At 43.1% G+C, this 69574-nt stretch overlaps 9 protein-coding genes across 10 annotated transcripts; 6 read left to right on the forward strand and 3 right to left on the reverse strand.

Moving 5' to 3' along the window:
- The first annotated feature begins 304 nt into the window (after positions 1–304).
- LOC131294916 (uncharacterized) lies at positions 305–2387 on the forward strand. Its single transcript, XM_058322970.1, has 6 exons — positions 305–443; positions 497–1152; positions 1225–1486; positions 1553–1859; positions 1929–2090; positions 2162–2387. Exons 1-6 carry the CDS (start codon positions 438–440, stop codon positions 2248–2250), a joined length of 1482 nt encoding a protein of 493 aa, XP_058178953.1. The 5' UTR covers positions 305–437; the 3' UTR covers positions 2251–2387.
- A 16669-nt stretch (positions 2388–19056) lies between these two features.
- LOC131291673 (E3 ubiquitin-protein ligase LRSAM1-like) lies at positions 19057–22008 on the forward strand. The gene is made up of 7 exons (XM_058320738.1): positions 19057–19185; positions 19313–19555; positions 19634–20261; positions 20328–20815; positions 20978–21058; positions 21117–21653; positions 21716–22008. Exons 1-7 carry the CDS (start codon positions 19057–19059, stop codon positions 21836–21838), a joined length of 2229 nt encoding a protein of 742 aa, XP_058176721.1. The 3' UTR covers positions 21839–22008.
- A 1787-nt stretch (positions 22009–23795) lies between these two features.
- LOC131293574 (deoxyribodipyrimidine photo-lyase) lies at positions 23796–25625 on the reverse strand. 2 transcript variants are annotated; one of them, XM_058321663.1, is made up of 2 exons: positions 25488–25625; positions 23796–25426 (listed from the first exon to the last, which is right to left on the reverse strand). In XM_058321663.1, exon 2 carries the CDS (start codon positions 25405–25407, stop codon positions 23851–23853), a length of 1557 nt encoding a protein of 518 aa, XP_058177646.1. In that variant the 5' UTR covers positions 25408–25426; positions 25488–25625; the 3' UTR covers positions 23796–23850. The 2 variants fall into 2 exon arrangements, with proteins under 2 accessions (XP_058177646.1, XP_058177638.1); XM_058321655.1 differs by having other exon boundaries at positions 25484–25614.
- Positions 25626–25867: 242 nt separating this feature from the next.
- LOC131290429 (DNA polymerase epsilon subunit 3) lies at positions 25868–26498 on the forward strand. The gene is made up of 2 exons (XM_058319586.1): positions 25868–26250; positions 26316–26498. The coding sequence occupies exons 1-2, from the start codon at positions 25980–25982 to the stop codon at positions 26426–26428; spliced, it is 384 nt and encodes a 127-aa protein (XP_058175569.1). The 5' UTR covers positions 25868–25979; the 3' UTR covers positions 26429–26498.
- A 63-nt stretch (positions 26499–26561) lies between these two features.
- On the reverse strand, positions 26562–27570 carry LOC131290418 (RNA exonuclease 4). Its single transcript, XM_058319575.1, has 4 exons — positions 27469–27570; positions 27348–27398; positions 26904–27282; positions 26562–26832 (listed from the first exon to the last, which is right to left on the reverse strand). Exons 1-4 carry the CDS (start codon positions 27521–27523, stop codon positions 26619–26621), a joined length of 699 nt encoding a protein of 232 aa, XP_058175558.1. The 5' UTR covers positions 27524–27570; the 3' UTR covers positions 26562–26618.
- Positions 27571–27774: 204 nt separating this feature from the next.
- LOC131282903 (WASH complex subunit 3) lies at positions 27775–28431 on the forward strand. Its single transcript, XM_058312448.1, has 2 exons — positions 27775–27880; positions 27946–28431. The coding sequence occupies exons 1-2, from the start codon at positions 27851–27853 to the stop codon at positions 28387–28389; spliced, it is 474 nt and encodes a 157-aa protein (XP_058168431.1). The 5' UTR covers positions 27775–27850; the 3' UTR covers positions 28390–28431.
- Positions 27932–30928, reverse strand: LOC131282902 (anaphase-promoting complex subunit 2). Its single transcript, XM_058312447.1, has 3 exons — positions 30866–30928; positions 28940–30785; positions 27932–28874 (listed from the first exon to the last, which is right to left on the reverse strand). Exons 1-3 carry the CDS (start codon positions 30926–30928, stop codon positions 28426–28428), a joined length of 2358 nt encoding a protein of 785 aa, XP_058168430.1. The 3' UTR covers positions 27932–28425.
- Positions 30929–31303: 375 nt separating this feature from the next.
- LOC131291350 (uncharacterized) lies at positions 31304–36552 on the forward strand. Its single transcript, XM_058320555.1, has 4 exons — positions 31304–31405; positions 31484–32733; positions 35392–35570; positions 35665–36552. Coding segments are annotated over exons 1-4 (2133 nt in total). The 5' UTR covers positions 31304–31403; the 3' UTR covers positions 36367–36552.
- A 7337-nt stretch (positions 36553–43889) lies between these two features.
- On the forward strand, positions 43890–45203 carry LOC131294529 (tubulin beta chain-like). Its single transcript, XM_058322576.1, has one exon. It carries the CDS (start codon positions 43890–43892, stop codon positions 45201–45203), a length of 1314 nt encoding a protein of 437 aa, XP_058178559.1.
- The last annotated feature ends 24371 nt before the right edge of the window (positions 45204–69574 follow it).

Here is a 69574-nt window from a genome sequence, read left to right on the forward strand (position 1 = left end):
AAACCATATATTTTAGCACTAACAACTTTATAAGAAGTTAAAATTTGAATATGCGTCAGATTAAATGTTTAAACCAATTGAATGTGTGGAAGGATTTAATAAAAGAAGGAATACATTTCTTGATCTCTAGTAATGCAGGATAAGCAACGGTTGTTAGCGAACTAAATCGACAGATATAAACAGCTTAGACGAACGTCAAATGTAGTAGACGAAAATAAAAACAATAATCAGTACGATCAACAACTAAAATATTATAGCCGGTCTTAGTTGTTTTAAACGACTTAGTTGCATAGAACAGCTAAGCTAGTAAATGTGCAGGAAGTTGGAATAATCCCCACGAATGCATAACAGCATCAAAGAAGTAGGTGGTCGGTAGAAAGTATTTTAGTACTTGCGAACGAATTGTTTTTGTGACCGATCACTGCAGCGCATATCAAATGAAGGTAAACGACTAAAATTAAAATTTTCCATTTAGCCTGATTGTTCTATGTTTTAGATACCAACAATCCCCCAGCATGGAACCGTATTTTATACGTCCGGTGGACATAAGGAATCGGGCACTTTTCTCACTGATGAGCTTGTTATCGTATCGGGGTTAATTTTCAGTGATAACGATACACTGGTGGAAGATATAACCAACTCACTACGCCGCTGCCCGGTTATAGAGCTTAACAAATGTGATAAGCTGAAAGAAGTTGCCGAGTTGGACTTTCGGGTGATTCGAAAATCCAAAGACAGTTTAGAGGAACATGCTGCTCGACCCTGTATGATGGTACACTCCGTGCGCGTGAAGAACTGTTTGGAAAATGTTTTAAATGACCTACACGTGTCCATTGATGGCGAATCTAAGCCCGTGAACAGGTACAGCAGCCTGTATGCCAGCATCGCTATCCTGTCCACCAATACAGGCACCGTTCCTTCTTGGGACCATATTAAAGCAATCATAAATCGTTGGAAATCACCAAAAGACGAGCCAACTAATATTTTAGATAAGGTTGTCGCCATCTCTACCCCATTTGGAAATGAATCCTTCTATAACACCGTTAACGTAGGACATGTTACTAACATGTTCGGTGAAAATGATTGTCTGCTGCTGCTCGATATACAGCTGAGCTTTGGATGCCAAGGAGGGGCCGTATATGATCGACAAATGTAAATTTTTGGGATTGTAAAAGTCACATGATCCAAATATTCCATCTAATTATAAATCATTATGAATTTTAGGAAAATCAAAGGAATTATTATCGGTACGACGTTCGTGCATCGCAATGAGAATGTAACTTTTCCGTTGGCAATCAACGTTGATGAAATAATAAGCATCACATCCAACAGTCGGAACCTGTGCCAAAGCCAAGTGAATCCTTTCCCAACGCAAGCAGTACGGTCCGTTTGTATGATCGATTCCCAAGGATGCTGGGGGACTGGTTGTGCGTTTGAATTGAATGGAAAATGCTACATCATTTCTTGTTCGCACGTTCTCGCTACGGTATGTACATGCTGGTCACCTATTCTTAATGGCAGTCTAATGAAAACTAGCGGCAAATATTTGCAGAACAATATCACCTGTACCTTCAGCAATCAAACTTTTACGAGTCCTAGGTTAATCTACAAAAATCCTACTTTCGATAGTGCGTACGATATTGCACTAATGGAAGCAACATTCGAAGAAGCTCAACGTTCCAATTGGTTTTGTCGGTTGGCCAACTATATTCCCAGTGTAGGGCAGCGTCTTTATGCTGTTGGGTTTCCTGTTTTCAAATCACTTGCTATGGGATCAAACTTTAAACCTAGCATCATACCTGGGAGAGCTACGAAGTACAGCAAAGGAATTCTTTTCACGGACTGTTCGGTGCAATACGGTAATTATTCTTTGCTCATTTGAATTCGCCACGATTTTGGTTTTTTGAAAATTTTATTTTGTTCAACAGGGCAAAGTGGAGGACCTATATTTGACGAGAACGGGTGTCTGATTGCAATTGCTGTTTCGAACTTCAAGAGCTCATTGGATAATCGAATATATCCTTTCCATAATATGTGTGTTCCGGTGAAAGATATTTACAACATACTGATGCAATTCTCTCAAACCAATGGTAAAGCTCCGAGCAGTTTAATCCGCAATTGTTCTGTATCTAATAAATTCGATTCCCGTTTTCATTCGCAGACCCGCTCGCGCTGGAACAGCTGCAAGCTAATTGGGAGATAAGAAGCAAATGGAAACTCAAGCCACCCATGATTTTGAATAAACTTTAATGTTTCGGAAAGGTGTTAGTGGGGAGGGGTACTGTAGTACAATATATTGTCATTCTAATTTTATTGATTTAATCAAGATTTGGTAAACGGAACATTTTGGGCCTGGTGAAAATAAAGAAAGAGATGGAATCATATGATTTGCCAGAGTTGTCAGTTTGTTTATGCCAAAAAGTCATCGCGAGGTGCAGACTAGTGATGGGGAAACTGAATCCCTACAGAGATTCGAATCTTTCGATTCAAATCCATTCCGAGATTCGGATCTTTGAATCCGAATCCCAATCCGTCATATCATGCGTGCTTACCTAATTTACCGATCTTTCATATTATTTGTTACTTTAACAATTGTACAATCAATGGTTGAATTGATCCAAAGGCTAAATCGAGCTTTTGAATGGTCCCCAGGACCATCTGGATCGCTATCGCTATCCGCTCCAAGGGGGAGCTGTTTCATTTCAGTTCCGAGGAAACTACCCACCACTATGCGCACAATTTGAGAGAGAAAAGAGAATTGAAAATGCTCTCGCAACATCGCAAAATCTCTCTTTCGAAGAGAGAGATTGCGCATCGGGACCTTTCGAACTGGGTTTTCCTGGGATTATATGAAAATGACATTTGGAGGTTTTCGAAGAGTTTCGGTCGACCGGGCCATGTTTACAATGTGTCGCAGTATTAATTTCTCCAAAACTGGAAACGATGGATAAGTCTTTACTTCGACAAAGTTGTTGGTCTGCAAAAGACCTTTCGTTTGAGGGGTCTGTCGTAAAAATCGGTCCACAGAATCAAAAGTTATTGGCAATTTGGCTGTTTCGGCCATTTTCCCATACAAAATCATTTTGCAAAAACTAAGAGGCCTTGAAAATCTTACTATCGTTAAAGTTGTGTGTCTTGAGCAGACCTTTCATTTAAGGGGTCACATGTACAAATCGGTTCAGCAGTTATAAAGTTATTAGCAATTTGGCAAGTTTTTGCCTAAATGGCTATTCGAAATATTGAGTACGTTGTTCCGGAGATTTCCGAAGCTTTTCGAAAAATAAAGTTTCTCAAAAACTAGATAATATAGAATGATCTATTGTTACACAAAGTTGTGTGTCTTGAGCAGACCTTTCATTTAAGGGGTCACATGTACAAATCGGTTCAGCAGTTATAAAGTTATTAGCAAATTGGTAATTTCAGCAGAAAATACCAACCAAAGTTTCTGCACCTACGTCTCAGAATTTCATAAACTAAGAATTACGGAAGAGTCTTTGTTGCACAGAGTTATCAGTCTTTAAAAGACCTTTCATTTGAGGGGTCTGGCGCTAAAATTGGTCAAGCCACTAAAAAGTTATTAACAAATCAGCTATTTCAGCCATTCATAAGGCAGTTTGATTGTTTCAATTTGAAATCTTTGATTTCTGAATGAATTTCACGACAATGACGATTCACCAGCCTGGCCATTCAACAAAGCTACCAACTTTAACACGTTGTGCCAACGCAAAACCATCAGTCACAGCGTAAAATTGTCGCCTGAAAGGCCATTCTTAGAATCGAACCATTGTGGTAGCCAGACGAACGTTAACGTTTCGTAACGTAAATCGTTTTCAAAGCAAAGTGAAGTTTAATTGGTGTAAATATGTCTCAAATGGTGAATGCTTTGCAATGCAATTGTAACAATAGTGAAAGCAGTGTGCCAGACGGGATATTGTGCCAAGATGCACCAACAGTCACATTCTCGGAACCTGTGGTAAGTGTGGAATGTTTAAGTTTTCGTTTTTTTTTTGTATTAAAAACGTTTGGAAAACGTATATAATTAATCTATATTGCTTACTGTAATATGTGGTCATATGTGTCTTCCGCGACGACTCAATGGGTTATGCGGTGAACACCCGATGGGTGGAACGATTAAATAAGGGTAACGGTACCAATAGTGGTGCACTTTGTAATGTAACTAACAATATGATGTAATTTATAAGTGTTAACATTAAAAATAGACTAAAAAATCGTATATTTCTTTCGAGTTGGTTGCTCCTATAATGGTGGTATGTAGTATTGGGTCGTGTGCTACTGTGCTACCCAACACACACACAGCACCACACACGACACAGAAAAAAATGTGTTACCACAGAAAAGTTTTACCAAATAATACAGTCATAACGTTATACCAATAATTTGTATGAACCGTTCTTTGGTTCCTTGGTGTACCCATTCCATAACTACCATACCAGAACACCTCCCCTCTAAAATTAATGAAAAACAATTATAGTTCAACAATTATTGAACGAGTTTTCACAAAAATTAGTACACATACTGCTCACATACTGACCAGGCCATGTCAGCACGACGTGCTCAACTGCGAGCGGGCCAGTGAAGAAGAAAAAGAAGACTGCTCACATAGGGACATACCATGGTTTGAAATTTCATCTTTCTAGGGGAAAGGGAAAGGGGGGCTCCCATACTACCCCATACCTTAAAAATGGTTAAAATGCAATATGGGTATCAATTTCGCAGAATTTATGGTTTCTAAATCGAATGACCTCACTATTAATGTTCAATCTTAGCCCAAACTCCCTCTACCCTCCTCCTCTTCTTCAGCAAATCAATAGCATAGCTCAAAACGAAAAGTGTTAATTCTCATCACAAGTATGCAACGCAAAATCTACTAAGTGTATCTGTGCCAAACTTGGCTGGAGTGTAACTCATTTTCTCGAACTAAATCGAACCCAGACATCCCAAACTTCTTCTATCTTCTCTTACGTAACAAATATTCTCAATCACACATAATCGGTCTAATCAATTTATACTAAACATAATCATAAGAAAGACAATTTTTCAAGTGTGAAATGTCCAACATTCTTATGCCTCCTTCCTGCCTATAACTTTCTATCGTCTGGACGATAGAAATTAAGTAAAACAATATAATGCCACATTACTACGGATGCGACGAGTTTACAAAACGCGTACATATCATGGGTTGACGGTTTTACTGGGGTATTTCTCATACTTGCTTCAATTGATTAATTTTAAATGGTTTAACCAAGGTGGAAGCACAATAAGATAGCGAATGCAAAATGTATATCAACATGGTTTCGTCGACTAAAGGTAATACTAAAAAATACCACTATCCCCAAAACGCTAAATTTAACATTGCAAAACTCAAGATACTGAATGAAAACAGTCTTTCGTTTGGAATTTCTTTCCACCCGGATGAAATCGGGTTAATCAGCTAGTATTTGTATAAAAAAAACTGCCCTCCTACGAAAAAAGGCTACAATTGAAGCGCGATAGGCACAAATATACTTTAAATAAAAACGACAGGAACCTAAAATTCCAAAAGGAGGATTTTCGAATAGATCAGCTTTTAACAACTTTAACTTGAAAAGACTTTTTATTTAAGGGGTCAATCGTGAAAATCGGTTGAAAGAATCAATAGTTATTAACAATTTGCCACGCGGTGCCGCCGGTGGGTTGTATTCTGTTCCAATCATCTTGCATGCGTGTTTAGAGATTGTCCGTTTACGAAGGAAATCATCTAAAATCTTCCATAGGTGTTTTACCAGGTTCATATCTGGACTCTGTGGGAAGCGAATGGAGTTGTTTACGGCTGTGTGTTTAGGCTCGTTATCTTGCTGGAATAGGAATCTTACTTGAAATCCTAACTTCTCGGCGCTTTTTATACAACTGTCTTTCAAAATTTGAACGTAGGTTTTGTGATCCTTTATGCCATCAATGAAGTGCAACTACCCCACTCCTGCTGCTCTAATGCAACTCCAAACCATGTCGGAACTTTCACCAATATGGTTCACCAATGTTTCACCGTTGAAATAAGATTCTTTGTTTGCATCTCAGTATTGCATTTTTTATGTGGTTAAAGCTCGTGGCTCCACCTTTTCGTTGCTTATTGTCGAATGTTTTTGTAACGAAGAATCGATCAATTGCCGATTGAGCTTTAAAACTAGGTCTGGCCACAAGTTTTGCTATCTCATTGGTAGACTCATGCAATCAAACGATTCGTTTTTCTCGTCAAAGGTTGTTTCTAACGCTTTTCGATCTATGTTGTGAACTAACTGGACATTCCGAATTAACACATTAAGCGCTCCGTTCATTTTCACTACTTTCCGTTAAGTCATTAATTCGTCATAGATCATCGACGGTAGGTAGTGAGCAGTGCTTGCATGTTCAAACATTCCTTGTTTGGGACCTGGTTTCCCTACAAAAACGGCTCTGTCGGTTCAACGAGACTAAGAGAACGCTTAACGCGCTTTTGCCAGACCGTGGTATACTAGATTTCATTTAAATTGAAGGTAAAATCCCAAATGAGGCCCCCTAGTCGCCGCATCGTCATCATTTTTTCGATGTTAGCGCCTGGAATTAATGTAGTAGGTGGCACATCAATTCAGTTTGAATATTTGAACTGTTGAATTTCCGTTAGAAGCTGTAATGATTTGAACTAATCGGTTGAACTGGGCAAGATGGACAGCATAAACCAATGATTTGGAGTGAAATAATGAGTATGAAACGGCGGCGCGCCCGCAGCGAGCGCAGCGAGCGGACTGCGCTAGGTCTACCGAAAAAGGGAGTTTGTTATAAATTTGTGAAATAAGGGGGGCCCGTGGGTCATATGGCATGTGTGCAGAGGCGGATTAAGTGTTCTAGAAGCCTCAAGCAGCTACAAGTTGAAGGCCCCAAAAGCATACATTGCATTCAACATTCAACATTATATTTCAACTACATTACAAACTAACATTTTCCTCAATATTATCCCATGTTTTAAATGCTAAAAGCCTTGTTTTCAAAATCATATTTCACGCCAAACCATATTTGCGAACTATCCAAGAGAATCATTTTTCACAAATAGTATTTTCTATTAACAAAATTGACGAATAATTTCATAACAGCTTAGTGCAATGCAAAGTATTATAACTATGTTTGGGGCAGGGCATTACTTTTGCTAGCCCATGTGCATTATCTTCAAACTATTCTGAGGATTATCCTCTTTTGCAAAATGATCTTTACACTGTTCGCTTTTATACATGTTGGTTCATCAGTATTTTTTATGTTTACTTTAAAAAACTCAAAAATGCGACGTTTGATCTCCTTTTCGTAATCAAAGCCCAATTCATTCGCAAATTCATCACACATTTGATAAGACATGCAACTTTTTTTAAAAAATAATAAAATTATTTCAACATTAAAATTAAAAAAAATATATAAGGTGGGTAAATGATGGGGCCCTCGATAACTTGGGGCCCTAAGCAGCTGCTTAGTTTGCTTACCCCATGATCCGCCTCTGCATGTGTGCCTCACGTAATTATATATTTAACGTGTTCTTCAAAGTTAAAATTCAATATTATTTCTCTCGATTTGAGGTGTCGCACATTTATCTAAATCGTGCAGTGCTGTACGAAATTGTAAGGCTGCCACATATACTTCTTCTTCTTCTTCTTCTGTTTTGCGATTTCGGGGTATATCCTCTTACGTTGATTCGAAAACTATGTTCACTTTCACGTATTCAGAGGCGTACTGACTCTGTCCGAACTCTTATATAGGGGTTCGTCCTTTGGGAGATATATAGTAGCAGTTAGTTTGTCTGTTTTGATGGTAGTAGAGTGATAGTAGCAGTTAGTTTGTCGGTTTTGGATTAGAAATAAGGTTGGTATGTGTTTCAATACATAATTTTTCTAGTGATAGGAAGGTGTTATACGTGAGGGGGCAACAGTATTATTTTCCAGGAGCTCGAATTGGCTAGTGAATGCTCCTTGTAGCTCGAGCGTATTGGAATTTTTTATTTTCCCCGGAGATTTTTACCCGGTAGAATGCTCAAGTGGTAACCTCGCGACACTCGTTTTTGCAGAAGCTGCATTTGAATGCTGGAGTTAATTGGTGAGATAATTTTCTTTGCATTTGGAGCATTTGGCAGATTTGGCTTGGTTTCGATTGTAGCTACACCTATTCTGCGACGAAGGGTATACAATGCAATCTAAAGGTATACAATGGGTGATATAAATACCGTTATGTGAATTGTTTGTATTAGGTGTTGTGTCAAACTTTTATCGATGAAAGAATAAATGAGACCCCTGCCTTCGTTTTCTTGTGCGATGATATACCTAAACTTATGCAATTGGTGATATATTAGTTCGGCAACGCAATCAACCTAGGGGTGCGGTATGAGGGGGGCCCACGGGCCCCCCTTATTTCACAAATTTAAAACAAACTCCGTTTTTCGGTAGACCTAGCGCAGTCCGCTCGCTGCGCTCGCTGCGGGCGCGCCGCCGTTTCAAACTCATTGGTTCATGCTGCCCATCCTGTGTAGTATAATTTACAAGGTACTTATATATATAACATTATATTACTTCTTCTTCTTCAATGGCCCGCTCGCAGTTGAGCACGTCGTGCTGACATGGCCTGGTCACCAATCGTTCTCCAGGTAGCTCGGTCCATGGCTGCAGCCCTCCAACCCCGGTCGCATCCGATGTGAACACGCCCTGTTCACACACACCGCCAAAGATAGACCGGAGCACGCGCCTCTCGAAGACTGCGAGGGCGTTGGCGTCCTCCGTGAGCAGAGTCCAGGATTCATGCCCGTAGAGAACGACCGGTCTAATCAGCGTGCGGTATATGACACATTTCGTGCGTGGGAGAAGCCATCTGGACCGCAGGAGTTTGTGGAGTCCATAGTAGGCACGATTCCCCTGAACAATGCGCCTCCGGATTTCACAGCTCACGTTGTTGTCCGGAGTTACGACAGTGCCGAGGTAGCAAAACTCCTCTACTACCTCAAGTTCGTCGCCGTCCACTGATACACTGCTCCCCAGCCTGGCTCTGTCACTGTCAGAGCCTCCGACGAGCAGGTACTTTGTTTTCGTCGCATTGATCATTAGTCCAATCCTTGCGGCCTCGCGTTTCAGTCGGGTGTACGCCTCGCACACCGTCCTAGTGTTCCGCCCGATGATGTCGATGTCATCCGCGAAGCCGAGGAATTGGAGAGAGCGGGTGAAAATCGTGCCACGGATGTCGAAGCCCGCGCTCCTCATGACACCTTCCAGAGCGATGTTGAATAGAAGGCAGGAGAGTCCATCACCTTGCCTCAGACCCCGATGAGATTCGAACGGATCCGACAGCATGTTCGAAATCCTCACCTTACACTGCACCCCCTCCATTGTGGCCTCTAGCGGGCTCGCAGTCAATGTGGGGTCACTCCGGTCAAACGGTGTGACGGCGTGAACGCCTGGAATACTGGCCTCCTCGTGGCGCCACTGGACCCCCTGAAGTGATGGCAGGGGTGACGAACAGAGATCTGGGTGGGAGGGGTACCCGACCTCCCGTGCACTATCAGAGTGAAACTCTCGAAGGATTTGTGCGAGATTCCTCCTCCTTTGCCGCTGGGACCCAGGATGATCAAACTGCCTGGATTGAGTTTGGTAGTGTGCCGCAGACGGAACGGGCCTTGTAAGGTACCTTTAATCCTGGTTTTAGGTATCTAGCCCTCTGGTCTGTTTAGCCTCTCCGGAGGTTAGGATGGACCCTATGTCAGTGGACAGGACCGCGAAGACGTAGGGAGTGTTTCGGAAGGGATTCACTCTCCTGGAAGATTCACGAAGGTCACGAGTAACCCTGGTTACGAAGGAACTATTGATTTGTTTCCGGGGGCGACCGGTTACAGATGTGTAGAATGTGCATAATTTGATAATCCCCTTTTGACTGGTAAGCAGGGCGCTGGGGTTGCTCGTGACAAAGGCGGAAGGGCAGGTCTGGCTATGGGGCGACCTGTTAATTGTCGGTTAGGGATGCACCGGTGAGCGTTGGCACCAAGGTGGTACCCGTCTGACTACGACCAGGTCAATCTAGAAACCAGATTTGCAAGAAGGGGCCCGGCAGAACAGCAGCCGGGCCAAAGAGAGCACCAATAGGTGCAGAAGGAGGAAGGCGGTGGGTCTTGTCTATGGGGCGACCTGTTAGTTGTTGGTAAGGGACACACCGGTGTACTGGCGCACCAAGGTGGCACCCATGCAAGTTGCCAACTACGACCAGGTCAAACCAGAAACTAGACCCGCCAAGGGTCTGGCCTGACCAGCCAGACCAAGGAAGCACCAGCGGGTGCAGTACGGGGACGGCACGTAGATCGGGCAGGAGCTCGATTTTGCGGGCCATAAGATCGCAGATCAGAGGTGTCAGTGGAGAACCTGAGTGCAAGTCCCATTTACGGGTTTTTAGGAGGTAGTGGTGTCATGTAAGTCAGCTGTCGGATCGATCTTCTGAGCCGCTTAAGTTGCATTGCGCCGAGTCCGTCGCCTTAGGCTTGGGAAATAGCCCCTGGTAGTCAGGGTAGTACCTGTTAGACCTTTGGAGACATGCGCTTTCACCCTTCAGGAGTTAGTTGCGTGCCACAGCGTCCGTAAACTGAGATTTTTAACCTAGGGGCAGATGCCTCTTCCGTCATTGCTTCTACCGTGTAGGTGCATAGCGTGACGGAAGGTGAAAGGCTCAGAGGAGGGAGTAATGTTGGTCGTGGTCCCACGGCGGGGCCAAGTCCAATGTGAACCCTCGTCCAAAAAAATTGTGGCCTCTAGCAGTCGAACCAGCTTCTCGGGGAAGCTGTACTGCCGCATGGTCTTCCATAGCTCCTTCCTATCTATGGTATCGTAGGCCGCCTTGAAGTCGATGAAGAGGTGGTGCGTCGGGATCTGGTGCTCCCGGCACTTCTGGAGGATCTGCCGTAGAGTGAAGATCTGGTCGGTGGTGGATTTGCCTCCAACAAACCCAGCTTGGTAGCTTCCGACGAAATCTGTAGCAAGGGGCGCGAGTCTGCAGAAGAGTATCTGGGATAGGATTTTGTAGGCGGCATTGAGGACTGTGATGGCTCGAAAGTTGGCACAGTCCATTCTGTCACCCTTCTTGTACACTGGGTGGATGACACCCAGCTTCCAGTCCTCCGGTATCCTTTCCTGCTCCCAGATTTTCACAATTAGCTGGTGCATACTGACGGCAAGCTCTACCGAACCCATCTTGAATAGTTCTGCCACCAGCCCATCGCTGCCAGCTGCTTTGTTCTGTTTCAGCTGCTTGATGGCACTAGTGACTTCGTCCAAGGATGGTGGGAGCACCTCGTCATCTACCTCCTGGCTAATGTGCTGCTCAATTCTGCCTGCGCCGCTGCTGGACTCCCCCAATTCCGCTCCGTTCAGGTGTCCGTTGAAGTAGCACTTCCACCTTTCGATCACCTCTCGCTCGTCCGTAAGAATGTTGCCCTCCTCGTCACGACACATTGCGACATTTGGCGTGAAGCCGCCTTGTGTCTTCCTCAACATCCTGTAGAACTGGCGAGTTTCCCCCGACTGAGTTAGTTGCTGCATCAGTTGTTCATCCGACTCCTCGAAGCGACGCTTCTTGCTCTCGAAGAGCCGGGTTTGTTGTGTCCTCAGTCGTTTGTAGTGTTCCACGTTCTGACGGATTTCGCGCTGCAGCATTCGCTAGCTGTTTTACGTCCCGTAGGATGCCAGGACAGGGTGTACAGCCGCCCCTAACATGGGGAACAGACGCTGGTTCGAGCCGCTCCTAACATGGAGAACAGACGCTCGGGGATGAACTACTAGCAAGTAGCAGTCCATTCCCCCTCTCAATTCAGCCTTGCCGCCCATCCGCCCAAGGGGGTGGGTTTCCCCGTGTACCCAAGCTTGGATATTTAGGCGACAAGTTACCGTTCTGTACGTCGCGGACGTATTGAGTAGGAGTTGGGGAGGAGAGCCTATAGTAGCCTTCAGGAGGCGTCGGATCCAACCCTTTACAGAACTTTATATTAACCAGCATTAAATATCTACTGTATGATTATATTATTGTTATATTTTGCAATTAAAGCATGCTGTGATTAATGAAAGTTTATAAATTTAAGTCAAAAGTTTTAAAATTTTCTTTCTATCATCAGGGGAAAGATTCTATATAATAATAGCCCTTTGTAATGTTAGAGATTTTACATTATCACAAATGACATAGAATGTATTAATTACAAATTCTTAATTGATAGAAAATTTGTGTTCGTCTCGCTTACGCACACGATTTTCTTCTGAACTGAACTATAAGATGACTCGTTAGCTGTTATTCCTACATTCGCAAAATCTGCGGGAAAACTCTTGATGAATGTTACTAACGATTGCAACAACACTGATCCTTGCAATAGTTCACATTCAACTGTTTGAGGCGTCTTGCTTGTAGCATTTATTTTCTGAAGCAGCGTGTTCCAAATTACGGCTATTAAAACAACCACATATTTACTCATTTGATGGAGAAGCGTGTTTGTTTCATCTATTGTTATTGCTTTTTTATCTTTACTCCGAACCTGGGTTTTAAAGCTAAGATCGCGTCGACTCTAGTTGACCACCGAGTCACTGAATGATTGTTTTCCTTTTTAATTTTTTTTTGTTACAATTTTCCAACGATGGGTTGAAGAGGTAAAAATGCGTTTTAGCTGAAAAAATTGCACTGCTGCCTTATAATTTGTAGCTGTAAAATTAAAAATTGAATTTTATGAGTGATTTGCACATGGTATATTTCACTGTTCCGGTTAATGCTTGCGCGAAGGCTCAAGTATTTAGCAGACATATTGCAACGTCAGATGACTGTGCTCTACAGTTTGCAATATCCATAATTATTGTTTTTTTACTTCTTTTTTTCAGTTTTTTATAAGATCTTAGTACTTCTCTCCAATAATTGTGTTTCTTTCCTCTTTCATTTATTAACTTTGTGTCTTTAGTTTGGGTTACCGTATTTTATCGAATATAGTGCGCATTTTTTCTCAGATAAAAGATCGATCAAATACTATCTGCGCACTATATTCGGAAGTTACCCATTAGCAAGTAACCAAGATGAACTTCTCAATACTTTTGTTTTAGTTTAGGTACGCACTATACTCGTCTGCGCACCATACTCGATTAAATACGGTAAAATAAACCTTTTGTACAAGTTACAAATAGATGTGATGTGTTCTTTTGATTCATGGGTAATAATTAACACTTTTGGTAGTTTCCGAAAATAACAACCAAGTGCTTTCTTCTGATGCTCCGTTGGTTTTTTAGTCAAAAATGTTCTGTATTGAACTTTCTGCAGTAAACGTCATCCTCATCTTTATAACGAGGTTTTAGAACTCTCGATATTGCCATAATCTGCAGGTTTTTTTCATTATGTGGTTAATGAAAACATCGGAAAAGAATAGTTTTCATGTTGCAGCAGTTTCAAAATCAAAATTTGAAGTTGAAACAATTATTTCAGTTTCTTGTTGGCTTTAAGACATGGTAGTTGTTTCTGGCTCCAGGATCTCCGGTGCTCCTACCCAAGTAACATTTTAAGTTTTATCATGGCTCTAACGTTGTTGTTCATGCTCATCATTAAGTCTCATCTGAAGAGTAAAATATCTTAAAGGTTGTGATAAAACCTTCATAAGCCCGTTTTAAGTGTAAAAGGGCCCACTCTACAGAACGTTGTCAAAACCACCTGTTGCTTGATCGTTGTTTTTGTTGTGCTATCAAAATTGACGTTTGATAGATAACGCACAGCAGAGATAACGATCAAGTAACGGCTCGATGATAAGCTGGGTCACGCAAAATCCCGGTAGAGGGCACGAGATTGGAGAAAGAGAAGGAACGATCGCTCGCACTCTACCGTCCGGCTGACCACAGGTCGTTGCTACCGGGTTGCACCGGCGTCAGCTGATTGGGTAAACGACCTGTGGTGAAGCCGAAAAGTTCGGTTGCAGTGGGGGCGATGGTTCTTTCGCTATCAGACCGCCAAGAAGTGCAGTGTGAATTTTTTAAACGACTAATAAAATTCGTCGCTTCAAGAAATTACTGTTTTATCTTTTGGCGGGAGAAAGAAAGCGCCTTGCCGCACCAGGTGCAGCAATACCACCCCTTAAAACCTTTTCTAGACCAAAAATCACTGATTAGTTTTAAGAGAAGGTTTTAAGAAGGACTTAACAGCGTATTTACAGATTCTTCAAGTCTACTAAGATTTTAGACTTAATGAGCGGTTTTATAGCTATCCTCAAAAGGTTTTAAGGATGTCAAAATTATTAAAACTATTTTGCCTGCTGAGAAACCTCTATAAAACCAATTGGACTTGGTACACCCATGTTAAAACATTGATAAAACTTGTAAAAGTCTATTACCGCGTGACTACATTAAGCGTACCATATCAAAAAATGGTGCGGCCCAGGTGGTAAAAACCGATTTTTCTCTCTTTCTATCGCACCATCGTCACTGGTAAGCTGTCACTAGACCGTACCAGGTTTTTGGTATGGTACGCTTAATGTAGTCACGCGGTTAGGTCTTGGAAATGTTACTTGGGTAGAGACGGTTGAGGAGTCTGCATTTTCATTGTCAACCAAGTTCGAACCATTTTAAATCTTATAAATTTACCCAAACCATTTTCTTGAAAATAAATAAATTCTTCTTCTTTTTTTAATTTTCAACGGTTTACTGCTCCACTTTCAAACCGCTTCATTTAAGTCGCTTGTTTTGCGTAATTTTATAGTTGTTAATTAACTTGTACGTCGCTAATAATTACCAAACTGAACATAGCAATATGGTAATTTCTAGTAAGAATTGCGAGAACTCTTCACTTCTATCGGTCGTTTGCACACACGATCTTGGTTAACTCTCAATTATGTAGTATTTTTAAAGGGGTTCTCTGACCGGCGAGGCCTCTAGCGGCCGCCAACTCCACCCATAGGATAATCTGCCACTGCGAATGATTTATTGTAGAAATTTGCGAACGATGCGCTCCCAGGTGGCACTTCCATCGACGTAGGAGCTAAGAGGCGAGTTGTCGCTTGTAGATTACTAACTTTATTTTTCGTTCGATACGCTTTTTTACAAATTACTAGCTTATTTGCCCGGTTACACGGGCACTATGACTTTTTTTTATGTGAAAGCTATCTTCTAGGAGGTGGAATATGAAATTTTAGTCAAATATAACATTCAACGTTTTATTTCAAGTCCAGTTATCACTTGTTCACTTGTCGTCCAAGTCACTTATCGAACCGGTTAAATCGGTATTGTACGACTTCATATTATCTCAGGAAGCTTTGAAATAATTATTGCTAAGAAATGTGGATCAATTAAATCCTTCAGTTGCCTCGTGTTTGTCCATCGGAGTGAGCTCTGGATTTCGTTCTGGTTGATTTGTACATCATGGCGATATTTTTGTTTTGTGTGACTGTATTTTATATTAATTTGGGTTTTGTATGTGTTTCGAAGCACTTGAAGAATCGTGTATTGGATAAAACAGTTCTAAGGAAATTCGTCATCACTTCTGTTGGTGGTGCTTTTTGTTTTTCTTCTTTTTTTTGTTAAATTATACGGAGACCATTGCTAGTTACCCGGCGTCGAGTATTTTTTTACTTGACTCTATTGAACGCATTTCATAAGGCCCGGGCCCGGTGCCGCGCGAAAATTTTACTCTTTCCCAAATCAAGCTGGTTGCTATAGCAATCAATGCAATGTAACTGTTGGTACTTTTTGTCAAAAGAAAATACGCTTCGATATTTTTGTTCATGCTTCATATTTGTGAACAAACTGAAAATACTAAACATTCGTTGCAAGTTAGTGACCTCAAACCGAGAACCAAGCGCTTCAGGACCGATCATGAAGACGCTAATTTAGTTATTCTGTTCCGGGATTGTTGGTTTGGATAGTTTTCCCTATTCCAGCAGCAGGTTACTGGTTGCATAACACACTTGGATGTCAAACATATTGAGATACTCAGTCCTGGCACGTTCAGTAGTATTCGTGGCTACAGTGGTGACTGTCTGTTAGATAACCTGTTGATGAATCCTTTGAGAATATGACTTCATTATGTCTACATAATTTAATGCCCAAAACAACACTATGAAATTTGTATAGGTAAGCCCATCTTCGAAACTCCCCACGGCTAGAGCACGGTTGGTACTCCTTCCTCCTGTAATCCTATACTATATTTTACAATTGTATTAACTCAGTATCCATTACAGCCCATCCAGAAGACACAACATAAGATGACATCGTAGGGACGTCTGAAGTACCAGCTAACCAACCAGCCAGTCAGCCAGCCAGGCAACGCCAGTGCGTCATTATTCCCTTAATTAGGGAAATGATAGGGCAGAGCTAGTCAGGGATGCGGCACTAGATGAAGTGTAGGAGATGCGTAATTATGGCTACTTAGGCAGGGATAGTGTACTATGTATTTCGTTAGGGTTAGGTTAGTTAGGAGACGTTCGAATCAAACAACTGATAGGGCAGAGCTAGTCAGGGATGCGGCACTAGATGAAGTGTAGGAGATGCGTAATTATGGCTACTTAGGCGGGGATAGCGTACTATGTATTTCGTTAGGGTTAGGTTAGTTAGGAGGTTCGAGCATTTTCGAGCTCTTTTAGTTACTTCAAAGAGTTTTACATAGTCAATTTTGGTATGCCACCTATTTTTTCCTTGATCAGGTACGGAGCATACGGAGATAGGAATAGTAAAAATGTACCACCACCACCTTTTCATGCTTAGCGACAGGCCACACCAAATTTTGATTAGGGTATATTTCGCCAGGGATGTCAGGATCTAGTAAGACCACTATCTTTGAACGGAATCAACAGTAGCTGTTGCGTGGCTAATATCTTAGTTAGGACAGGTAACATGCGAGGTTGGTGGTGTAAGAAACAGCTTTTTGCCGAGTTTTTTAGGGAGTAGTGAGGGATGCTCTTATGACACCTTCGAGTCTGTTCTTAGGAACCGCCCGCCTCTTTGGGTGCCCACGGAGTGCGTAATATGCATTTTTCTTGGCTTTAACAAAAAAAATCAAACTAGCTGTCGTAGAATACACGCAACAATCGCACCAACGTGTTTGCTAACTAGTCCGGGTACCGGGAGAAAACAAACTATCCTATCACCATGTTCATGATTGAATTCTACCCAAAATAGATGGATCCTCTTGCCCCTAAAAGTTTACCAGTTACTGCCGCATGCTACCCGCGAAGTCCTTCCTACTATGTAGGGTACTGTGTTTTTCAACGGCCATCGCTGCCATGCCGGTAAGTATGATACAGAAGTAATTAAGGATTAGCTCACTGTTCTAATTGCACTGTTCTTCAATACATTGTTTTTACTTACATGGTCGCCTAGGTGATCTTTCATATATCTATTTGATGAATCTATGGGCCCGAAAATGCTCGCCGGAGGCTGCCGCATGTCATCGTTCTTTAGATGTTAACTGCCATTGCTGCCAGGCCTGTAAGTATGGAAAAAATGTACATCAGCCTAATGTTCCGATTGTTCATCCTTTTCATTTATGGGGTTACATGTACAAATCGGTGGAAAGAATCAAAAATTATTTACAAATTTGTTATTTCAGCAGAAAATACCTTGAAGGTATCTGTATCTAAATCCCATTCAAATGTTTATTTCATTAAATAAGAATCGAGGTAGAATATTTGTTGAATCAAGTTGTTTGCTTTGAAAAGACCTTTCATTTGAGGTGTCTGTTGCTGAAATTGACCTAGGCACTAAAAAGTTATTAGCAATTTGGCTATTTCAGTTATTATTTCAAGCTGCGACCAAGTTTTTGAAGCTTGTTGGCGCGCTGCAGCTTTATGCTAGTGGTGGGTAAACCAAATCCCCAAATCCGAATCCCAATCCAAGAAACAGTCGGTCCAAGCACTCGGATAATGGACATTCTACTGTATTTCTTTGTAAAAAATAGGTTCTAGGAATTTTTCTAGAGCCTAACTCGCAAATCGCGCAAAAAACTCAATCTATGTCCATTGGACATTCTACCCAGCGTTCGATTTGAGTAAATTTAAATCAATTACATTGTCTCTAGATCGACTAGTTATGTGACTAATTCGACTCAAATCATTGTGAGTCGATTCAAACAGTTTAGGATCAAGTCAGAATCGAATCAAATCGAGTCCCAAACAAATCAAAACAGATTCGAGTCCTAAACAAATCAAATCAGATTAGAATCCCAAACAAATCAAAACAGATTCGAGTCCCAAACAAATCAAATCTTTAGAATCCGTCAAAAGGGATTCGAATCTTTAGAATCCGTCAAAAGGGATTCGAATCTTTAGAATCCGTCAAATGGGATTCGAATCTTTAGAATCCCTCTAGGGATCGAATCTTCGAATCTTCCGAGTCCCGATTCTGCCAACACTAGTGCAGACAGATTGAAAACATTTGCGTTCTCGTGACCACCGTTTGTTGTACGGACAACAAAAAGGCAGTAAAAAGCAAGAGTTAATGCTTTGAAAAAAACCAACCAACCAGTGTAAAAGAGAACGCGAAACAGTTCGTAAAGTGCGCGAAGAAAAGCCGCAGATTGCATTGACGTACAAGACGCAGATCTCGTAGTTTGGCCGCGCTTGATCTAGGTGAAAATCGAAGCAAAACGTCGTGTTCCCGCGTAGAGCATGTATTACCATTTTGGTTCACTGGGTTTCACGTTCAAAAGTTTATAACTCGTTCGGGCTGGTAGGAATAGGTTTGCACCGCATAGTAGAGCAAAGCGCAAAGGTAGCAGTAGTAGTCCAACGTAGTAGCCGTAGTGAAACTCCCCAGTAGCAGCAAAGCAAGCAATCAAGACAACAACAACGAACTACCCAGCAGTAAATTACGCGTGATTCATAGATAGCCGTGCTGGACAGCAGCTCATTTACGCCAATTCGTTTGTGTCACCGTGTGATACGAATTAGAATAAAAAATATTCTTGGCGTTAAGCTCGTGCGTGCGGGTGTATGTGTAGTTGTATTGCTAACTTTTGTGTAATATAGAGAGTAATACCGTAAGTAGAAACACGGTGCTAAGGATAATTGTTTTTATGGGTTGTCGTATTTCGTCTTCGAACAATGAAAACCTGTTCACACCAACAGACGACAGTGAAATGCCTACTACGAGTCAGCAGCCAACCGTGGATTTCAAAGCGCGTCTAGAGCGCAAGCAGTGCCTGGTAAAAATGTTGACAATTTATCGAACACCGAGAGAGTCCAGAAGGACGGACGCTTATCGATTTACAAAGTGTGACCTATTTTCTCATGCCTGGTTTCCTCTATTACCTCCCAATTCCCCCCTGATAGGCAAAGGAAACACCGGAACCAATCTACGACCTGGAAGATTGCAATCTGAAAGATGTCCCACCGGGCGTTTTTGTCATGTGCAAGGTGCTGCGGAAGGAGGTCCTCATCTTGGCCAACAACAAACTGTCCACCCTGGCCGGCGGTGGATCACTGCAAGACTTAGCTTTACTGCAATCCTTAAATCTGTCGTACAATCGTTTCAAGAAGCTGCCGGAAGATATACACCAACTAGTAAATCTCAGGGTATGTTACCGTGCGTTAGCCGCAAATGGGTAGTGGGTGTCACTGAGAAGAATTTTGTTTTATTTTTACCCTCTCTAGGAACTATTTTTATCCAACAATGCCTTGGAAAAGCTGCCGGCTACGATTGGGCGGCTGAAAAAGCTAGAACTGCTGATACTTTCAGCGAACAATCTGTCGACCGTAGAGCAGATAGCGTTCATGACCAATCTGAGGGTGCTGGATATTAGTGGCAATGTGCGTCTTTCTCAGCTGCCCAACCAGCTGGCAACGTGTGATAATCTTGTAGACATAGTGCTGGACTCGGGGCACATAGAAAACCCTCCGGCGGCCGTGATTGCCGGTGGGACGTACGCTATTCTGAAGTATCTTTCTACGGGTGAAATTCGCCCACCGGAACAGTCTAATGCGTTGGATGTTGCTGTGGCTACCACCTCGGCGTTCATCAGTGGCGAACGTAGCGAAAAGCGCCAACAGGAACTGGGTCGTGAGCGGTACGAAAAAGAGCGCAAGCTACTCGAACGTGAACGGTTGGCGTTCGAGAAGGACATACTGACGGAGAGCAAGTTGCACGAGCAGCAGCAGAAGCGGAAACAAATGCTGCTGTTGCAGTTGCTGGAGCAGCAGAACCAAAGTGAATCGCAGGTGCACAAATTGCAGCAAGAGAAACAAACCGAACGGGAGCGACTGATCGACAACATTCTCAAAGGTATGCACTAAGTTTTTGGCGAAAATACTGCGAGATAAATTCTAATGATATATCATCTTTTCGCAGATGAGCAAAAATCGAACGAATTAGTTAGCAACTTACTAGAGCTGAAGAACGGTCCCGATCCCGCCTTCCTCGAGCAGGAACGGGAAGAGCAGCAGCGTCTGCTCGATCACTTGCGGACCCAACAGAACGATCTTCGCAAGCAAGAAATTCTCGGTGCCATGACCAGTCTGCTTGAGAACGAAATCAACATTATTCAGAACTTTCATAATCAACGGGATCAATCATCGCGCAACATACTGGAGCGCGAGTACGAGACGAACAATCTGCTGAACAATGTGTTTCTGAACTACGACCGGAATCGGCAGGACGTCATCGACCAAATAACATGCAACGAGGATATACAGAAAAGCGCGGTTGCTGCCCTGATCGCCCGCAATGACTCACGCACCTGGGGTTTAGTGGAGCAGGTGCGAATAGTAGAATCGCAGTTAGCCGCCTTGACGCTGTACGAGATCGAACGAAAGAAGAACAATCAGGATGATCAAATTGTAAGTTTAAGTTCGGGTTGCTTTTAATCTCTTACAGAACTAAATTTCGATGAACATTTCTCATTGAATCTTAAACAAATAGAACAAATCAAGCAGATTCTAGTTAAATTTTCTCGCTCCTTTTTCTAATAATGATCCCTATTTTGCACTTTTCCCTTTTAGATAAATTTGACTGACCATCGTGTCAATTTAACTTACGTTCTTACGGATTTGCTCAAACAACAGGACCAAAGAAAGCAGCAGGTAAGAAGAAACACACCCGCCCGCCTTTACGATATTAATTTTTATTTGTTTCTTCAAGCTCTTGGATACACTCAAGATCATTGAAAAACAGAAGGAAAGCGAACAGACCGACTTCTGGCTGCTGCAGTACCAAAAACTCCTCGATCGGCAACCGACGGAGCTTTCCAACGATACCGCTTCAATCGATCCCGTGCTTGGGTATCAGTTCTTGGTCAATGGCGTAGTACACTGTTTGCCATTCTTGTCGAAAATTTGGCAAAACAAGGACAAAGAATTGTGCACCGTGTCCGATCAGGACCTGGTGGACGCTGGCGTACAGAGTTCCACCGACCGGCGGGGAATTCTGTTGTCCATTGCCAACTACTACGACTATCTGAATTGCAAAATTGACTATCCGGAATGTGAGGAGTCGGTTGTGGGGACACCGATGGCTACCGCTCCGTCGACCACCAACACGCCAGATGATCCGGTCAGTGCAAATACTCCACAGTCGCCGTCCATCGTCGGAGGACGATCAGCTGAGGAACCGATTAGTCCGATGGGTGGTGGTGGTGTGACACAGTTCGCGGAATGTGTCATCTGCATGGAGCAAACGGTACGTATAGCGAAAAGAACAGTTTGTAGTATTGTTTGCTAATCATTTTTTTTTTGTTTCAGGTACAAGTGATATTCCTGCCATGTGGACACATGTGCTGCTGTTCGGGATGTCACGTGGAAATCCACGACTGTCCAATGTGCCGTGCGTACATCGAAAGAAAGATTAAAGTCATACAGCCTTAAGACCGGCCGATGGCTGCCGTCGTCTTAGACTTAGTAAGCAATAGTCGCAGGAAAGGCGCTCCCCAGTGTTATTTGCTAACATTCGTTTAATTTTAGGATAAATGCATACTACACACCAATTACTAACCGGAAGATGCGCGAGTTTACTGTCCTTTTATAAATGGATACGGGTGGAGCATTTAACATAATACTCTATGTCCTTGAAAAATTCGTTTTAAACATTACATGTACCCTTGAAGTTGTTTAAAGGATAATTATTGAGTCGATTTTACAGAATTTCTACTAGTCATTAACCCTGGGGATGATGTTTATATCTTTTACCTATGCAATCCTCTCCATTGCATGTTGCATGCATATGGAAAAAAATCTCCTTTCGATCAAGTTTCTTATCTAATCCTTCATGTACGCCAAAGCATACACGATGTATCTACTTTTAACGGCCCAAATGGTGCAGCACCGATCGGTATCAACGAAAATAATACACAATCCAATGCTTTTACGATCATGCAAAACACAATTACTCGACGTACCGAGTTTCAAGATACTTTTGGCTTCGAGCAGCAAAAACCTACCGTAGATAATGCAAGTCCAACTAAAACAAATTAAAATATCATTACTAGTATTCTGTAAGGGGGAAAAAACACCAACCATTTACCAATTAAGCCATAATTACATACTTTATTCATGTCGTTGGAAGTTTGCGAACCATAATGGAAACGTTTATAATTTTATCTTCCTCGTTTTGTTCGCGACCCGCGGCTTTTGGTTAAGTTTGTTAAATAATATCGAAATGTTAATTACTGCAAGTAGAAAAGACACACCTTTATATAGATATATAGATATATACTACTCCAACATCTTGCGTATCGGGCACCGGGACGCTTGTTATCACTTGTTCACGGTTCTGCTGCATATAAAATATGAATAATAGACAACAGAAACGCATAAAAATCAGCTCTAGCACATTTAACGGATTGCCGACTCTGTGCAATCTATGGCGGATTTGATTTCTACACACAGATATCATTGTAACTTACGCTTACATCGGACGCCCCTTTCGTGCGGGTCTGGCGGATGAAACATATACACCAAGAAATGTACTCATTTCCTCTTAGAAGAGTGCCTTTCACACGTTAAAAGCAAAAAATTCTATTACTCTCGTCGAGCGGAGAAAAACGATATAATAAAACGTCTAGAATAGTATCGGTAGTCTCGTCGGTTACTTTAAACATTTGTAATAATCAAGCACGTTTTACCGTCTAACATTGTACATTAATTGCTCAATCAGTTCCGGCACGGCACGAAAGAATCGATTCAACTATAGCCGAGCAAATGGGAGAATTCAAAACGTTACAATATTCAGCTACATTGTGTTTCCGTACAGAGCAGAGAAATTATTAACAAACACACAATCACAAACGAAATGGAAGAGAACTGTAGACATGAGACTCTTGCGTTTTAAGTTCGCTCTAGAGATTGGTTCGAGTTTATGGTTATAGTTTACATAAGAAGCTCGTTTTAATAAAATTTTATCTTACAACAGCTGCCTCTAATTTTCTCAGTTTGAAAACCAATTCCAGTTGGGGTACAAATTTGTATAAGTTTGTTTGAATGTTTATTTAATTGATTAAACGCGCATCCCTCCACTTGCATCACTTGATGCATGTCTTCAGGGATCTTCGTTATTTAAGTATCTCGATTCTTACGGATTTATTCGATGGATATGTACTTCAGGTACTATCGGCATGCGTTTGTTGAATAATACAGGGCCTTTTAAGTGGTTTGTTCAACACATTTACTGCGTTTTTCGAGGTAGACAGCCAAGTAAAACGGGTAACACGTTCATGGCAGTGTTAGTGAAACTTATCAAACTTATCGAAACAAAAATAACGTATGCCTTCTAGCAGCAAACAAATACGTGCAATATTAAAATTAAGGACAAATAGTAAGAACCGTTAAACGTGACTCTTAGATTTTATCAAATATCAAACTGGATTTATAAGCGGCGTGGTTCACTTACGGCGATGAACCTTTCCACCATATCGAATGACAAACGCGTTCACATCAAACTTTCTTTTGCAACCTTCGTAGTTCATATATCTGATTTTACCGAAGATGTCCCGTTCTTTCCAACCCTGATCGTGAATTCCAGCGATCGACCACATGCAACCGACGTACCCGTTCGGATCGCGCCCATCTAGGCTGTAGCGATCGTTCAAGTAGATCGCCGTCTCGAGCGCTTCCTCGGGCGACATGGTCCACTCGAGTATCTTCTTCGCCCAGTACATTCGCAGGAACCCGTGCATCTTGCCTTCCTTCACCATCTGCAGCTGGGCTGAGTTCCATAGATCATCATGCGTTTTGGCCGTTTCGAGCTCCTCGCGCGAATAGCAGTACACACGCTTGTCTTTCCTGTGATCGTCCAGCGTTTTGCGTGCCCAATCGTACGCTCCCTGCAGGTTGTCGTAGTTTTTATTGTAGAAGCAAAAGTTGTCGGAAAGCTCACGACGTACAATCGCTTCCTCGCAGAATGAAGCCACACTTTCGTTGAACCGTTTGCCATAGCTTTTCACGGTCAGGATAGAGCGCTGGACGGATATTTGACCGAAGTGGAACCAGGGTGAAAGGTTAGAGAGCGCATTTTGCGTTGGGTCGTTACGTTTGCTGTTAAATTTAACAAGGCGTTTCTCGACGAAACGTTGAAGTGTCTTAACACCACCTTCGTAGCCGGGAGTGGCCCATGTCACTTCGTCCACGGACCGGTCGACTTCCAGCGTGTCCAATACTTTCGACCAGTCAATCGGTTTGGCTTGTGAGGACGCAGTGTGTGGATGCTTTATGACCGGAGGGAACGGCGTCAAATAGGTCGACAAATTATTGTTCACCTTGTTGCGGATCGTACGGGCAGCGTATTCCAGCTTGTCGGAAGTCACCCACACTGGAACGATATTGTGCGCATCTACCTGGCACAATGGAACCTCGAGAGGTAGTGCTTTCTTGACATCTTCCACCCACTTCGCCGGGACACGCAGTGGACTGAAGTCACACACGACGCCACCTATTTTGTGCTTGTTCACAAACTCCGGCACATTCTGGGCAGCGTTGCCCCGCAGCAGATGGAACTGAATGTTCAGCCGTTCGCATTCCTGCGCTACCTCTTCCAAGCCTTTGAGCATGAATTTAAAGTGCCGTATGGTGGCGTCGAGAAACTTCGGAACAAGGTTGAAGCACACGTGCAGCGGCAGCTCGTTTTTCAGTGCCAGCTTCTGGGCAAACAGGAATGCCCAGTTGTCCTGTACGCGCACATCCCGTGACATCCAATAGAGAACTCCCTTTTTACCTTCCTCTATTTCCTTGGCGTCCGATAGCACGCGCACACGTTTCTTTTTGAAGTCGAAATCCAGCACCGACTTGGCCGTTGCTTTCCGGTCTGTTTTGAAAAGAGCTACAAAGTTGTCGTTCGCTTTGGATGCCGATGCTGCCTCGACCGGTGGTTCCGGTTCATTGGGTTTCTGTTTTTTCGCCGCCGGTCCGATGGACGAAGAGGATGCACTGGCCGATTTCTTCATCGTGGCAGAACTGGATAACCTTTGAAAAGATGGATAGGGGTAAGACAAGCCTTTATTCCATGTGCTATCTACAAACCTACAAAATGGATGGATCAGTGTTGACTCGATTGGTGTTAAAATGATGCGCACAAAGAACATTAAATTGGGGTATTTTACTAAACTATGCTGCTATCCTGAAGCACACACGCAATTCCCACAATACGCGCGCTTTGGAAAATGTGTACAAACAACTAGGCTGTCATTTGCAACATGTGATGAAATTATTATTTTTCCCCCGGCTGGGTTAGTTATTATTTTAATGGAATAATCTGCAATTGTGAAACCACATTTAATGGATTTGTTAAAAAATGACTTGTATTTAAGAAAATACAATTGATATTAAAAATTATTGGATGAAATATTTCAAATAAAATCGCGGGGAATCGAGAAATGTCAAGTCCCAACAATTCTGTCAAAACTTAAATCCGCGCGTTTTGTGATGCATGTAAACAAAATATTCCAAGCAAGCCGACATTTGTCGCATCGGAAAGTAAATAAATAAAAGTGCATAGTCTCACAAAGTTCGCTTCACAATGGTTGAACGCATAGAAGATCTGAATTTACCTAACACCTCCGTGACAAGGTTGATGAAGGAAGCCATTCCGGCCGATGTGAAAATATCGACCGAATGTCGGACAGCATTAACCCGGGCAACCTCGGTGTTTGTGCTATATCTAACGTCGGCGGCCACAACTGCCGCGCAGCAAAGAAATCACAAATCACTCATGGCGGACCATGTTTTGAAGGGCCTGGAAGAGATTGAATTCGAAAGCTTTATCCAACCGCTGAAAACCGAGCTGGAAAGTAAGTAGAATCTATCAGCAACCGGTCTTCTAGTAAGAAACTTAACTAATGCAATTCCATAACAGGTTACAGGAAAATGATAAAAACGAAAAAGGAGAAGAAAGCGGCTAAAGCTGAACTGAACACAACGGTAGAAGGAGCGGTAATAGATCTTGAAAACATGGCTCAGGACAATTAAGATAAACAGCACCGTATTTATAACGATTTATACGAAATACATTACCTGTTGTTAGGTTTGTTTTTCCCCAGTTTTGTGTTTGAAATCCAACCTATTTTCTTACGAAATTTGTCACAAGAAGCAGGGATCTGCGTACAAGTGTAAATATAATTTATTAACCTACTATACATAGTGAAATTAAATCGTAAGATTAAAATTTACACGATTGTTTTACAGCGTCCTCCCATTGCTTCTCGAACAAAAGGTATATTTTCATTACAGTTTGAGCATCTTCGACGGAGTCGTGTGTGCCATTCTGAATAGTTATACCGAGAAGCGCCTTCGCCAAACTCTTCAAGCTAGGTGTGCCCATTGAGTGAACTTTTTTCGCTATCGCGCGATACCGGGATGTATCGCGTATGCTACTGCAAAAAGATAATAAAAAAATAGATTATGGAATCAGTTAAACCAAACAATTGGAGAATGTATTCCTTACTATTTGGGATGTCTTAGCTGGAGCACTAAAAGATCATTGTTAAGCGAATGGCCAACCAAAATTCGACCGTATATAATCTTTCTTACTAGCTCCCGGATGGCAGCAAACTCTACGCCGTGCTCAATCAGTTCGGGTCGAATACCGCTGATATTGGTGCGGTAATCCTTTACCGGGTGTTGTGGCTTCACATAACAATCCACGAGCACATTCCCAAACTCATTCACCAAAGAGACGCGTGCAACCATGTGTTCCTTTCCGTTCTTACCAATGCCAACCATTTCACAGTCGAGGGCTATCCGATTAGTAAGCTGGAGCTCCGCTATGGACGGAATTGAAGTACCTGTGCCTGTGGCCTGTAGGCGCTTATTGTGTTCGGGAGCTAAACAACGAGACACATCAATATTAGCCAATTTTCGTAAAAGTGTCGCACGTTAGTAGACTTACCGGCATTGATGGACAATGTGCCAAATTTGACTAAATTTTGATAAACATCAACTGTAAGCAAACCAGGAAATCGGTTTTTGTTGTTAAAAAAGGTCAAGGTGAACGTTTATGAATCTCGTACCTGTGCCTACAGGCTGGGACATGCTGCTCCTATGTAACATGGAATTGAACACCATTTGGGGCTATGACACAGTTGAACTGGTTTAACTTTTCTGGGGCTACCACAATCAAACAATGGTTTTGCCGAATTTAACACAACACGGAATTTCCAATCGTCGTGGGATTCCCTCGTCAAGTAAAACAAAAACAATTTGAGGATAAAGAACAGAAGCTGACGTTTGTTTAGACATTTATATCTTTTCTATAAAATACGATAGATGGCAGCATAGTACAACTACAAATGTCATTTCATTCTACACAGTTTGTTTACATCTGGAATTACAATGATTTGTTTTGGGTAGAGTAATTCGCGAACGTTTTGTCGAGAAAAATTACACTCAAAGATGGATTCGATAGCGGTACAGAAACATGAAGTAAATTTGTTTGCTATCTAAAACAAGGTACCGCTTAGTGAGCAACACAATTGATTTCCTTTCAGCTACCTCCAACTAATCAGAAACGCATGATAGCGTTCATCAATCACTTCATCGTGAGCACGGTAACTTTCTTGAATAAATTTGCGTCGGACTGTGAAACGAGATTCGTCGAGTACGAGCATAAAATGCAAAACCTAGAAGCTTCGTTGATGATAGTAGAGGCAAAACTAGCGTCTATCGATGTGCTAAAGAAACCACCAAGCAATCCCGCCGTACCGGATCAATCGCAAACCGAAAGTGTACCAAAGACTGGGGAAGGTGTCCACGATGCGGATGTTAGCGAAACACAAATGGAAGCACCCTCACCACCGACTGAAACCGTGCAACGAGATCCACAGTACGATTTGTACTTTAAAATGCTTCATCTCGGTGTTCCCCTGGAGGCAGTGAAGAACAAAATCACTATTGAAGGATTGGATCCGAATTATATCGATCAATTTTTATAATAATAAACTATACACCACTCCTTAACGAGCGAGGCTCTACGTTTTGGGCAACTGATAGACACCGCCGGCGTAAACAAGCTTATGTTCGCGAACCTTGCGCTGGAGGATATTTTTCAGCTCGTCCTGTGTAAAGTCGACCTGGGACGCGAACAGTTTCAGCATCTGATGTATACGGTCCAGTGGCAAAGAGTCTAGGTTTGTGAGCATCGCTTCGATGTATGACCAGAACACTTGCAGCTCTTCTTCCCGCTGATCGCTAGCCGATTCCATCGCACTTTCTGCTTCATCTTCATCGCAGACATCGTTCGATTGGGTGTGTGCCTGTTCCGTTTGCTTGCCAGAATCAGCACTGTTGTCAACCAGCTCGAAGAGGTTCTCTTTCGTTTCCCGTATCATACCCTGGGACTGCCAGAAGACCAGCCTCTTTCGCAAAATAATTGGCGGCATGTTCATCTTCAGACCCAAACTATCCAAGTCCCATTGTGCTGTAATGGAGAGCATTATGGAGGTAAATATCTAAAGCTGCCACCGCATTCACGCACGAACTTACGTTGCTCACTAAAATGGATGACAATTGTCGCTTGGGCCGGAGTAACCTGCATCTCCTGTACCTTACCGTTGTGCTCAACTTCGATCGTCACTTTTCCGTTCAGTGGAGTCCACTGCAGCGTACGGTTAACTTTGTACGATTCATAAGTCTTAGTAAACCTGTCGAAGACATCCTTGATAGCCGAGGGCAGTTCCATGGTTTCTTTCTTGAATGTTGGCCAAAACTGGGATGAAACGATGAGAGCAGACATCTGGAACGGTGGTTGCTCCGTGAGCCCGGACTCCGGGGATAAGATATGCGTATTGATGCGTTTCGAGTCAGTTATGTCTTTCAGCATAACGTCACAGCTGTGTAGTAGGGTTTCACCGAAACGCACCTTCAGTAGCTCTAGGTTCTTAATTTCCCGCTCGGCATTGAAGTCATTGTGCGAAAGTAACCGCTCCGCTAGCAGGTTGCGGTACTCATTGACGAATATTTCTTTACTTCCGTATATGTTGACCACCATCGTTATAATATCGGCCGTTTTATCGGTCCAATCAGATTGTAGTGCTGCCGGGGCCTCATCAATCGGGTTCGGATTCCAGCTTTCCCAATCCGATTCCTCCAACTTCTCGTTGGTGCTCTCTTTCGGTTTGACCGCTTCACTTTTAACTAGCTCCTCGGCCAAATCGGATGTACCATCGCCGGTAAGGCTGGTTACGATGCAACGAACCGTTTCCGGTCGCCCGCGAAGATACTCTTTGATCGGTTTTGTGATAGTATGTAGCAAAATTCCACTCGGGTCGAAATGGGAAAGTGTTTTCAGTGCCGACACGTAGCCAGTCAGAATATCGGGAGTGTCGACGCCCGGATGAAGCAACCGAGAATTTAGCATTTCGCTGAGCTTTTCCACCAAGGAGAACTTGAGATGGATCCTTTTCAAGCATACCTTCAGATCATCCACAGCCGGCTGCGATAGGGGAAAGTTTATGATGATCTGAAAGAACTGATCAATAATGGTAAGGGCGTACTTCTCGCACATATAGTACTGTAGTCTGCACATAAGACGATCCACGGTTTCCTTTCCTAATTTGTTCCTTGGGTTAACCTGAAGCGATCCATTGTTGAAAATTCGCGTCAACCATTGTAGCACAACCGTGTTGAGCCAGTGTTCTAAGCTTTGGACGTGCGAAGTGGCATAATTTTCCTTCGTTTCATTGACCTTCCAGTCGATTCGCTCCTGTATGAGCTTGGTGAGGATCAACCCTGCGCATTGTTCCAAAATTCCCATCATCGAGAGGTATTTGTTCGTAGTAGAGAAGGCACTGGCAATAGCCTGACACTGGCAGTTTGCAGTTTGCCGAGTGCACGCCATGCAAACATCTGATTCCGCCACGTCCATTAACTCTTCGCTCTCGGAATGCGTGTATATGAAGACACGGAACGTTATAGCATACAGGTGTCGTACACCTTCTTCGAAAGCTTCAGGAAGCTGCCCTATCAGGGTGGTATGGAACAGTTTGTAAAATTCGGTCGCTTCGTTCGCTTTTTTCCTGATTTCAGGCGGCAATTCATTTGACGGACAAACTTTGTGCAGTCTTTCTAGCAGCTTGTGGTAGTAAGCGTAACGAACATACAATTCCTTTACAACGTGCTGAAACTCCTGTAACTGTTGGACAATATCAATTTCCTCATTTTCAGGTCGTTTTCTTGGAAATTGTGACCAAAACTCTGGTACGGTGATGTGGTGAAGGGTCTTCTCGATTTTTTCAAACACATATTCGTAGATCGTCGCAACCGCTTGCTTTTCTTTAAAGAAGCGCTGCAAGCGTTCCAATTCCGCCTCTTCTACCGGGCTTGTTGTAACCTGCAAGGAAGCAGGCAAGTTGTGGTTGTGAAAATATTAGCTGCGGGAACCTACATAGCGAACGGTTTTGTGATAGTTACCTCATCAATAAGCACTGGAAAAACTTTATGTAATAATTCATATTCTTCACTATCCGGCGTCATTTTATCTGTTTAGTAGAAGTTGCCGGGAATCTTCGATCACAACTTTGCACTTACAAATGTTTGAGGCACGGTGTTTCAGTATATCAGGCGTTGGCACGACGTTAAAGTTGACAGTTGCTTCTGATTGAGAAAAAACAAACAATCAAAAATTTATATTTGTGATAGTTTTGAAGAAATAAAACAGCTCAGCAAATAACTGAGCAGGGGAAATATAATATTAAATTTTTCTAGTTTCTTCAGAATTCATTATTTTAGTAATTTGCATTATTTTTGTGTGTGGAGAACATGAATGTCACAATGCTTAGTTTATCATAACCTGCTACATAGAAATATCGTGACATGCAGTGTTGCATCTGTAGCAAAACAAAAGTTTTCCAACAAACGCCATCTTGGAAAGTGAACGGATCGCATCTGTAGCTTTGTTCGGAAATAAAAGAAGTTTTTCATCGCTCGGTGGTTGAAAAAGTTCCTAAAAATGTAAGTATTCTAGGGAGCAAGCGATGCGCGTAGAAAATGTCTAACAAGATGGCTCTGTTTCCTTGCGCTTTCTTGTAGGAATCGCCGTGGAGTTCGCGACAATCGTAGTGCTGAACGCAGCAGTGGTCGCAGTTTCGGTGGCGGAGGCGCCTCCAGCCTTATACGACGCAACGAACGCAACGGAGGGCGGGTGGAAAAGCGCTTCGATCGTATGGAGCGAAACGGGGAAAACTTGCGCAGCATTCGGTGGGATCAGGTAAACCTGGAAGCTTTTCAGAAAAATTTCTTCCAGCCCGCCAGCAGCGTCCTCAATCGGTCGCGGGCAGAGGTCAATCAGTATTTGGACAAGAACGAGATTACGGTGTATGGAAAGAATGTGCCGTCGCCCATCCTTCACTTTCACGAGAGTGGCTTTCCGCAGTACATGCTGGACGAGATTGCACGGCAGGGTTTTAAGGAACCGACCTTCATCCAGGCGGTCGGCTGGTCGATCGCGATGAGCGGCCGCGATATGGTCGGTATCGCGAAGACGGGCAGCGGCAAGACGCTGGCCTACATTCTTCCGGCCTTGGTGCACATCAGCAACCAACCCCGGTTGGCACGGGGCGATGGACCGATTGCGCTCGTGCTGGCACCGACGCGTGAACTGGCCCAACAGATACAGCAGGTGTGTGAAGATTTCGGTCGTCGGATGGGCATTCACAATACGTGCGTGTTCGGCGGTGCGTCGAAGTACCCGCAGGCGGACGATTTACGGCGCGGGGTCGAAATCGTAATCGCGACACCCGGTCGGCTGATTGATTTTCTCGAGCGCGAAACGACGAACCTTCGGCGCATCACGTACCTCGTGCTGGACGAGGCGGATCGCATGCTGGACATGGGCTTCGAGCCGCAGATCCGCAAAATCATCTCGCAGATCCGCCCCGACCGGCAAGTGCTGATGTGGTCCGCCACCTGGCCGAAGGAAATTCGCAAGCTGGCCGAAGAGTTCCTGCGCGATTACATTCAGATCAATATCGGTTCGTTGAATCTGGCCGCGAACGAAAACATTCTGCAGATCATCGAGTGCTGCGAGGAGTACGAGAAGGAGACGCGCCTGTTCAAGCTGTTGCAGCACATTTCATCGCAGGCCGACGGCAAGACGATCGTGTTCGTCGAAACGAAACGCAAGGTGGACAAGATCGTGAACGTTATCCGGCGACAGGGGTGGCGCGCGGACGGTATTCACGGTGACAAGTCGCAAAAAGATCGCGACTACGTGCTGAACACATTCCGACGCTCGACCAGCGGTATCCTGGTGGCCACGGATGTGGCTTCGCGCGGCTTAGGTGAGAATTACGGACAGTACGGTACGGCTTCATCCGTGCAGCTGTGACCCATTTCGTCGTTTGTTGTCCCATGTTTTCCTCCTGGTGGTTTTGATTCTAGATTTTCATTTCACTTTTCCACTGACATTTTGGTCTACTTGGATCCAATCCGAAGTCGCGATTGTCTTGTGTGTCGACGTCGCCCAAGTTTGTGGAACGGTCGTCATTCGTTGCGTTTGAAGCGGGAGTGAAATTGTTAGGCCTAAGCTAGCTGATTGTCGCTAGTAAGGGGTGTTCGTTCGTTCGAATTGCCATAACAGGGGTTCATTTTCCAGTATTCGTAAACGTATGTGCTGCCGGTACTACTGTGCACAGCCGGGGGCCGGATATGACTTTCCCGGTGGACGATCTGCGCAAGCGACAATACCCAACTCCAACACATTTCTCTCCCCCGCCCCACCCATTGTACGGAATCCGTTGCGATACGATCGCGAGGAAAAGGGAAGCGAATCCGATGCATCCGGTCATCGGAGAACGTGACTTCAAAGTAAAGCTTCAAGTGTACGACTTCCCTTTTCCTATTCTTATGTATTTTTTCAGGAAGAAGCATCTGAGGCCGTTTAATCTTAGATGAAACATAATTTGCCCCATCGGGGTTCGTACGCAAACAAATCGGATTCCGTCTCGCAAGTGTTCCGCGTGCGAAATAGCGGCGAGAGAAAGAGATTGGGGACCGGGTTAACCTGTGCTGTGCCCGCTACCGCGGATGGTCCAGTGTGTAAAACGCTGCTGGTTGGTTCTCTCCCCTTGCGCGTTCCCCTCCCCTTTCGTACCGTGTGTATCCGTTCGATCGGGTTGCGGCGAGAATCAACCGTGGTGTTGGACCGGTCAGCCGTACCAGCAAAACGAATACTGGTGCTCGCATGGGTAGCGGTACCCAGAGTAGTAGCGGAGTTGATTCCACTGTGTTGTTAAGCCTCAGTTCATAATGTGCGTCAGTTCCTATGCGAGGAAACGGATTACAATCTGCGGTCTCGAACAAGAAAGACTGCTAGCGAGCACAAATAAACCCACCGCGATCTGGGACTCGTCCTAACGACTCGATGACGTCTCTGCACCGCCACCCGGCTATCCATTGACCGGGGGGACGAACCGGGAGTCATCGAGGACGGAGGTGCTCGTACAAAGGGAATGTGGCAGTTTACTTTGTTCCGTACGTTCGGCCCGGGGGTAACGCGGCCGGATTGGCGCGGTCTCGCGGAGTTGTCGATCGAGCTGCTGATGCGCGATCACGTGGAAGCGGCATCAGCGCGGGAAGATCGATGGAGGAGATGGCTAACTCAACGTGGGCAGTGAAGGTTCAATCTAGGTAAGTGGCCATCTCCTGTGTAGAGCAACTCTGCCCGGTTGACCGTACGGACCTTAGGCTAGGAATCGATCGCAGCTACTACCTGCCATTGCTGGCCGGTTAGTAGCGGTGTGTGTGTGTGCGAGCGTGTGTATGGCGTGTAACTCACAGGCACATGTGTTTTGTCTCGTTACGATCTACTAAGCATAAGAATTTACGAGCCCCTAGGACGAGTAACATGATTGTCTTAACAACGGTGCGCCAATTGCGTTCACAGTCGAACACTATGAAGGATACCACCACTCCGCACTACTTAAAGGAACTTGAGGTTCGGATATTAACATAATTTTCACAGACAGAATGGAATAGAAAAAGATATGAGCAGAAATTCCTGTTCGGAAACTATTTACCAACAAACTCGTTTATTGTGTCAGAAATATTGTTTCTTTTGCTTTGGGGTAATGTTGAAAGTTGGTAATTCCCGTTAATCCATACATTTGAGTATCTCTAAATTTAACATACTGCCTTTTCCTAAAAAAAAAAGAAATTTAATGGCTTAAATTCGCAACCATTATTTTGCAGAGCCTACATATTTCTTCCTTGTATTCGTAGATAATGGAAGTAGGCCGTGATCTCTTGGACTCCCTTCTCTTGTATTAGAAATTTGTAACGGTCGTGTAGTTTAAATTATTTCAAAGAAAGTGCTCCCATCACAGACAGTGTAATGAACAGAGGATTTTTTTAATTTAGATCCTAAAGCTTCACAATGTCATCCTGCTGAACATTTCGATCCGTTTGCAACGGAAATATGCAAAGGGGAAAAGGTGCTTTATAAAGATTAATTGGAATTTGTCGTGTTTTAGTCCATTTTTTCTAAAACCAAAAAGAGTTTCTGCAGCATTTTCTATTAGTTTCCTATCACATGTTTATGTTTATTAAACTTTCGTGTCAAATTTCGTGTAAAGCAAATCATATTTGTGAAAAAGTATCATGATGCTGCAAGAGGTTTGATATTTATTGATTCGATCAATGATTTTAAAGGCAAAGCTGCGATTATGCATGCATATACATTATGGTCGAAAGTCGCATCATACAACAAGTATATTTATCTTGCAATAACCATGTTTGTCCGTTGCGCAATGACTGATCGATGCTTCCTATGCGATTGTGTGCTGTGCAAGATGTTGTGCTGATGGCATTGTGCTTTGCAGGGCGAGTGAATCTCGCACATCCTTCGAATGTTTTCAAGCCAAATGAAAGAATACACGATGATAAAAATTAATTAATTTTATATTTTGTTCTGTTTATGTTCGGTTCGATATCATCGAAAGACGTGGACGATGTTAAGTTCGTCATCAATTTCGATTTCCCCAACAACACCGAGGATTACGTGCATCGCATTGGCAGAACCGGTCGTTCGACCAACAAGGGTACCTCGTGCACGTTCTTCACACCGGCCAACGCTTCGAAGGCCGGCGATTTAATCAGTGTGTTGCAGGATGCAAACCAGGTATTGTTATATTACTTTTAAAATATTTATTTCTTCATTTTCGGTGCTTTCCCGTTCGTTTGCTCATGTGGATTTGTTTTATTGTCCTCGTTAGTTCATCAACCCGGAGCTGCATGAGTACGCTCGGGGCAACGGTCGTCATCGCGGAGGCGGTGGTCGTCAGCGTGGAAACATGGGAGGTGGTGGCGGTGGGCGTGACCGCGGTGGACCTCGTGGCGGTCGAATGGGAGGCAGCCGTTTCAGCGATAATAAACCTCCGGGCCGTGGTGACGATGGTGGCTATCGTAACGGAGGCAATGACGACCGTGGTCCGAAGTATCCTCGTAGGGACGAATTCGGTCGGAACGACCGTGATCACCGGGATGGTGCGTCCCGGCCCGGCGGAGGCTACGGAAGTTCCGGATCGCGTACTGCGAACGGTTTGGGATCCAATGGCTATGGCGCAGGAAGTGTCGCTACCTCGTACGGTGGAGACGATCGCAGCTACGGTGGACACTATGGAAGTTCCAGCCAGCCTCAGGGAGCAGCCTTCGGTGGAGCTGTAGCCTACGGTGCTCCCTCAAGTGCTGGTGGATCTCGCCGATCGGACGTTGATCGTTCGCGTGCACCCGGTGTCGGTGGTAGCATCGGACTGACTGCTACTCCAGCCCTGGCCAGTGCCGTTGCGTATGGACACCCGATAGTGCAGCCACTGGCGGGACCGTATGGTGCTGCAGTGGGCGGGTATCAGTATGCTGCCACCAGCGCGTATCCACCTCGGGGCGTTATGCCACCAATGCCCACTGGAGGAATGTAAACTCCGCGAGCGCCATAACCCATCACCTCTTTCTGTCTATGTTTCGTATCATTGGCGATAAGTACCTCCCGATAGTTGATGAAGAACCTGTTTCATCTCAAATTAATCTTTATCGGCTGAGTTAATGAGCATAAATGTATATTAAAAAAAAAGAACTGAGTGAGGGACAGTAAGTAGTAGGATGAGGGAAACTAACTCGGGAGAATTTGTGTTGCCCGTATGATTTATAATTTAGCATTATTATCACCGTCATCATATTAATGGATGTAATTAGGTTTTAATTTTATCGATGGATTAAACCGGAACAATGCGGAAAGGAAGATCAAGTTTAGTTGTAGATCAGCATATATTTATCACCATACGATGTAACATTTTGTGAACATAAAACGACAAATATTATTAAACCACTATCTGTGCAACCATGAACCTCTGTGTGTGTGTGTGTGTTCTTTTGTAATTCGTTTAATTTTATTAGTCAAAAAACTGACGAATAAGACCAGTTTTGAAACAAAATGCTAACGTATTTGTTTGTGTTTGGTTCTAATTTGTGCGCGACTGATTGTATGCAAGCAAAACCATGTTCTTTAAAATACCAAATCTGTGACTGTAAAAAACTTTCTTTTCAGAAGAGTTTATCCACAAAATAATAACGGCGTAGTTTGACGTTCGATAGTTTCATGAAATTATTATATTTTCTTACAAATATTCTGATTGGTCACTTCATTGTATTCTGTTTTGGTTTTTTTTAATCTAGCATTTTATGGAATGGAATTGGTTTGTAGCTTGGAGTTTTATTGCAATAATACATAAAAAGCAATGTAAAAATACATTGCGTGAGGTGGTACCAACCAAAAATGCCGTTTGATGGTTGTTGATAATTATAGCGTCTATCCACAATTTCATTTCTCTTCCATTGACCATTATTTCTTTTAGGCAATGGTGGCGCATGATAGCTTACGATCCAATCATCCTTCTACTCTACTAGTTTTGTTTACCTTTGATTATGGAAACTTGTTCAAACAGTAGTTAGCTGATGAAGCTGAGAGGAATATTTAAATTTAAGAATGTTGCACGTTGTTCCACAACGGTACATGCGCTTTGTTTCGTCATTCTCCTTTTGTTTCTCTGTACATTTCTCGATTATAAGACAGGTGTCTTAAAAATATGTTCAAAAATCTCTTTTCCACTTTACCGGCAAGTTTCCTTCGTGGAGTGCTTTTCTACGGATTATCATTAAGGTCGTTTATACCACGAAACACTAACATCGCGCCAAACCACGGTGGGTCCCATATGCGCACGATTCACCAAGGCTTCACCACTTATCCAACGCCATCCGGTTTGCTTGACCCGCGGCCAAAGGTGGCAAAAATGTGTTCTGTGAGTGGAAAAAAAAGTGTGCGAATAACCGATGTAACCATCGGAGGCCGACGAGTGGCCCTTGATAAGCGCCCGATGCATATATAATGCAATAATCTAGCTTAGAAAACTTTTCACTTGGCAAAGCTCCAGGATTAGAAGATGAAAGGTGGAACAAAAGCAACAACTAAAGAAGGGAGCATTTGATGGTGGATAAGAACACGGAGCGAAGGTAAATGTAGGTTAAAAAACAAAACACAAAGCACAAAACTAAAATAAAAACACACATACTAGTGCCAACATGAGTATTCCGGCAAATGGTGTTGGTTGCTACTTGGCGTCGAGCGCACCGCAGGTGTCGGCCCAGCACGAGTGCCACTCGAAATGGAATGTTCCTGGGCGACCACAGCATCGTCGCCATCGTCCCGACGTCCGGCACCGCCGACGTTGTGCGATAAAAGTTTACTGCTGGCACGATAAGATACAGCAAAGCGCGATGACACTCCGCGTGCCGTTGGTCGTTGAATGCGCCACCGTCGCATATCGTTCTACACCAGGACCCAACCGAGAGCGCGATAGCTTCCCCATGGTGTGGCATCCATCCATGCCGCTTGCCGTCACCATTTTGCAGCCCACCATTCTGTTTCTTCTGTGCGCGCTCCACTCAAATGCTCGGGATATTCCGGATGGGGAATGGGGGTGCGCTGAAGCCATCCTCTGGCTAACGCTATTTATTCTTGCATTTTTCATTTGCCTCGGTGGCAGTTTTGCTGATGCTGATGCCCAGCCTCCAGTGGAGTGGTAGAGCTTAGCTTAAGCGGTAACGTAGCGCTTCGCCAGCAACGATGATGCCGGGCATTGCAGGAATGCACAGAAAACAAGAAAAAAAAGACTGAACGAGCAAGAAAAGGAGCAAATGAATCGATGCAAGCAAATGCTAAGGAGAGGGAAAGTAGTACGGACGCGGGCCACATTAATATTTTATTCAATAAAACGGATAGTCGCACTAAAGCATCTGCGAGCCGCAAAAGTTTAGCAATTTACCTGAAAGTTTGCTTTCGGTCCGCACGAGCGAAGTGAGTTTGGCAAAATGTCATATTAAGGTACTTTTTTTGAGCTTTTAATTTTCATTTGGTTATGACCATCATCACTTGGTTTTACAATTATTTGATCGGTAAAGTTTCGCATCTGACGCGTACCAGCTGGATTGCGAATTTGTTGTGATTATTTTTTCTTTTGCTCAACTTGACGGATTTGTGACTTTTAATGGTTTTGTTTGTAAGGTTTTGACAGGTAAGGCTGTTTGGTAATTAGCTGGTGCTCAATTTGTATGCCGTGAATTTAATTAATTCAAGTAAAAAAAATAGGCCTTTTAAAAGCATTTAAAAACAAGAGATCTTTCCCATCATGTTAGATTTGCTATTTGACAATAACTAAATTCCTTTTTTAAACAACTTTGAGTGAATATACCTTCCATGCCACAATTTATTACTCTTGTGAACAAGTGTCATATAAAGAAGTAGACCCACTCGATTTGATCATAAACCACCAGGCGTCTCCATTGCCTCAAAGAAGTAAAGTTCGATAGCAACATTGATTTTTTCCTTTTCGCGATTCAATCCTGATTTATTCTGAATGTTGTGCGTTTGTCTTTACCAAGAATTATTGGTTTTTCTTATCTGTCAATCTATGCTGTGTGATTTTTTCGTTACTATTTGGATTTTGTATATGTATTTGACGAAAAAGTGACACTATATTATTAACTTCGTTTATCACTTTAAATTAAATGTTAGAATAAAAACACATTTATAGCAAAAGTGTGCCTTACAACCAAGGAAAACGGTTCAGTTTTTCTTGTATTCTTGTGGAGGTTAGTAAATCTTAAATGATTTATGAATCAATTTAAACTAATCTTGGATGAGGAATTTCTATGAACGAACTTGGTTAAGGGGATTCACACAATTCAATTCAATTGTTGGTGCAAACAGTTAAAAGTGCTATCTTACAGTTATAATAAAAAGAAATCTACAAACGAACGTTTGGAGTAACAAATAGCCATAAACATTTTAGATGTGTTGAAAGCAAGAAAAGTACATCGATAAGAAATGGTGCCTATATTATTGTGTCTTCAAGCATATTGCGTTTATCGCCAACTTTAACGTTTCAGTATTTGGCTGCAAGTTGTGTTATTTTTTTCTATTTGATTATACCCTCATGTATTGGCCCACTGACTCAACCCAAGTACTGCAACCTGCCGGCAAATGTTCGACAAATAAGCAGACAATCAGTGAGCAACCCAACGGTCGTGTTCAATATCGCTGAGCGAATGAAGCGTGCCGGAAAGACTTTACCGTTCAGGGCTCGAAAAAGGAAAAACATACCACACCGAACACAATAACGAGGCGAGAAAAAGAACAATAAAACTACAACCCCATCGATACCAAATGGCACCCCGGGAAAGTGTCACCCGCACGGCGGTGCACGTGGCCCACGAGCGTTCCGGAGCGCTTCGGTCACGCAGCGATCGCTACCAATTGTGCCTCCGCCTGTGAATGACGGCGAAATTAAATTCGTGAAAGAACCATTAAAATAAAATTAATTCGCGCAAACGGTACGAACCCTGCAATCGGTCACAATAGGTGCCGCAGAATGCCCCGGTGCCCACTCGGGGTCGCACACATGCCCGGTCAACCGACTTCCGGTCGGGGGTAGGTTGCGGATCCTAGGCTGCCATTTTCCGGTTTCAGCTTCCGGGACGGGCAGGCATCCGGTCCGGAACTACGGTGGTTAGAGTGTTTTCGGGTGCAAATTTTTCCTCAATTTCGATATCCAATATGGCGGCCACTGAGGGAAGGCGCAGCGTGTGGTTGGTGGGTAATTTTAATTCCAACGACACCTGTGCTTGTCTTCCGCCTCTGCTCTCACGTTTTACTGTACCGCATCATGCACACAAACAAACCCAATGACCAACACATACGCTCGGGTGAAAGATACTTTCATGTGGTCACCGTCGCTCGGGAAAAAGCCACGACGCCTAAAGTGTTATGTTGGGGCTTTAACGGATTATCGTTTGTTCGTTGGGTTTTTCGCAGGAATCGGGCAACCAACCAACCCCGGTGAAGGATGGCCCCGGTGTGAGCGCTCGAAAACTCCCCTCGTGTCCCCTCTTTCTGCTGTGCAAAGTTGAATTTGGGGCTTCCTGCTCGATTGGCGGATTTCGGCCATGGAAAAAATTGACAAAGGAAAACATTAACACGTCGACCGCCAGAGGAAAACCCACTCCCACCGGTCGGTTAACCTGATCGATGGTCGGCCCGGGAACGGGAGTGAGACGGCGGCTTGGTGGTGAAAATTCTCGTTAAATTCCAGCCCCTCGACCGATGTGTAATGGTCGGGATTTAATGAATATTGAATTGATGTGGTAAATAATGGCTTGGAAATCGGAGCATTTCGGTGGCCGCCAGGTGGAGATGGAGATTTATCTCTTTGATGATACGCCGAAGGGGCTGTTACGCGCTGATAATAGGATTATGCACAAGAATAATGTTCTTAATTAGCCAATCATATGCAACGGAGCGTCGTTGTTTGGGTTCGGGGGCACCCTTTTTCGGTCGAAAGTTTAATCGTTAATAATCACGATTCTGATTGCAGCTCGGACCGCGGTGCCATCCGGTGCATGTTGCGGCTTTTTTAAAAAAAAGGAAACAATCTGATTAAGCTGCCTACGATGAGTTGTGAAGGTTAAATGGGACGTGCCACGGTCAGTAATTGCGTTGCGTGAACGTACGTTGTTTTTCTGGTTGATTCCATTGAGGGTTGGTTGAGATTTTTCATGCGTTTGAAGATCATATTACCTAAAGAAATATATGTAGGATTTCGTAAATCTCAAATCTTGTTTTAAGTTATATTTCATATTAGTTTATTAGTTTTTTTTATTTTTTTAATCTCAAACTGTTTGTAAAAAATACAGAAACGTATAACATAAATTAACCACTTTTGGGCAGCACGGAAGGACGGTACCTTTTCGAAACATTTCAAAAGAATGTAATGAAGGAGAGGGATTCCTTTTTTCTTTTGGAAAACGTTCAAATGCTAACGATTTTTGGAAACTTTCATTTACGAAATAAATTCGCAATGACTTGCTTCTTACCACAAAACAACAACAACATCAAATTAATTACAAAAAAAAGAAAACACCAAAGTGTGGTGAAAACTCGTTAACAGCAGTTTTTAGATGTTTGCAGAAAGTGGCATGAAAAAATCATGACCGGGTTGGGCCTTTTCCTTGCCTCCGAAAAAAAGTGCCTCGCTAGAGCAATCGATCTCTCGAGTACCCTGCAAGGATGCCACTTCATCGCACCGCGCAAACCAGCAATCTTTCGGGTTTGGGCATTCGAGTCGGCTGTAATTAATAAGTTTTGCCATCGGATGCCCCCCCTCCCCCCGGAAAGCCCGCCTCATTCCGTATGCGACGAAGTTGCGCGCAAGAAAACTATACATCAGCGCCGCCCCAAAAACAGGGCCCTCCCCCAAAGCAAAGGAACCACCACGGTCAACAAATCAAACCCACAAGCCATGTCGCCGTTTCCTTGGTTGGAGGGAAGGGGGTGGGTGAGGGGGCACTGGGGTTGGCCTGATGAATAATTAACTTTCCAATTTACGGTATCCCCCAGCGGGCCCGGGACACCGGATCCCATTTGGCTCGTTTGTGATGCTGTTGAATGTTTTATCCTTTCCATTTGCAGCCACCGTCAGCCGATACTATTGCTGGCAAGGCGGGCGCTAGCTGGCGGTGCCCACAAGTAAACAGCATCAATCTTAATCACAGGTAATTAGGGTACATCAATTTTGCACTGAATTAATAGAGGTTTGTGGGTGGTGGGACGGGGGGATGGGGCTCTAGCCGGCGTAGTGCATAGCGTTTCGGTTGTGCCGGGAGTGGCACCGACTGTGACAAGTGGCCGCGGATGTGCGCCGTTGATGCCGGGGTCGCGACGGCCGACGGAGGGTTCGGACTTGCGGACGAATCGAAGTGAAGTGAAGGCGTACTTTCGAATGTAGTTGGTGATGAAATATTAAGTTTTTCTATCAATATTCGAAATTGTGTTTGGATAAATGCCAGTTTTGCATCAGTAAGCAGAGGATCATTGCGGTATATATTCATAGCATTTGCGGTTGAGCTTTGAACGTTGTTTTGATGCGCTTGTTTAGAAAGAGTCTTTAGCAACATTTTGTCGCATTTGTTTCATATCTAACAGATACAGCTACAAATTTTTAAATTATTATACATGTATTTTACTGTCTTTCACATTTTTATTTAACCTTTTGTGAGAACTATCCATGGTTATTTGGATAAATTTCTAATGAATGTTTTTATCCTTTGGCCTATGCTGTAAACAAATTACTTCTGCTTGGGTTTTGTGATACAAAATGTCGGACATGTCAATGTATCAACCTCACAAGAAGCCTTTACAGGATTAAATGTATTAATTGCAAAACGATAGTAAAATTATCAAGCCAAAGAATTGAATTCAATGGAAATTATTTGTGTACTATTTACCGTTGATAAATAACCAGTTTTCGCTCTTTATTTTTGCACCACTATTGACCGTAATGACAAGCTTCTTATTATACGCCAGTAAGATGCAGCGTGGACCCGGGCTCTCCGTAGATGAGTTCCATCTTCGGGTGATGCCACGATCGGGATCACAAAGGGATTAAGATTTTTCACAGTTTAAAAAGCTTTTAAGTTGAATTATAAACTGCCGGTACTTTCATGCACTATGGTATTATGGCCTTTGATGCCAAATTTGTTATTTTAGAATTGGTTTTGAGGAATGTGAAAAATTACGCGTATGTAGTGATACCTGTAGTAGCGATGCTCCTCGCCATAATTAAAAGTTAGTTCATGAATTAAAACAATTCATTAAAAGAACTCATAAATAGTAGCTATCTTGTAATCTAAAAATTTTTGTGTAACAACATTTGTTTTGCTTACCCTCTTTAGCAAAAAAATCCTACACGTTTTGTTCACAACTGGAAAGAAGCGAAAAGCGCATGCCTTCGAAATGCACAGTAGGCTCCGTTTGTTCGTTTGTTGTGGTGGTCGAAATTATCCGTATTTGTAAATTTAAGTAAACAAAAAAAAAGGACAAAAACAGTTCGTGATGCGTGAAATCGTGGTATTCCATCTGGGCCATTGCGGAAACCGGGTGGCCGAAAGCTTCTGGCAGTATATTTGCGGCGAGCACTGCCTGAATGCGTTCGGTCAGTTCGAGGGCGAGCACTTCCTGCCGCGGCAGCGAATCAATGTGTACTTCGACGAGGCGGCCTGCTGTAACTTTGTGCCGCGCGCCATTTTCGCCGACCTGGAGCCGAGCGCCCTGAACTACCTGCGGTGCAGCAGCCACGGGCGGCTCTTTTCGCCCGAGAGCTTCGTGTCGGGGCAGTCGAGCGCGGGAAACAACTGGGCCCGGGGTTACCACACGGAGGGGGCCGAGCTGCTGGATCGGATCGTCGAGAGTGCGCGGCGGATGGCGGAGGGGTGCGACTGCCTGCAGGGCTTCCAGCTGGTGCACTCGATCGGCGGTGGGACGGGGTCTGGTTTGGGCACGCTGTTGCTGGAGCACCTGAAGGATCAGTTCCCGGGTCGGATCAACAACACGTTCAGCGTTATCCCGTCGCCCAAGGTGTCCGAGGTGGTGGTGGAGCCGTACAACGCCGTGTTTGCCCTCAGCTCGATGGTGCAGTCGGCGGACGAAACGTTCTGCCTCGACAACGAAGCCTTGTACGACATCTGCGTGGACACGCTCCGCTTGCCGGCGCCTTCGCTGGACGATCTGAACCACCTGGTCGCATCCGCGATGGCGGGTGTTACCAGCAGCTTCCGCTTTCCCGGGCAGCTCAACTCCGATCTGCGTAAGCTGCTGACCAACATGGTGCCCTACCGGAGGCTGCACTTCTTCGTGCCCGGTATCGCTCCCCTCGGTGCGCGCGCCTCCGAATGCTACCGCCAGCCGACGGTGCCCGAGCTGGTGTACCAGCTGTTCAGCAGCAACAACCTGATGGCCGCCTGCGATCTCGCCCAAGGTACCTTCCTGACGGCGGCGGCCATCTTCCGAGGGCGACTATCGACGCGGTTCGTCGAGGACCAGATGGCGGGCGTACTGGCCAAGCACGATCTGGCCTTCTGCGATTTCATCCCGAACAACGTCAAGACGGCCATCTGCGATGTGCCACCGCGTGGCCTTAAGATGGCGGCAACGTTCGTCGCCAACACGACGGCCATCACGCAACTGTTCCGGCGCATCACGGGGCAGTTCGGGAGCATGTTCCGCCAGCGCGCCTTCCTGCACTGGTACACCGGCGAAGGGATGGACGAGGAAGAGTTCACACAGATGGAGCAAAGGTTGGCGGATTTGATCGAAGAGTACGGGCTATACGAGCAGGAGCGTAAGCCGAACGACGAAGAAGTAGATTAAAAGATTTATTGTCATACTGGCGTAAGTTAAGAATGAACTGAGGTGGATTTACCAAAATCAGAACTGGTAGTTTTTTAGTTGAAATGTGTTGGATTGAAAAGAAACTCATTCTTTTCGCTAAGTTCGCTAAGTAGCGTTAATGCTGGTTCTGTTATTTTTGTTGTTTTCATTTCATAAACCTTTCTTCTTCTTACATAATTAAAGCACATTAAGTGCAACTATTTCAAGAAGTAGTAAAGAAGAGATTTAAGAACCCATAGATGTATGTTTCCTATAGTTAAAAATAGAATTTGTTTTAGTTTTTTCAATCGACGAGTAGTGCACAAAAATTTACGTAAATACTATACACAATCACAACAATTAAGTGTTGTAGTTTGCTAATATGTATGTGTAACATTTAGTGATAAGATTACGGTGGACACATTGTGCCCCTCTGCTGGTTGTTTACACTTAAAGACGTAAATTGCACGGAATGTAATTTCTTTTAAATCGGCTCACGAATATTAACGTCATGAAACGCAAAAAATGACCGCAAACCTGATATTTGCGCGTGTGTTTGTTATTTTCCAAGCAACCCAATAAATCATTCATTTGTAATTTAAAACAGATTTTTGTTTGTAAATCTGGAAACTATTTTCACACTGCAAAAGTGTCGTTGTTTGACATTGATGGTTTGTACTGTTCCCGCCAAAAGGGGGAAAAGATTGTCAACGTGCCCCCGGTATGGTTCCTGACCTATCCTTCCCCCGGGGGATCCTTCGAGCCAATCGGTATAATTTTCCTACACATCTTAATCAACCCATGAATGATTGACCGTCCCGGGAACGGGAAACAAAAATCAAACAGTCGAGTGTCGTCCCTTGCGGGTACCTTTCGTCTACCAACCACCCGACCCCACCTCACCGGCAGGCGGCTTGACTCCGATTGTGCAATTTATTATCATTTCGTGTCAGCGTCCTTTTTATTTCGGCCCGACATTCCTACTAACCCCCTCCTCTAGGCGTTCCACAGCAAGGGGAAAAGTCCATTTATCTTTCAGTGGAGAAAATAAAGGCGAAAACAGTGATGGCCGATGTCCAGCGAGCGCGTGGCCACCGACCGGCTCGACCCTAGCCTGGGATGTAATAATTCCACCGAGCCAACGATGAATATCCGACATCATTTATAACTACCCGGCTACCTTTCGAGGGCCGGCCAACACTGTGGGGCTGAGGGCGGGCGGTATGCAACCGCACCGGACAGGCGAAGTGTATGACGAATAGCGTTTAATTACACACATATTGACCTATCCGCTCGGTAAAGTTGACTTTCTCGCTGGTTGTGGGATGGCTTATGAAATATGAGGTTACATTTAAGGAGGGATTAATCTTCCGCCGGTCAAGTGGCCGGCCTTGCGGTTGCATCCGGGTCTGGTCATCTTTCGCACAAAGTGTTGACAGTTTCTTAACGGGGTCTTAACGGAGATAGTAAGACGTTTGGGTGAGTGCAGGTTTTGATAATGTCTGGTGCAATGATAAATATTCTTTCCTTTTGGGTAGTAATTTACTATCGATTCAATAGATACAAATATGATACATAAGTTTTATTAGAAGTAGTGTAAGATAATTTTTTATTTCATTGGTTAGGTTTTCAATAGAGAACATTCGGAATGTTTTATATTTTCTGAAGTTTTCATTTCTAGCGGGGAATATTTAACTAACCGCATAGTATCATCATCTTAAAATTGGTTGGATTGTTTTGTAAATTTAGAAAATCTACTGTCTGCAGTTCAAACATGGTTTAGATTCCACTTTTTTCACATGTTTAACAGTTCCTTTTATTTGATTCTAACCCTTTCAGAACTCGTTAGCTCTAAAGAAAGTAAAAACTGATCATTTCCTTACAAATATTATTAAAAAAGGTCTCTCGCAAGAAAAAATATATTTCTACAAACAAAAATGCCGAAATCGATATATTTTCATTAATAACATCACTTCATTCTTTTCGAATAAGTATTCGTGCATGCAAAAATATGCTATTAGTGAAAATACGGGAATTGTCCTTTATTGTGTACTATTGACTAAAAAAGTATAACTTCGATAAATCTATCTATTCCGCATAGATAGATGAAAAGTCCGCAGTCAAGGTATGAAAAGACTGTACAAAACGTGACGTGACGTATTTGGATGAGTGCTGTTTAAGTTGTTCATTGTGCCAACCATTATTCATCAGAGTGTCTAACAGCTTACTTTTTGTAAAAGTTAAGCTTACCTCAAAAAACGTGATCAGGAAGTGGCCTTTATGGAATGTGATAGTCCGTTTTTTTGTTCTGCTCAGTGCAGTGCAGGTAAAAGGTTTGCCCAAAAGTTGCATGAAATATAAAGTGCACTCATATCGTTCCATTAGACGAGTGGCGATCATGAATGGGCGAACATTTGGAGTCACTTTTTCATGATATTAATAATACCTTTTGTACCGTTTGAGGTTTTTTTTTGTATGCTCGGTTGGGTTTTTACTATAAGCTCGAATCTCAATTGGGCAGCTTTTTTGTGTGCCACTTCCGATCGCTCGTAATAGGTGGTTCTTTTATGCTTTGTTTCATATTTCCAATTTTCCGGCCGTTATTTTACCCCCTTTCCACGTCAATGCGCTCTGCCGGGCGCATTGAGTGCTGACCGGATCTGCGGTGGTTGGCCGAACGAACGCTTAATGCGTCATGTTTCTTTGAACTGTGTCCATCGCTTGCGTTAGTGGGCGAGATGGTGTCCTCTTCCTGTGCTGTATATATTTTTTTTCTTTTCTGGCAAACTTCAGACACGTTTTTTGCTTACCTGTCCGGTACGGGTTCAGGTTGCCTCGGTCATTCCGAAAAAATTAAATCATAAATTCAGTTAATTTTTATTGGCAAACTTAAATATGATTACACAAGTTATAATTAAAATAAAACCCCAAAAAATACGGGAGCAGAAAATGTCCAAACGAACATGCAAATTGACTCTACATTATGTACAACCGATCAGATCTCACCTTCCGTCCGGGTATGGCCTCACGCTAGGGGGGTACGCTTCCGAGGGAACTTCTGCATCTCGAACGCCAAAGCACGTGCTTTATTGCGTGGTCTGAGTTTTCAAAATTAACCGTACTGTCCGTGCTTCAATGGTAAATGAATATTCAGAAATAAGTGTGCGTGCTGGGAGTTTGCGTGGGCGTGTGACTGTAGGTTAGTTCTCGGTGGGCGAAAACAAGCGAGAAAAGCTAACGAGGGTCCGCCCGAACGTGGCTTCCCAAGTCACATCAGCCGATATTGAGTGTGATACATTTTAAATTGCAAAATATGTTCATTACAAACCCGAGGGTGGTCCATTTCGGTTTTTTTTCGATCTCATGAAAACGGATGAACAATTACAAATTGCACAATGGGGTCGACCTATTTGCAAAATCATTACCTGCCGACAGACGGTCATTTAGCTGTTTCGCGATGAAAGGAACTCGAAGGGAAACATTATTTGAAAATGATTAACTCGTGGCGTTCGCTTACAAAGAGTGATGTATCTGGTTTTTTTTGATTTTTTACGTGATCTCCAATTCTACATGAATTTTAACATTGTTATAGATAGATTGCTCTACAACAATTACCTTTCCTCACTGGCCTGATTTTACTTGGCTTCAACTTCAACAAAACGATGAGTATAAACGATGAGGAAAAAAACTGAAATTTAAGATTCAGTACATTAAACATGAACGAACGAATAGTATTTATTCTGATGCATTTATTTTCAAAATGACGTTATGATATTAATTAAGCGAATCAAACTGCACGAATATTTTGTTCATAAATTGAATCTATCAGATTTTGAACATCACTTGCATTCTCGACCTATCCACCTGAAGCTTGTTTTTCCTCAAAACTCTTTCCGTAGCGCGGGTCACGCTTAGGCGAAACAATGAATAAATAAAATCGACAGCGAGCCAAAAGTGAGCCAATATTTGCCGAAAGATTTATCTACACCGGGCCCCATCCCGCTTGGAATCGCTGCGCCGAAGCCTCCGGGCTGGAAGGAGTGCGTGTCCTTCGTGCCCTTGACGTGTTTGCGAAGGAATCAAACAAACAGTGGAAACGATTGTTTTCCGCCACAATGACGGTATGAAAATGTTTACCGTCAATCAGTAAGCAAATTGAATCAAAATACTGCTCAACCAGAAGGTGAACCTTTTTTTTCTCATCTGCTGAGTGTGTTTGTGTGTTCAGAAGTTCAGCACAAATTTATATCCCACAATCGTACCTTTTGGATGTGTACAACGTAGAGATGATTCTATAATAACAACCCTTCCGGTGTTGCGGGGGGGGAAAAAGAAATCCATCTGATGGTTTTATTTCACCAATCGCTGCATGTTGCGTGATAGCAAACATATCAATCTACCATAAGTGCCTCCTCCCTTTTTGTCAAACGAGTCTTGTTCAACGTCTAAAAAGCGGCATGTCGAAAGTGTTACAAACTTTCCGGCACATTAGCGATTGGTACGCGACGGTTGAAATCAATGATCGGTAGTGATCGGAAACGATATTAAACGTTAGCAGTTAGCAGTGGAGTGGGGAGTTAGACGTGGGGATGTGAGGGATATGTTTGCGCGCTGCGTATTGCATAGAGCATTCCGTTTTCATTCGATTAGTGTTTACCACTCGTCAATAGCCGTTTCACCTCGCGTCGGTGTTGAGGTTATGTATTAAACGGTTAGTTTTCTATCAGATAAATCAAACGATGTTGACTTTGTGTGGGTGGATTGGCGCGGGCGGAGTGGGTGGAATTTCAATTGATTTGCAAACGACGGTTTAACAGAACGGTACGTGAGTTGTGTTAGTGAGAGCGAACGCAAGCGCCATGTAGTTGACTGTGTTTTACGGTGTTTTGTTTTGTACTACAAATATTTTTAAATCCATCGCTTCCAGTACACGTACACAAGTTGTGTATTGTTCCGTATGGAATGTTCAAACTAGTGGAATGTAATTTAGTGAATCGTGAACATATTTTTAAAATTTGAAAACGAAACATGCAGTGCAGTTGTGGTATTTGGTATCGGAAAACACTGTTTTTACATGAGGTATTGATTTATGCGATGTATTCGAAGTTTATAAATACAGAGTTTTGTTTGAAATTGAAAGCTATTACTATATAATAAATGGGGGGTCCGCGACAGCCGAGCGGTAGCGCCGGTTAGAAAATCGGCCTATGAGCGTCGGGGCTCACCACCTCGACGGCTTCGAATCCCAGCCGAGACCGGACCCTCCCCTGTACGAGAGGAGTGACTATCCACGTACAATAGGGAAAAAAGTCTCGTAAACTCTTAACGGGCAGGCATGACCAAGAGGTCGTTACACCAAGAAGAAGACTATATAATAAAACACTTGTAACATAATTGTTCAAGAGTTAAGAATTCAATTAAAACAATTTTAACTTTAGGATAAGTTTTTATTTTTTAAAGTTGATCACATGGAGTTATAAAAATAAATTACGCTATGAGTTGGATTATTTGGATTTTGTAAATTATTTACATATTTATAAAGTGAACATTAAAAGTTGCTTGTAGTTATTTTCATATAAACCATGAAAAATCCTTGAAAGGCGCTAACAAATCTTATGAAACGGCGATATCACTAAAAATATTATAGTTTTCCCCATCCAGCCTGCAAGCTGGAATAATTTATGCTAGAAACGAAGTACAATGAATTCATTTTTGAGCTGCCTCCTTCCCGCTCGCTGTAAGATGAAACATTAAAATTCCGTAATGCTTACCTCGGCTGCCGGGACGTGAAACTGCATTATCCGGATTAAAGGACTTCGCTGACGACGACAGTCCCGTTTTGCCATGGTTCCGGCTGAGCCACCGTGAAAGCAGTACACTGGCCGAGGGCTCGTCTAATGGAAGCTAGGCAAGGTAAAAAATAATCAACCGACCAGCCAGCTGACCCTATCAGGCTGTAGCGGCTATTCCGGTTCCTGCCAGCAAATGTAGCATATAAATTCGAAGGAAGGGCAAAGGAACGCAAAGAAAAGTGGCAACTCAAACCACAAGTCGGCAAGCCGAATCGCAATTGCGAGCGCGTGCTTTTGTTCGGCCCTGGGTTTACTTACGATGTTCACACATTTATAATGCATTATCACTACAGCGAGTCATGAAATATTTATAATCTCATTATTTTTGTATGTCACTACCGAGTGTACCGGTGCACTGTTGGCATTTTTGCACCGGTTTTACTGTGACCGAGTGAACGTTAGTGTGTGGTTGTGTGTGTTTGTGTGAACGCGGTAGGTGGAAAATGTGAGCTACTCGGTAGCTTGTTGAATCCATTGTTTGATTTTCAAGTGCACGGCCATGGGGTGTTGGATTTAGTCATTAGAAATAAAATATGAGATACTCGTAGGTAAGGTAGCCACAGAGAGAACCGATTAAGCATTGGATATTAGCAGCATAAGAACATTGTAAAGATCACCGAATGAAGGTTTTTTTTTACGGTAGGGAAAATCATTGACTTTATAAATGTAGAAATGGGAGTAAATAAAATCAAAATTTACATTTATTGATATCAAATCATATTTTACTTTTTCATAGTACCAATCCACATTGCAACACACCGTACAAATTGTTTTTAAAATGTTTTTCAATCATTATGATAGAGAGATGCTTGAACTGAAAAGAAAAAGGTGCATCTCGACGTTCAAACGAGAAGCGGTCCTAATGGCGAATAACAATTGGACATAAATCGCGTATCCGGTACATCTCTTCAAACAAGTTCCACTTGCACCAGCGCCGTGCGAAAGTATGTGCATCGAGCAAAGTTTGTGGCTTCGGCATACTCCACTTCTGCATCGGTTGCTCTATTTCGCCTCCAAAAAGTTGAACGTTTTGATATTTGGTTCGTTTGAGTTTGGCTCCCTTTCGCACGAGCGCGCTGCCAGCGAAAAGACAGCGACAAAGTTCCCTGTTCGGGCAGCTTCCTTTTCCGCTTAGAGAGCAGGTAAATTGAGTTTTCAAAAGTAGGATTTCTTAAGTTTGCGACAAAATTTGCAGCATTCACAGCAGAGCAGCCTCGCCTCGGACGGCGCGAGGACAAACTTGGTGCTGGAAGTAATCCGCCGGCAATTGCATGCCAAATCATTAGTACGCCGGTCTTTTTTTCTCTTTCTCGCGAATCGTTCTAATGCAACAAGAAACGAGTTGAACAAGGAGTTTAGTTTGAAGTCAAACGAAGGCAGTCGGGTAAAAAGTTTACCGCTAGGAAACACACTCAAAGCCGCTTTGGCAGCCGATTGGCATTAGATAAATGTGTGGCTAGCGGTGCGCAGCCTTGGTCGACCCCGTGGAAAATCGTTGAACAAAAGAAGATAAAGCCGAACGAGTTCTACAAGTAGAATATGCCTTTTCCGGTTGGTCCGCCCGCTCGTGAAGGTAGGTTTTCGTTCGCAATCGTTCCGTTTGGTAATTCAATTGGAAATTTAAAACTCTTATGCTACCGACAATAATTTTGAATGGGATTGAAAATGGAATAATGTTCGCCCCAAATTGGAATTGTTACTCACTATCGGGAGAAATGTTTCCCTGAGGAGAAATTTGCACGAAACTTTCGGGAACATCTTATTGTGTTCCGATCCTGATAATTTGTTTTGTGTCTTTTTTAAAGGGTAATGGCTGGGTTTCAAGATTTCGTCTGAATTGCGATTTGTTTTCAGTATGTTTTAGGCAAGACCAACAATAATAGTTATCAAGTACCAGGCGCCTCCATGAATGAAAATAAAATGTAATAAATATTAGAAATGAAACGAAAATATTATCACTGACAGATAGTGTACAATATTTGTTGTGATTGAATAACTTAAGCCTAAATTAAATAGCTTTCCTTCGTTCACAGTTTTATGGACTGAAAACTGAGTTTCGAGGTAAAATGCAACAGGAAAATTCGTAGTTGCCTCGTTGATTTACATTTTTTGATGAATTGTAAAATGTTTACCAACGAAAATAAAATTTGGATAACACCGTACTGTATATTGGACATGAAAAAAAAAAGCAAAGACCATAATTTAAAATTCAAACATAAAAATTTATCTTTTTATGTTACAAAACACTGGGCGCCTCCATTAGCAGTTGTAAGTATGCACTTTAGTGTGTTTTTGTCTGTGCACGTCTGGTACTCATGATTATATACACGCATTATAGAGTGATCAACGTATAGATTTCAGTAGGTTTGCCTTTTTGCAGAACCCTCAAATTTTGCTTAGTATGTTTCCTTCAAGAGAAGTGATTGCTTGCAACATGGTATTCATCATACAACCTCACATAAGGATGCGCTGCGAAATGGTTCTCACTACCCGAAATGAGCACAACGAAAATAAAAACGACCAGGTCTTACATACTGGCACACCCATACACACACACACACATACATCCACCAATGTCCATAAACAGTCGCAGCCAGAAGCGCTCGTGTACTCGGGCTCGTAAAATTTATCTTGTGCCTTCAGTTCACACGGATGTACCAAACACACAAAAAAATGAAGGAGGAAAGGCTTCTTCCAACAGCCAGCGCGTCTGCGAGTGCGATGCAGCGAAGCGTTGACGAAAAAGGATGGCAGGTTGATATAAAATGCACGCACTGGCAGTTACAGTTTGCTGGCGGAGAAGAAGGTCCCATAATCTTGGTACGTGCTCGGAATAAAAAAGTAGACGAGCGCTGCTCAAACCGGGCGTGTAGTAATGTTTTAGTGCAAAACGGGAATCGAAAGAGGGAGAGACAGAGAGGCAAAAAAAAAACGAACAGGTCCCCCCGTTTTCATGCCACCCACCGGTGGTATTTTTGGGGAACTGTTTTAACTCTTGCCCGGACCGCTTCTGGTTTGTCGTCATTAAACTTGCAGGTATTCGTCATCACTGACGAGTGGAGGCAGCTGATGAGGCCGAAAATTCTCGATTGTTTATGTTCTTCCAGAAGCCACTGCCTTTGTCCGGTGGAAAGCCGACTGAAACACAGCCGACTCTATTTGCTGATTGGTTGTATTTATATTGTTCGTCCGTCTGCGAATGCTACTTCATTGTTTTATTACAAGTTGCGATTGTTGTAAGCATTTCTTACTCGTAATACATTGTTGCACGTCGAACAGGACGATGAAGACAATTTTCTGCACAAAAACCACACACCTCACAAGAACTTTAATCGACCAAATGCCTAAAAAACGAAAAGTTGTTCAAATTACCGTAATAACTATATGACTATTTAAATATACAAAAATAATACTTCATTTCTTTTGATCTTCCCATCCAACGCCAACCATCTTCGTTAATCAAGGCCCTCGAGGGTCTCGACAGTTTGTTGCGGTGTCATTTCAGGGCCTTTTCAAAACCACTTCCTTAAGGGTGAAACTTCGCCACTTCGTTTGACATGGGTTCGCAAACGCCGATCGTTTGTTGGGAAAGGAAATTTGAAGAAACGTGTGGCCAACTTCCTCCCACGAAGAAAAGTTTACTCGTAGCGACATGGTTAAAAAAAACCCGGAGACGTTCTGTTATTGCGCTTTTCGTTTTGATTGTGAATGATGTGTAAAGTTTTGGGAGGTTTTGGCTGATAAACTTTACTTTAAAACTGTTGATATATTTTGCATACAGAGTGTTTTCGATTGTTGTGTGTACAATTTTGATACTGGAACGATGGTTCCTTAACTCTTTTCACTAGATTTGTGTGTTATTTATAGTTTGTTATCGCACTTTCTTATGCCCCGACGGTCTCTTATAGGAAAGGTAAACTGTTTTCATGCTTTCCAGATCTCCTTTCCGATAGCGCTCGTCGCACGAACGAAATGGCAATTTACTCAACCTTATTGGGAGTTAATTTGGCCAACTGATAAAGTTGTTTGAAGTGCAAGATTAGCGCAAAAGTACAAAGGGGGCAAAATCAGCCAAAGAATACGCCATAAACCCTTATTAACTGTTTTATATAGCTCGTTGTTTTTTGTTTTGTTTTGCTGGCTCCTAAACCCTCGTTGCCGAACCACAATGTGTACCCTTTCATCACGGACGGGTTTTTTTCTTGTTTTCCTATTTGCTTTCTCCTTCCCCCCCCGTTCGACACTTATCGTGGAACAATCGTGAAAAGGGCTTGCTGCTCGCTATCGTGCATCGGGAACCCCAAAGCCCCGGAAATTATGAAACTTTCCGCCCTTCGGTAGAGGTAAAAGAACTTCACATTCTTCGCTCGCAGTTCATCTGCGATGGCATCACTCGCTTCTTTTGTGGACGACGGGTGTTTTTCGTTTTCTCTCCCTTCCTCCACGCTTACCGTGGTTTGTTTTTCGCTCCGTGTCATTTCTTAGTGGCTGCGTGAAAGTGCCGGTGGGCGCGGGACTTCCTACTCCATTTTCGCTTTCGCATGCTACAAGCGGGATGCCACAAAGGGACGAGCCGAACCCGGGCAACCGTTGGTGGACGTGCCAGCAACAGGCACTCGATGACATCGCCCGCATCCTGTGGGCGACAAAAATAATACTCGCCAGAGCAGCATTATGCACTGGTTTCAAAAAAAATAAAAAGCGTTCACCGGGCGAACAAAAGAGCGTAAGGAACAAAACGCCCGGTCCTTCCCGTCCATTGTCAGCGGTATGATCTGCTCGCTTTTCTTCGGCTAAACTGATTGCTATAATAATAGTGGTCTTGTGCATTTCTGGAAAATTAAAAGATTTTTTTCTTTCCCCTCCCGCCACTCCCTTCCCCACGCCAAGGCGTTCCCCCCCGGCAAGGGTGGGCGCTATGTGGCGTTTTGTGCACTCTCGCATCGGGAAGGAACGGGTTGGCGGTTTTGTATCCTTTTGACGGCTGTGGCTGATAGCCTGGCAAATGAGCGAACTGCCCGGACGGTGGATGCAGATAGCTTGTTTTGCGGATGCTGTGGCCCATTCATCGGTTTCTCGAGCGGCCCGGACGGGAGCGTAATCATTTAGCCACAGCGCACCACAAAAGCACTACCTCGGAGGGGGGGGAAACGCAATCGGAAGCATAATACCGGAAAATGCTGTTTCTTCTTCCGTCCTTTTATTCTTGAAAGCTTGTTTGCTTCCCTTGGGTTCTAAATTCCGACCGGGAACGGGGCAAAGGATTGAGTGGATATAGTTTGCGGCTGACACCGGCCCCGGATGTGCCATTCCGGGTTCGGAAACGGGGTCGACAATATGTTACTGTGAATTGCATCATCAGTGGCACATAATTCGCTTTGAGACTGGCATCGCCCTCTTAAATTACAGTTAGAGGTGACGTTGGCATTAGATAGCAATAGCATGGAAAGCGAGCGTAAGGAGGGCGAAAGTGAGATGCACTCAGCTAACGCGTTAGTTTCCCCTATAACGCTATACTGTGTTGCTAAGGATACCAAGGGTGCACGATGGAAGGGGAAATTTTCCTTGCGCTCTGATTTTTGGTAATCGATGGTTACATTGATTATCGATGGTTACTTTGCCGGAAAATAAAACAAAGCAAAGCGGAAATCTGCTACACAGTTTTATTCAAAGTTTGTAATAGGAAAGAAATGATACTTTTTGATTTGGGGGACAATTTTTTCGAACATTGCAGCTACTCTTGGGAAAGGTGGTACTGCAACGTGATGAAAATAACCATCGCAGAATAAAATCAACAATAAAACTACATCCATAAGGTTGGGCCCAGTAAACGGGCCTTTCACCGGGCCGTGTGACGGGGTCCTGTAAATTGGCCGTGTTACCGGGCCACGTAAGCGGGTCCTGTTAACGGGCCGTGTCACCGGGCCATGTAAATGGGTCCTGTAAACGGGTCCTGTAAACGGGCACTAAAGACGGGTCCAGTAACTGGGTCCTGTGACTGGGCCGTGTAACCGGGCCGTGTCACCGGGCCACGTAAACGGGTAACCGCTGCTAACGGGCTGTGTCACCGGGCCATGTAAACGGGTCCTGTAAATGGGTAATGTAACCGGGACCTGTAAACGGGCCCTGTAAACGGGCACTGAAACCTGGCCCTGTAAACGGGCCCTGTAACCGGGATCAGTCAACGGGCCCTGTAACCGGGACCTGTGAACAGGCCGTGTTACCGGGCCCTGTAAACGGGTCCTGTAACTGGGTCCTGTAACTGGGCCGTGTAACCGGGCCGTGTAACCGGGCCGTTTTACCTAGTCTTATTATAAAAAATCCTTAACGTCACGCTCCAAGGATAACGCTCCTACTTGGATAAAGTGACGCACTAAAATCGAAGCAAAACCACATCTTTGTATGGAAATTCTCAAAACGCTCATCCCATTGCATTGCATTGATCACCATAGCAATCAGCATCCTTGGCGAAAATGGAAGGATCGTCATAGCAACCACAGTTGACCTGGGCAAACCAACTCGATTGGAAAAAAGTAGAACGGGATTTTCAAAATGGTTCTAAATTTTGTAAAATGCCGTTCACGGGCACTATGTGTTCGATTGATCAGATAATTCTAAAAAATGTGCACCAAATCCGTGTTCAAAGGGCGCGGGCAGGCAGGCTCAGATTAATTGAATCACTTTTGCTGTGTATTTTCTAACACTGGAAATGCACAAAAAATTATTCGAAAGGTTCAAACACAAAAAAGTAGAAAAAAAACACTTAAAAACAAGCACATATGACACCGTTTTCGACACAAATCACTATCACCGAAACAAAAACACAATCACAAAAAACCTGTTACAAAAACACACTACAGGTCAGTTCCCAAAACACAAATTTCTGAGCCGTCTCTCACACGAAACCACACGCACGCGCCTCTAAGAAAAACAATTACAAAGTTTCCTAAACAATAAACAGTCAATTTTGTAGAACCTGAAGCGTTATCTTACAGAGTCTATGTCTGTCTACCTTATAGAGCCTGTCGTCTACGTTTCTCTGTACTTTGATCGCCTTGGCAATCAGCTCGCTTGAGTTAAACAAAAGGATACTTGGATGACGAAATTCATAAAACGAACACTCGAAACTCTCCGAACACTAATCCTATTGCATTATATTTTTAAATTTAACGGTTTTTAAATTGAGATCGTAAAAAGAGCCAATGCTCTTCCAACCGGGATAAGGTTTTGAGTAGATGCAGCTTTTCATCTATTGACTCTACGTGTTCACTTTATTAGATCTTCTAAATTATGCGAAATTTAAAATGTTCTTTTGCAATTAGCCAGTATTTCCCGGGGACTCCATTTAGTAAGACGATAAGACCGGGAATATTTGTCGACACGTTAGTCAATTAGTGGTGCTTGGCAAATAACGGGTATTGGCCCCGTTATTTTTCTTTGACAACAATTCTTTCGTTTGGCCCGATTAATGTTTCATTACTATTCAGCCATCATAAGGCAGTCAGTGAGCCGGGATTTAAATTTGGCCTCCCACAGTTTAATACAGGCTAAATCTTCTAATTGGGCTGAGCCTTTGATTGACAGAATTTGCCACAATTTTACTAGATTCTAATGCAAATTATTTCATCAACATGGGCCCGTGTAACCGGGCCGTTATACCTAGTTTTAATCCAAATTTGCTTCGAAGTGTGTGCCGTGAATAAAGCATTTTTCCAATTTCAGATAACAAAAGAGATAGCTTGAGAGAAAATAATCATATTTGATACAAATGGCGAGATTGTGAAAAAGTTAATCTTAGTAAAACCTTCTTAAAGTGGAAATTCTGTAGAACCATAACTTTCAATTACCAATCAAAAGTAAAAGCTTTGTTATGCCTCAATTTTAACACGCGAGTACCACAACAACACAAGCGAAAGCTAAAATAAAACTTGCTCATATAAGCTCATGAGCATTTATTTAACCTAACTACATGGACACCGACGGTAGTTGGGCATCGTACACCGGTGTGGTGTATGTTGCCATCTGTGTTGCCCCATAAATTCCGTAATACAAGTTAATTACTAAAGCATTACCCCGGAGTGCAGCAGTGGCAGGGAAAGGTTGGGTCGGGAAATTTACGTATCCTCGAACGGGGCCCCAAAAAACGAGAGAGCCCGCCACATCGAGAGCCATTCCGTGTTGCGTAGCTCCCATCGAGGGCACAAATTGTGCCGAGTGTGTAGTTTTGCGCCACAGCATAACCGAGACCGGCTGCTCAGTTTTGTTGCGAACCCTGACCGGCTTCTTCCCGCCGGGAAAAACCCCTCGGAGAGTTCGGTTAGTTATGATAGAATCGTGCCTAAGCCGAACATTACCATTAATATAATTAAGGCGTCGCACAGCACACTCACTAAACTATTCCTAGGTGCCGGGATTAGCTGCTGCTCTGGGCGCCAGTTGGAGGGCGCGCCGTGGGGTAGCGCCGTGGGGTAGCGCAGCATGCATAAAGCCAATGGGAGAATGGACGAAGCCATTCGGCGGATTTGGATAGTTTCGAAACCGGGTGATTTTACGGCGGCGTAAGTAAATGATCTTACGGGCAAGATGAACGTAGAAGACGTACACAAATTAAGGTAAGAAGTTCAAACGACTACCATTGCATAATAACGCGGATAATTTGAACTCTACACTCGTTGAACAGTGTGTGTACGCAAGATGAAAACATATTACGTGCAGGTCGTTGGACCTTTCATTAACGGTTTAAGCCATTTTTCTCCTATCTACAAATTAGGACACAAATTTCTGTTATGTACAAGTTTATTACAAATTTTGGTTGTGTTTGTTGACTAGCAATTTTTGTTTAGGATTCGTCTAGAAAAAATTTGTAACACATTTTCCAACAATGTTAGTTTTGTGTAACAAGCTTTTAAGAGTTAACTTTCTAAAGGCCTCACAAAACTATCTACCAATTTTTGTTGAAGCTAAAACCTCGGAAGGTCTAGTTTTAAAATTGAGTCAAACGACGACCATCATCTTAAAAAAGATAATTTCGTTATCGTTCACGCACTGTTTTGAGAGTTACTAAATACTTTTTTCTGTAACTTTTTCTGTAACTCTTAACTGTAACTGTACTTTTTTCAACTTTGTTAGTAGATTGTAAAAAAAAAAATAAAAAATTGTAAAAGTAATCTAAACTCGTTATTATTCCTTCAGCAACCTTGTACTGAACGTCACTTTCTGAAAACCATTTTGCTTTCCTTGTATCATTTCTTTCTTTCCAATTTCCGATTTATAGTTCGAAAATTCCACAAAAACTGTAAGCTTTTATTTGCACCTTCTCACGCTAAAAATAATAAACTTACATTCTTCCCGCTTAATTGCTTTCCTTTGTCTCAGTGTTTGTCTTCGTTTAAGTTGGTATTCTTTAAAAGAATTTAGTCAGCGTTACATCAAGTCTATCTGTTTCAAACGTCAATGAAGTGAAACAAAAAATTGAAAACATTGATAACGATTATTTATTTGACTTTAATGTTTTCGTAGTAATTCCCATATCAAAATGTTTGCTCAGAAAAAAATGATTATGCCAAACTCAAACTCTTTGTTTCATGTCCAGAAATACACTTTCAACAGCAGCTACCCTTTACTAGCATGCGGTCGGTGCTTTCATTCATTGAAACTCTTCGCTTCTGGAGGAAGACAGAATATAAAACAGCATGCACATCTGTAAACCTTTAAGACATAAAATCAATAGCGAGTGTTGGGTGCGGATTTTCGGACGTTTTTTTACCCCAGTGCGCAATGAAATCCAAACCCGTGCACTTCACGATCCTTTTTAGAGGATGGCAACGACCTTCGGACGGTGGCGTTGGCTCGGGCGTGCTTAGGCCCAGATGATGGTCTATAAAGCTTGAAATACAATACTAAAAAACCAACCACACCTTGCTGCAGCCCATCGCAAACCGGGATGATGTTCACGATGCCGAAACGAAGTGTAAAATGTGTGTAGCATAACTTCAGGGCGCAGCGGAACCTTCCGAATCAGGGCATCAACTTCCGCGTGGCACCTTCCGTGAATGGAGTGCGTTTAGCCATCGTGCTCCATTTTACTGGGTGCGAACACTCGCGCACGCTTCGGGATGGAAAAGGGAACGTCCGGATACCGAAAAAGGAAAAAAGGACATATTCCGGCTGCAAAGCGAGCAGCCAACCACGGCGGGGGCCACGTGTGGCTGTCTGCCGCTGTCATCATTGTTGTTGATGGCAAACATTACGATCATGATTATTATGTTGCGAGCGTCAAAGGCGTACATCATTTTATATGGGTTTTACTTCATCATTCCGTGGGCGATGTATCCGGTTTTGCGAGGCAGCTGCTGCGTATTTCAGGCCTCTTCCTGCGCCGGTATAGTGCCGGGACGGGATTTGTACGGACATAAAGGCGAAAGATTCGAACCGCGGCGAGCAACGAAAGGATAGACCGAGGAACCGGAGCGGAGTATGGCCACGCGGAAAGCGCACAAAATCGTTCCGCTCAACTGGTTCCTGCTGTCAGGATCAGCAGCAACTGGAAACCTGCCGGAGGGATCTTCCGGGCCGTGTGTAAGTATGTATGTATGTGTGTGTCTGTGTTGTGCTTACTCATCTTTGCCTTCCTCGCGCACGAGGAAGCTCCGCGACCGGGGTGACCCCACGGGGTGGCACGCAAAGTTACCCACCGAACCGAAACGGTGTTTACTTTTCATTATACAAATAGATATCAAATATTAATAACACATTCGCTGGGCCGAATGAAGATATATTTGTTCAACCGGCCGCCAATAGAGACACTAACCTCCAACCGCTAACAATGATTGATTGTCCTCTTCAGCGTTGCTTATGCTAACAACAGCGAACATCGTCCGCCACTTGCTCGAAAGGGCCAACCATCCAACACGTTTGCCTCGCTCGGTAGCATTCATTCCATTTTTCCATGTCGTATTTTTCCCTTCCAATCTCCCCGCCCCTCCTTCCCCATTACCGGGTTCTCGAGGGCGGTTTTGATCAATCGTTCATCACCGGCGGCATTTTACGGCGATGGTTTGGCGATGGTGAAAGTGATTTGCCCGGCGCGCTTTCTGTTGCCACCTTTCGCTTCTTATCGCGCGCCCCCACAATGGGTGTCATAACCATAACAATCAGTTTTACGAGCCCGGGAGCATATATTAGCGCGTAAAGATGGCGCAAAGGTTCGCCCCGGGGGGCCGTGCGCTGTCGCGAAAGTGTCGGTAAAACACGAACCACCTCAAGTGGCCCGGGTGATCGACGCTAGGTTTTGGACGGAAATTAATGGCTCGTCAGGTCTTCACACGACGGTTGGCGTGAGTGAACTTCTTCCCAGTTATTCTTCCACTTCCTTTAATGTTGGTGTTACATATTTTTATAGCTTATAGTTCAGGCATTTTATATGAAGTGTGATAAATTCTATTCCGAAGTGGTTATTCTTCTTTTTTTAATGGCGCACATCCTTAGGAAGTGTCACTAAAATATGTGTATGAAAAGCAAATTAACATTTGTTATACTATTCCAAAAGAGTTCATTCATTTATCTGCAACTATAAATCCACACACTGCTATGTTTTGTACCGAAAATAATTCATATTTAAAGAATTACCAATTTGGCACTTTAAAAGCAAAACATTTTAAAATTGTTTTGATTTTATTTCCATTTAGACAGTTTATTTACATCTTAAATAGTTTATCGTGCAGAACCGAATGAAAATTTTGCCAAAAGCACTTTCACTTGTATTGTGCTAAATAACAGACTTAATTTTAATAAACACTAGGATACAAACAATAATAGAACAAAATGAATGAACAAAATTTTACAAAATACAAACGTTGTCGTTGAGATATGAAGGGAAAATATCCTTATGCGAAACGTTTCAATGTAAAAAGCTTAGGCTATACTGGATTCACTTCCAACGATGCTCGAATCTACTTTCATAAGAGGAATCTACTTTCATTTCTGACTTACCAAAAAAAAAAATGGAACAAATCTACATCGCTCCACCTATGGGCGAACGGTTTTGGAACTCGTGCTAGCCGTAACTTTTCTCATTACATTTCCGATCGACCCCACGGGCCCGGGATGGGCGTCATCATTTTGCCAAAGCGCATGGGAGTGGTGCAATTTTTCGGAAATTAATTGAAAACAATGCGGATGCCCGGCGTGCCCGGTGCCAGGCCATTGGAAAATAATTAAAACTTAGCTCCACTATGTCAATGGGATTGGAAGCGTACTTTATGACAGGCCGGGCGAACGCGGGGCACTGGGACTTCCCGCCGGGTTGGGCTGCATCGGGTTCCGTTCCGCGTTGTAGCGTGTGTTATACTGTATTTCCGGTATGTTGTTTTGTTGCACCTCAGCAATTTCTGCGCTTGCCTCTCCGGAGAGACCAGGGGGGGGGGGGGGGGGGGGAAAGGTTCACCAGGGTTGGCCTTCATCACGCGGCACTAGGATGTGCAGGCAAAGGCCCTACCCAAAGGCAAAACAAAAACCGAACAAACTTCCCAAACCATCCAGAGTGATCGTCCCGTAAACCATGTTGACCATGTGCTCGGTGGCCCATGCTAGAGTGTATGTTGTGTGCGTGTGTTTGTGCATTTTTGTGTGCTCGAGTTTGGTGTGCACCGGGACCAAAAAAGGTCCTGGGAGGCGCTACAATGCAATAACAAAATAAAAAACATAAAAAACAAAACCGAAAACGAAAAGATAAATGGAAATATTACTCCGATGAGGCACGTTTTTCCTGCCGTCAAGCGTATGAAGTTTGTCTCAAGGGGTATTTTTGGCCGGGAGAGAGGAAATGAAATACAGCTACAAAATAGAAGAGAAACGTACAAATATGTTTGTTTTGCTTCGGGGAAAAAACTTTACACATTTATTACTTCACTTTTTCGGTTTAGTGAAAAAAAAAATAGAGAAGCGTGTAGAAGTAGTTTTGTGAAAATATACTACATAGGAATGGTGCGGATCTGGACAAATAATTATGAAAAATAAATTATGCTATTCTGTAGTACACCCAAATATGGGATGTTCGAAAGAAATAGAATTAATTTCACTGAAAATTTGGAAAGTATTGATAGCAACACGAAATTAATTTCAGTAGTTTGGATTCGTCACTGAATTTAAACATGAAAGATTAGTTTTGTCCCACAATATATGTTATATGCATGGCTCTATTCTAATTAATGTGATTTGTAACTGCACAGATTTTGGATATACACATTTATTCAATTTTCTAACCGGCTTAACTGTGCGGCTTAGGCTTTGGAGTAGTAGGACGTATTAACATTTTGGTTGATTTGATTGCTCCGTTTTTAATGTCGACCCAAAACAATGCCCCTTGCGTTATAGGTGTATTTGGTAAAATGTATCTTCCGTTCAGATTGCTGCAATGGATTGAAGTCAAAATTTATCATTATAATATAATATTTTTCAATTCTTTTTAATTCAATTTCCGTTCTTGTGCATTACTCACCTGTTTTGGCTGGGCCAAAAACCGAAATTGTCAGTGAAAATACCAGCGTTTTTTAAGAGAAGCCAACCATTACCAGCGGTACCATGATATGACTCCCATTTCCGAATTGCGTACTGTGGAATAATGTAATGTTCACTTTTTCCTATCTCAAACTGTTCATAACGCGCATAGGAAGTATTGCCAGCGAAATCTTCCAAGATAACGAGCAGTTCGTGTGGGGCCTCGAGTAAACGGTAGATGTTCTCAAGTCCCAGCCAAAACTCTCCGTCTAAGTTTCCAAAACCATATCTGTAGTCCTTTTCTGGTCGTTCGAAGTTAAGTTTTCCGTCGAAGCGACGTTGGATCACTGCCCAGCCACCAGTTTCATATTCCTGATCACAGTATACCAATATCGGATCATGGAAAGGCCACTCTGGTTGAATTGAGTATACTCCGGACACTCGATGCGGTACGTCTAGGCACGATTTAGGATGCACTCTGTGGTGTCCACCTACATGATGATGGATGTTTGATGGGGTTGCTAGCTGACCGATGGGAAGCTCACGCCCCATAGAAGGGGTCGCGAGAAACACTGCCGTAACACACCACACCAGTCTGATAAGTGTCATGGTTTAAACGGTACTGATGAAAAATGTATCATGTGCAGGCATAGAAAGGTTAAGCAAGATAATATAGACTTATCGTTAATTTCTGTGCAATGCTAATCCATCTGCAAGGATTATCCCTAGCTGAGGAATAAGATAAGTATCGCGCGATTATTATTTGTTTACTTTAAAGATATGTATTGAAATGATTGGTAGGGTTGGCAGGGGTAATATGTACCCCTGAGAAAAAATTTTCTTTTTTCAACTTTTGTGAAAAGCTAAAAAAAAACGAAATTTTCGAACGTATTGATTGACCAAAATTGGGTTAGGTGGAGAGGTTCATTTTACCTCTTTGCATTAACACGTACAGCTTGGGTAAATGTTGCCTCAACCAGATATGGATTTATCAAAAATTGAACTTTATAGAGATTAAAAAATCATGCATAACAGTTCAAACTTCCCTAGCAGATTCCTACTTTAATTCATTTGATAAAATCAACTATCACTAGCAAAGTTTATTGATAACTCAATAGTTTTTCTTGAGGGATGCATATTACTCCAGGATAAGATATTTGTTTAGAAAAATATAAATGAGCTAAACCGAGAGTTTTCCTTGGATCTTGGTCTATATGTCTCTCTTTTACCATTCCTGGACGTTGACGTCTCTTTTTTCTATTTATGCTTTCATATTCTTTCTCTATCTTTTATTTTATTTCTTTATCTTTATCTCATGCTTTTATATTGTTAACTTATTAATTAATTAATTGAAAAGATAAATTTAATACTATTCCATATGATAATGCTGTATAAATGCTTCGTTGAAATGACGTGAAGATGTAAGGAAATAAAGAGCCACCCTCATTTTGTAGAACTTAGTAGATTATCGATTTAATCAGTAAAATTATCTTGCTTCCCAGAAGCATAGAGTGCAGCCTAAACAATGCAAGACAACCGCCAAAGTTGTTAGTTAAACAACCTTTGCTGGCTCCGCAAATCTCTCCAAATGTCTTCAAAATAATCTGGGATATCTAAATTAACTTATTTTCTAACACTAAAGATCTCATCCAAACCGAAAAAAACCATTGGAGTGCCTTATTGCAAAACGTCCATAAACGATCATAAAGTTTAAGAAAATGCTCTTGTCGATAATGTAACAGCTCACACGTTTGATCCATATCTTATCTTGCAAATGCCAGACGACTAGTTATACGTGTGTAAGTAAGATTTGTAACTTTTACCGTTTTAGCTTTTAAAGCTTTTATCTTAAATCATTTTTCCTCTATAAAAACCCCTCAAAACACTACTGACTCCATAGAAACTGTGCAGTGAGAATGTAACTTGATTACTTACATATCATATTGAATCCCACAGATTGTATACTAGTGTGTGTACTCAATTTTAAAGCCCAATATAAGCATCCTTTTATTGTAAAAACTGTGGTTTCTATCATCCGGTAGTTCTGCTAAACATTTTCTCACCTATCAAGTAGCTCTATAGAAACTGGACAGTAAATAAATATTAAATTAAAAGGAACGTTTGGTTTAGTAAAAAAAAAAAAAATACCTGAACGTATCGAAGATTGTAGATTGTTGATACTTTCTATGTAGATTGATGAGCACAGTCATTTAGTATGTTTCATATCAATAGCAATTACAGTTGAGGTAACTACTACACCAAATAAACACGCCTTTTCCTTAAGCAAAAAAAATGCTTTGTTCGATGTTTTGCACCTTTTGGTGTCAACGATAAACTTTTCAACCATAAAACAAACCGTCTACTTTAGCTTATTTAATTTGCCCACCGTTAAACTATTTACCGTTATTTTACGTGCCAGCAGTCCCGCGGCCGTCCGGCGTAATTAGATTTTTCTCGATTCCGCATAAATTAAGTGGGCAGCAAAAATGGCCGCAAGATGACAGCTGTCGTCCTTTGTAGTCGGGCCGGTTTGTGTTTGTCGTTGTTGTTGTTGTTGTGGCGCAGTAAACTTCATCCGCCGCTCAGGGAGGCGAAGGAGGAGGAGGATCTCCAGCTCGGCCCCGGCTCGGTGATGATGATGATCTGCGCCCAGCGTCGTGCGGCTCAAGTGCCGTCGGAAACATTCCGGCCAGGTCAGTCTCGTTAGCGCTCCTCGGGGATGACACAACACCGTCGCCCGCGTGTTCGCTTTGTTGAGTAATTTAATTCAACACAATTGGTGAATAAACAACGTGACAGCAGCAGCAGCAGCATCAGTAGCACCAGCAGTAGTGGTGGTAGTGGACGCGCAAGTATCCTTTCCTCGGGGCCGGAACAGGGCGGGCGTCGGGTTACACGGACGGTTTTCGGTTTCGGTGGCGTGAGTGACGTGGCGAAGTGGACACGATGAATATAATTATACAGCAAACTGACACTGGTGTGCCCGGTGGTGGCGCGTTGCCGCTGCCGGCTGATTACCGCCGGGGGGATATTCGTGGAAATTATGTAATGAGGAACCGGTTCCGATCCGGTAGCGTCGTCCACCGTGTTCCGTTGGACGCTCAGGTCCTTGGAACGAACAACGCTTAGTCGGATTGTGTGCGTGTGTAAATAGTAATTGTGTATCAAACGTGCGGTAAGTCAATTTCCTACCCATTTGTTAATGTCCAAGCAGGGATTAAGCGTGAAGCTCGCACCAACTACAAGTGTTTCGTAATGACATTGTGTTTATAAACCATGCAGTAAACATTGTCCTTTTTCCCGAACGATACCAATACCTTTGAAGGCAAAATTAATTGGATCATTGGTTTTAGTTGGAATGCATGTGCTTTGATCGTTGAATGTTACGAAACGAAAACGCTTCCATGGTAATCAAGGTGTGAATATGCAAATACAATCTCGAAAAAAGTAATAATAATGCATGGAGCTTATAACAAGTTTGTTATTAATTATTGTAGGAAAACTAAACAAGATTGCCCTGGTCATGATTCATGTTGATTGTCTTTTCCGTACCATATACACTACCAGTGTTGTTTCACCCTCCCCCTCTCCCCCCCCCCCCCCCTCCTTGACCCCTTGAACCATCCCCGGGTAGATTTCCAATTTTACGAATCAGTGATTTGGAATGTAAGTTTCCAAAAGCACTAGCCCTTTGATGTCTGGACGGCTTAATTTTGTTTTGGAATAAATTTCGATAAAATCAGTGCGGAGAACGCTGTCGTTGTCGAGCGCAAGGTAAGGCTCTTAGGCCAAGCCTCACCAGTCGTTTGTTGGCCGATTGGAAAATGTTTGGTTTTTGCTTTAGGAGCTCAACGAAACCAAGCCGCTCGGAATGCACGTGGCTGCCGAAGGGAGTGTGGAGCCGATCGTTTGAAACCGAAATCAATATCATGTCAATGTATAAATAATGAAGTTTTATTGCCAGAAGCGTTTGCTTACCTGGGATCTTGGTGAAGCAGACAAGAAAAAACTTGAACGATAAGGAAAAGAAAAGAAGGGACGGGAAAAGCGTATACCATCACCCTTCAGCAGTAGAGTTGGTAGCTGTCCTCGTCGGTGAGTCCCACTAAGTTCTTGCTGGTACAAGTTTTGTTTGTGACTTGAAATGTCGGGCAGCATGATATGGGGAAAACGGAACCAGACCACGCCGCTGGATGACTTTGTACGATGGTGTTTGTTGACTGCAGTGTGGATTACTGTCATCACACGATAGTTGCCTCTGGAAGGCATGACTCCGAGTGAAGTTAATATCAGCAGCAGCCGTTTGCACTTGATTTTGCAAGTGGTAAATAAGGTTGAGTTTATTAAATTCCTAAATCGATTTGGGTATTTTTAACAGCTGTGGTTTATTGCAGTTTTATTGTATAAAGCAATAGATGAATCAAATTCTTTATAAACAAGAGAAAAGCGATAAGGACTTCATGCAATTGAAAGTAAAAAAATATTGTTTTATTTGTCTAAAACTATGTCAGGTTGTGCTGAATATAAGCAGAACATTGATTAATACTAGGTAATTGATACTACAAATCTGCTGTATGATTTATACTAAAACCTCTGAAATGGATACATTTAAAGAATTATTTTTGAGAGTCTCTACGCCCCGGCGATTCTCAGTTATGTAGGGTGTTATATCCTACAAAGGAAGGAAGCTGGCAGCACTGGAGCTGCCAGATGCATGGATTGACAGCCGGGGAGGATGACGGACGGACCACATGCGGTCAGTAGTGTCCCAACCACGAAGTAAGGCAGTTAAGAAAGACAATACGTTACACACTACAAATACTACAGTTAATAAAGCAGTACGTTACACACTACAAATACTACATAGGGGAGGTTGAGAAAAAATTATGGTTTTTACTCTTTACTTGAGAGCTCTATAATTAGGCCTGTTCTAAAGTTATACTTTGACAATTCTTTGACTTTGAAATACAGTTCTGAACATAAATTCCTCTCTTATAATATTTAGTTGTTTCGAGAGGTCTG

Source organism: Anopheles ziemanni, chromosome 2 (assembly GCF_943734765.1).
Source record: "Anopheles ziemanni chromosome 2, idAnoZiCoDA_A2_x.2, whole genome shotgun sequence".
Taxonomy (NCBI): domain Eukaryota; kingdom Metazoa; phylum Arthropoda; class Insecta; order Diptera; family Culicidae; genus Anopheles; species Anopheles ziemanni.

Coding starts and splice junctions, on each gene's coding strand:
- LOC131290429 (XM_058319586.1), top strand. CDS start 25,980: ATGGTTGAACGCATAGAAGATCTGAATTTACCTAACACCTCCGTGACA. Junction 26,251..26,315: donor GCTGAAAACCGAGCTGGAAA/GTAAGTAGAATC, acceptor ATTCCATAACAG/GTTACAGGAAAATGATAAAA.
- LOC131282903 (XM_058312448.1), top strand. CDS start 27,851: ATGGATTCGATAGCGGTACAGAAACATGAA. Junction 27,881..27,945: donor TAGCGGTACAGAAACATGAA/GTAAATTTGTTT, acceptor ATTTCCTTTCAG/CTACCTCCAACTAATCAGAA.
- LOC131291673 (XM_058320738.1), top strand. CDS start 19,057: ATGGGTTGTCGTATTTCGTCTTCGAACAATGAAAACCTGTTCACACCA. Junction 19,186..19,312: donor TAGAGCGCAAGCAGTGCCTG/GTAAAAATGTTG, acceptor CCCCCCTGATAG/GCAAAGGAAACACCGGAACC. Junction 21,654..21,715: donor TCATCTGCATGGAGCAAACG/GTACGTATAGCG, acceptor TTTTTGTTTCAG/GTACAAGTGATATTCCTGCC.
- LOC131291350 (XM_058320555.1), top strand. Junction 32,734..35,391: donor TGTGGCTTCGCGCGGCTTAG/GTGAGAATTACG, acceptor TATCATCGAAAG/ACGTGGACGATGTTAAGTTC. Junction 35,571..35,664: donor TGTTGCAGGATGCAAACCAG/GTATTGTTATAT, acceptor TGTCCTCGTTAG/TTCATCAACCCGGAGCTGCA.
- LOC131294529 (XM_058322576.1), top strand. CDS start 43,890: ATGCGTGAAATCGTGGTATTCCATCTGGGCCATTGCGGAAACCGGGTG.
- LOC131282902 (XM_058312447.1), bottom strand. CDS start 30,928: ATGACGCCGGATAGTGAAGAATATGAATTATTACATAAAGTTTTTCCA. Junction 30,786..30,865: donor TTCCAGTGCTTATTGATGAG/GTAACTATCACA, acceptor GCTTCCTTGCAG/GTTACAACAAGCCCGGTAGA. Junction 28,875..28,939: donor CATCCATTTTAGTGAGCAAC/GTAAGTTCGTGC, acceptor TCTCCATTACAG/CACAATGGGACTTGGATAGT.
- LOC131294916 (XM_058322970.1), top strand. Junction 1,153..1,224: donor GCCGTATATGATCGACAAAT/GTAAATTTTTGG, acceptor TATGAATTTTAG/GAAAATCAAAGGAATTATTA. Junction 1,860..1,928: donor GGACTGTTCGGTGCAATACG/GTAATTATTCTT, acceptor TTTGTTCAACAG/GGCAAAGTGGAGGACCTATA.
- LOC131293574 (XM_058321655.1), bottom strand. CDS start 25,545: ATGTTCTTTGTGCGCATCATTTTAACACCAATCGAGTCAACACTGATC. Junction 25,427..25,483: donor CTGATCCATCCATTTTGTAG/GTTTGTAGATAG, acceptor ATCTTTTCAAAG/GTTATCCAGTTCTGCCACGA.
- LOC131290418 (XM_058319575.1), bottom strand. CDS start 27,523: ATGGTGTTCAATTCCATGTTACATAGGAGCAGCATGTCCCAGCCTGTA. Junction 27,399..27,468: donor GTCCCAGCCTGTAGGCACAG/GTACGAGATTCA, acceptor GTTTGCTTACAG/TTGATGTTTATCAAAATTTA. Junction 27,283..27,347: donor CACATTGTCCATCAATGCCG/GTAAGTCTACTA, acceptor CTCGTTGTTTAG/CTCCCGAACACAATAAGCGC.